The sequence below is a fragment of the Pseudophryne corroboree genome, chromosome 9 (assembly GCF_028390025.1).
Source record: "Pseudophryne corroboree isolate aPseCor3 chromosome 9, aPseCor3.hap2, whole genome shotgun sequence".
Taxonomy (NCBI): domain Eukaryota; kingdom Metazoa; phylum Chordata; class Amphibia; order Anura; family Myobatrachidae; genus Pseudophryne; species Pseudophryne corroboree.
The window spans coordinates 71,332,867-71,404,955 of NC_086452.1; the positions used below are offsets into that span (position 1 = coordinate 71,332,867).

At 47.5% G+C, this 72,089-nt stretch overlaps 1 protein-coding gene across 1 annotated transcript; it reads left to right on the top strand.

Moving 5' to 3' along the window:
• The first annotated feature begins 7,013 nt into the window (after window positions 1-7,013).
• On the top strand, window positions 7,014-50,531 carry LOC134957529 (small integral membrane protein 44-like). The gene is made up of 2 exons (XM_063939506.1): window positions 7,014-12,342; window positions 49,841-50,531. The coding sequence occupies exons 1-2, from the start codon at window positions 11,928-11,930 to the stop codon at window positions 50,026-50,028; spliced, it is 603 nt and encodes a 200-aa protein (XP_063795576.1). The 5' UTR covers window positions 7,014-11,927; the 3' UTR covers window positions 50,029-50,531.
• Window positions 50,532-72,089: the final 21,558 nt, after the last annotated feature.

A 72,089-nucleotide genomic window follows, 5' to 3' on the forward strand; every position in this document is an offset into this window, starting at 1 on the left:
GTAAGCACTCCCATTAACAAAAGTGTAAAGATGGTCAACGCCATGTCACCAAGCAGCAAGGGGGAGATAGAGGAAATGCAAAAAAATCCCTTATCAAAATGCCGTTTGTAGTTTGGTGTATACAAGTATTGGGACACGTCCTGACATCACACATGCAGTGAGCCAGGCAAGCCAGTTTGCATATAATCCTGGGAGACAATACTGGATTCCAGTAAAAAGAATTCTAAGATACCTGAAAGGTACAAGTTCACTAAAGCTAAGATTTACAAAATCAAAAGACACCAGCTTGAAAGTATTCTGTGATGCCGACTGGGGGTCAGATGAGGACGACAGATGTTCCTACCGTGGATACCTGTTTGCACTAGTAGGCGCAGCCGTTATCTGGGCAAGTAGGAAACAACCCACAGTTGCTCTTTGTACAACAGAGGCAGAGTATATGGCGCTCATAGAATCTTCAGAAGAAGCGCTTTGGATAAAAGAGACTTTATGTGAGTTAGGTCTTCTTTATCACAGTGACATCATCAACATAGAGTGTGATAACAAGGGAGCAATAGATTTTCCTTGTATTACAAAGCATCATGGACAGTCTAAGCATATTGCTATAAGACATAATTTCACCCGTGAGTTGGTGGAAAACAAGTCCGTCAATGTGGAATATATTGCAAGTGAAGAAAATATTGGTGACATGTTGACAAAGGAACTGTCATCACACTTGTTACGTGCATTCCTGAAGAAATGTGGACTGGAATATGTTTAATGTTTATTTATTCTTACTGTTTTCACTTCACATTTATGTTTTTGGTTGCAGGAATGAATTTATTGACATATTTGATAAAATGTCATGTTCTTTTAAATATGTGACCGGAGACAGTCTTAAGCGAGGGGGAGTGTTAGTAGATGGTGTGCTTTGTGCCTGTCTCCTTCTACTATAGCATCCTATGGGTGCATCCCCAGTTGTTTGTCCCCTAGTGCGAATGTCTCTCAGAGGCGGAGCCTAGTGCATGCTCTGATCCTCCATCTTAATGACAGTGCTTGTAGAGCTGAGACCAGGAGTGGAGCTCAGTGTGTGAACAGAGTGAGAGACTACAGTGTTCCTCAGGTGCTATCACAGACGCGTGCGACGTATCTCTTTCACAGTGGGAGTCAGACTGCACGGCTGTAAAGTCTTCCTTCCCTACCACCGGAGACATCCACTGCTGATATACTGCAGCTACACGAACAGACTGATAAGTACCGCTATCCTTGCTGTGTTACCTTGTCTGATATAAAGGGCCAAATGCCTATTACAATGATACATCCAAGTCACCCGTGTGTTTTCTGAATAATCCTGCATTACTGTTTAAACTCATTAAGTGTGTGGACTAACATCACTGCACCAGGCACTGCAATACTCTGCCAACAGATATAACAAGTGCAGAGAGAGTTAGATATGGGTGGGTTATATTGTTTCTGTGCAGGGTAAATACCGGCTGCTTTATTTTTACACTGCAATTTAGATTTCAGTTTGAACACACCACACCCAAATCTAACTCTCTCTGCACATGTTATATCTGCCCCACCTGCAGTGCACATGGTTTTGCCCATTAGAGGAAAATGTTGTTTTGCAATCAACCTTGAATTAGGCCTTTTGTACATATTGCTGGATTCAGGGTCAAACAGTATTACTCTACACTGGCTCAAAATTGGCAGCACATGCACATTTTATTGTGATACTTTGATAATAATAATTATTTTATTTATATAGCGCTCTTTCTCCAAAAGGACTCAAGGCGCTTAACAGATACAGCATTGGGGGACAGGTAAAGTAGAGAAAACCATTCTGGAGGTGCAAAAGGAGAACCAGATAAATAAACTGCAGCACTGCTAATATCTATATGGCTATAATAAGTGGTGATACAGATATTACAATCACACTGAATACACACAACTCAGAATTGTAACTGGCAAGCACATAACACACCCAGGTGGGGGGTTCTTTTCTGTGAATATGCCCAGTTACCACCAAGGAAAGTCCATTTCCTGTGTACATCAAGTTACAACGGAGATCTGTCCAACTCAGAACCACCTCTGCAATGTACAAACATAGGTTTGCACGTAGCATACGCATGTGCAATATGCTAAAAACAATTGCTTTATCCATCCACACTCATAGCTACGTGCATCAGGCCATGAATCTGCATTTAAGTCTAAGCCACAGTATATTACATTTAAGAAATGTTTTCGCAGAAGACAGAACCAAAATACAGCTCCTCTGTGTATAATAATATAGGGCCTGATTCAATGATTTACGTTACGGTCACAGCCGCTATGTCTTTGTGCGCAGGGGCTCTGCGACAATATGCAAATGAAAAAGACGCCTCCTACCAGCATCTCTGCTCTGCCGTACCTTCTGAAGACCCTCAGGTTAAACAGGACGCAACCACTGGCTTCATTGCGCCTAGAAAACGGGGCTGCCGCTACCCTGTTTTTTTTGTCAATCATGCTGCAGCTTTTGGTGCACTGTGATCGACGTCGCAGGGGCAGATATACACATGCGCAATGCGCATGCGTAGATAAAAAAAAAATATTTACCAAAAACAGGATTATCCTAAAAATCTGTCCCATCACCAAACTGAAACCTGGATTTTTTGCATCCCCAATAAGGTATAGAATCAGGACCGCCCCCAAGATGGGAAATTCCCGTGATTCATAGGAACATGGGGAGGGTCGGGACTAAATGCCGCGATTGATGTGATTTAGCCCAGCCCCCTCCACACTGGCACAGCGCTTCCGTTGATTTTCTCCCCAATCCTTGGGAGTCTCCTGTAACTTCCAAGAGTGTAGACATATATGACTCATCCATGATCTGACGCCGCAAAGGGACTTTTCCTCTAGCGGTGACCACCATTGCTCTACCACAGGCAAAACTGGACATAACCTTAAGGTCTGATCAACTATTTAAATGACAGCATATTAATACTGGAAGCAAAGGAACAGGCACTTGCCAGGACAATACGTGTATTAGTGCTTTCTATGACTACCGCCATGGGTGAGCTATTTACGTAGTTATATGTCATATGAATATGTTTTATTGTTTTTAATGCTATACCGTATTTCCTTATATAGTAAATACTTTATTATCTACATTCCAGTGAAAATATATTCTGTACTATATAATATTGCACATAGTGATACTTCACACTACAGTATTGTGTATTTCTCTTTCTTCATATGTAATGGAGGGGCTAATCTTTCTAGACAAGAAAAAACAAAGCAAATTCCCCCAATACACTGCAAAAGACCAGTAAAAGAGACATACATCCAACATGATAATAGTAATGCAGAGATCCCAGTTACATGCCTTTGCAAACATATGGTAAGTCACCAGCCATGGCAAGGCGTCTCTGATCTGGTGGGCCTATGCTACATGATAATAGCACCACTTTGGGTCATACATTTATGTATTTCTTAATTGTAAGCAAACTGGGACCAAATATGGCACTACAAAGATCAGCATACTCTCCAGCTACTGATTCCAAATTTGCTTCTCATACTCTAATCCATTGGCGTATCTATAATGGGGCAGAGTGTCTGGTGCACACAGGCCCCTGGGTCCAGGGGGCCCCCACCGCACACCCAGGACCCATATAATTATACTTACCACTCTGTAGTCCACCAGCAGCTGGTGCTGCAGACATACTGTACATCACCAGTAAAATGCCAGGGCAGCCATATTCCTGGTGATTTGCACATACAAATTAAATACGTCACCAGGAGCAAGACACATCCGCAGCAGACTGCTGCCAGAGAGGAGGGGGCTGCACGAAGCCTGCACATGCACCCTCCAACCCCCCCCCCCCCCTCCCCCCTTAATCCACTCCTGCTCTAAACGCACATACTAACTCAAGACACAGCGTTAAACTGAGACACATAACATTTACCTCTCCTAGTCCTAGAGGTGGACACAGCTGCATTCACTGTTGCGTTTCCAAATGCAGTGGATGTGTGAAAATATGCTAATGACACTGCCATTGGGTTTTGTCCAGAGACGCACCATCGGTGGCACCATCAGACCTCTGTACATCCCTATGGTTGCTCAGCATCAGTACCACCTAGAGGGGGGAGGGTGCAGGTACTAATTACCCGGGCCCAGGCTTGTTACAGTTGCCCCCCCCCCCCCCCCCCCCCCCAATATACTTACCTGGCTCTGACAAGCGTGTCTCCTCTGTGGCACAATGGCCCTCATTCCGAGTTGATCGCTCGCTAGCTATTTTTTGCAGAGCAACAATAAGATAGTCGCCGCCTCTGGGGGAGTGTATTTTCGCTTTGCAAGTGTGCGAACGCTTGTGCGGCCCAGCAGGACGAAAAAGTTTCTTGCAGTTTCTGAGTAAGTCTGAACTTACTCAGCCCTTGTGATCACTTCAGCCTGTCCGGTCCCGGAATTGACGTCAGACACCCGCCCTGCAAATGCTTGGACACGCCTGCCTTTTTCCTATCACTCCCAGAAAACGGTCAGTTGACACCCATAAACGCCCTTTCCCTGTCAAACTCCTTGCGATCGGTTGTGCGAATGGATTCGTTGCTAGAAGCCTTGCACAGCAACTATGCTGTTTGTGCCCGTACGACATGCGTGCGCATTGTGGTGCATATGCACGTGCAGTAGTAACCTGATCGCAGCGTGCGATTAACTCGGAATGACCCCCAATCTTCCCAGTGACATATTCGGGAAGATGGAGCAGCACTGTGCAAGCAGACTTTGGCACAGAAACTTTGCTCTCTAGTGCACATGCACCATCTTCCCGAATATCACTGGGAAGATGGTGCAGCCGAGGAGGAGGATCCAACCTGCCGGAGTCAGGTAAGAAACTAATACCTCCCCCCCCCCCTGCCGAAAATCTGCTCCTGGCTGAGAGGCAAATGGCTATCCCCCGACTTTGTGGGGCCGCACTTAAGATTTTATATGTATTATTATTTTTCTTCTGTTAGGGTAATTGTGGCCACCCCCCGATTATGCCACACCTCTACTCTCAGAAGCTGCCAAAGTCTTTACAATTGTTCACGAATCTGCAGCTGCAGGCTCAGAGATTACCCTAAAATGGTTGCGACACCCCTGCGTTTTTGTAGCCATCCCCCATTACCTCCCACAAATGGTCACTACTTGTTACTCACTTTGCGAATAATCCTCTATGTTTCCGCTGTCGCTAAGCAGTGCTCCACTTACAACTGCATCTTACACAGACTCCAATTTGTAAGTGATCAGATGATATACATATTTCTTATACATATGCACAGTATGGCATAAACCTCAGATTGCAGCAACAATAAAAATAAGAACATCTTATACTTACATTTGTCTGTGGTATTTAAAACCAGCTTGTTTCAAGGTCCTTGTAGTAAGCAGAGACATATAAATGATTTAATACTAAGATTCATACTCTCTTGCAATTCTTCAATAATGAATTCAAGTTTAAACATATGTAATTAACCCTTCCATTCCCTCCTTGTGTGCAAACATAGCATAATAACTAATTACATATTATAATTTCAGTTTCATTTAACTCTTTCTGCACAATGACATCTTGGTTGCTCATCTCTCAGCAATAAGATGTCGCTCGCTGGCTAGTTTTAGCAGCCGTGCAAACGCTATGCCGCCGCATACTGGGGAGAGTATTTTAGCTTAGCAGAAGTGCAAACACATGTGCAGCCGAGCTCTACAAAAACAGTTTGTGCAGTTTCAGAGTAGCTTTGAACCTACTCAGCGCTTGCGATCACTTCAGCCTATTCGTGTCCGGATCTGATGTCATACACATGCCCAGCGAACGCCTGCGTTTTTTTCAGACACGCCTGAGTTTTTACAAACACTCCCTGAAAACGGTCAGTTGACACCCAGTAACGCCCCCTTTCTGTCAATCTTCTTGCGGCCACCAGTGCCAAGGAAAACTTTGCTAGAACCTGAGCACAACCACAAAGAGCTTTGTACCCGTACGTCATGCGTGCACATTGCGGCGCATACGCATGCGCAGAAATGCCGGTTTTTCACCTGATCGCTGCGCTGCGAAAATCGGCAGCGAACTATCAACTCGGAATGACCCCCATGATGCTATAATTGACTAAATAATCTACACTTAGGTTTATGCAAATGTATGAAAAATATTAAGACTGACCAAGCTTATGTCTGGATGATATTACATGTACTACCCTTCCACAGAGACCTCAAACTCACTAGATTTAGTGCTGTATTAAAATATATATTTTTTAATGTTTGGAATCATCAAGACTTGAGAAGAAAAACTATTACCATAAGTCATGTGTATACTAGAATAATGTATAATGTAAAGCAGCATGTGGTACATAATAATGAAGTAACTTATTAGCATCCTGGCTGTGGTCAGTATCCCCCCAATAGACCTCTGGTGACAATCTGTCAGTCAAAGGGTCTAGAAATGATGATGGGACAATAGGCAGAAGTCACTCATCTCAGTGTGTGTGTGTGTGTGTGTGTGTGTGTGTGTGTGTGTGTGTGTACTATATTTATATAGTGTGTACTTATTTGTAAAATTTCTGTGAATAAAATAAGTCTAATCACTAGGAACTCGCATCATTATTATTCATTCATTTAGTGTTCTGTAGGACAACGTGTGTTAACAGGAATTTGCAGCTCATAAAGTAAATGATTGAGGTCATATCTCTGAGATCAAGTGAGATTTATAGGGACTCACTCATGAGTCCTCAATGACTTATAATGCTATAATGAATATTATGTGTTACTAGTATGTGTTACATGGTCTGTAATGCAGCGTATGATCCCCAGACTGATGTACAAGTTACACAGTGTGCGTGGAGTCTCCTCCTTATTCTGCTGATTTTTGTCCTGAATGTAAATGTGACATTTTTGAGATGGAAATGAATGCAGCATTTAGCGCTGGGGAGGAGGCATGGCAGCGGGGTAATAAGACTATTCATTATAGACAGTGTTTCACATGAGAATCCCCCCCGCTACATCAGAGGAGACGGAGCTGCTGCTGCTGCTGCTGCTGGAGACGCGTTCAGCACCCGGACAGCTCCCCTAAGAAACAGTCACTGCCACAGCCAACAGCGTGCATAGGGACAGAGGGGAACCTGCGACCTGCACACTGCCGCACGAATATACAGGAGACACAGAACTGAGAACCCCTTTCCAGCACAGAGACCCCACACCACCATACAGACCCCACATCATAAAGACTCCACAGCACAGAGACCCCACACCACCATACAGACCCCACATCATAAAGACTCCACAGCACAGAGACCCCACACCACCATACAGACCCCACATCACAAAGACTCCCCAGCACAGAGATCCCACACCACCATACAGACCCCACATCACAAAGACTCCACAGCACAGAGACCCCACACCACCATACAGACCCCACATCACAAAGACTCCCCAGCACAGAGACCCCACACCACCATACAGACCCCACATCACAAAGACTCCACAGCACAGAGATCCCAGACCACCATACAGACCCCACATCACAAAGACTCCCCAGCACAGAGATCCCACACCACCATACAGACCCCACATCACAAAGACTCCCCAGCACAGAGATCCCACACCACCATACAGACCCCACATCATAAAGACTCCACAGCACAGAGACCCCACACCACCATACAGACCCCACATCACAAAGACTCCCCAGCACAGAGATCCCACACCACCATACAGACCCCACATCATAAAGACTCCACAGCACAGAGACCCCACACCACCATACAGACCCCACATCACAAAGACTCCCCAGCACAGAGATCCCACACCACCATACAGACCCCACATCATAAAGACTCCACAGCACAGAGACCCCACACCACCATACAGACCCCACATCACAACGACTCCACAGCACAGAGACCCCACACCACACATACCCCATATCACAGACTCCCCAGCACAGAGACCCCACACCACACATACCCCATATCACTGACTCCCCACCACAGAGACACCTCACCACACATACCCCATATCACAGACTCCCCAGCGCAGAGACCCCACACCACACATACCCCATATCACTGACTCCCCACCACAGAGACACCACACCACACATACCCCATATCACAGACTCCCCAGCGCAGAGACCCCACACCACACATACCCCATATCACTGACTCTCCAGCGCAGATATCCCACACCACACATACCCCATATCACAAAGACTCCCCAGCACAAAGACCCCACACCACCATACAGACCCCACATCATAAAGACTCCACAGCACAGAGACCCCACACCACACATACCCCATATCACAGACTCCCCAGCACAGAGACCTTACACCACACATACCCCATATCACAGACTCCCCAGCACAGAAACCCCACATCACAGACTCCCCAGCACAGAGACACCACACATACCCCATATCACTGACTCCCCAGCACAGAGACCCCACACCACACATACCCCATATCACAGACTCCCCAGCACAGAGAACCCACACCACACATACCCCATATCACTGACACCCCAGCACAGAGACTCCACACCACACATACCCCATATCACTGACTCCCCAGCACAGAGACCCCACACCACACATACCCCATATCACTGACACCCCAGCACAGAGACTCCACACCACACATACCCCATATCACTGACTCCCCAGCACAGAGACCCCACACCACACATACCCCATATCACTGACTCCCCAGCACAGAGACCCCACACCACACATACCCCATATCACTGACTCCCCAGCACAGAGACCCCACACCACACATACCCCATATCACAGACTCCCCAGCATAGAGACCCCACACCACACATACCCCATATCACTGACTCCCCAGCACAGAGACCCCACACCACACATACCCCATATCACAGACTCCCCAGCACAGAGACACCACACATACCCCATATCACTGACTCCCCAGCACAGAAACAACCACGTCACAGACTCCCCAGCACAGAGACACCACACCACACATACCCCATATCACTGACTCCCCAGCACAGAGACCCCACACCACACATACCCCATATCACTGACTCCCCAGCACAGAGATCCCACACCACACATACCCCACATCACAAAGACTCCCCAGCACAGAGACCCCACGCCACACATACCCCATATCACAAAGACTCCCCAGCACAGAGACCCCACACCACACATACCCCATATCACAGACTCCCCAGCACAGAGACCCCACACCACCATACAGACCCCACATCACAAAGACTCCCCAGCACAGAGATCCCACACCACCATACAGACCCCACATCACAATGACTCCCCAGCACATAGATTCCACACCATTATACAGACCACACGACCCCACATCACAAAGATTCCCCAGCACAGCGATCCCACATTACCATATAGACCCCAAATCAAAGACTCCCCAGCACAGAGATCCCACACCACAGGGACCTATAACAGATAGACCCTACACCACAGAGACCCCCACACCACACATACCCCATATTACAAAGACTCCTCAGCACAGAGACCCCACACCACACATACCCAACATCACAAAGACTCCCCAGCACAGAGACCCCACACCACATATACCCCATATCACAGAGGACTCCCCAGCACACAGACTCCACACCATACAGACCACACATCACAAAGACTCCCCAGCACAGAGACCCCACACCACCATACACCATATCACTGACTCCCCAGCACAGAGACCCCACACCACACATACCCCATATCACAGAGGACTCCCCAGCACAGAGACCCCACACCACATATACCCCATATCACAGAGGACTCCCCAGCACAGAGACTCCACACCATACAGACCACACATCACAAAGACTCCCTAGCACAGAGACCCCACACCACACATACCCCATATCACAGACTCCCCAGCACAGAGACCCCACACCACACATACCCCATATCACAGACTCCCCAGCACAGAGACCTCACACCACAGGGACCCAAAACACGTAGACCCTACACCACAGAGACTCCCCAGCCCATAAGACTGCACACAACAGGGACCTTACTGTACATAGAGACCTCGCTATACAGACCCCATAACACACAGACCATATTCTGTAACATACTGTATAACCCACCCCACAGTGACTCCACAACACACAGACCCTAAACTACAGAGATCCCACACTAGACACCACAGCTCCTACAGCACTGAAACTCCACACCAGTGACCCCACACCATAGAGAGCCCACACCACAGAGAGACACAGTACACAGAAACCTCAATAACAGACCCCACAACACACTTACAGACCCTCACCAGCACATTTTCACAGAAGAGAGCACAGAGACCCCCACCCAGTACATATGCACAGGACACATCAGAGACCCCCACACAGCATATACACACAGAGAGAGCGTAGAAACTCCCACCCAGCACTTATATACAGGAGACAAGAAACCTCTACCAAGCACACATACACAGGAGAGCTCAGAAACCCCCACCCAGCACATATACACAAGAGAGAGATCAGAAAACCCCCACCCAGCACATATACACAAGAGAGAGATCAGAAAACCCCACCTAGCACATATACACAGGACACAGCACATAGACCCTCATCCCAGCACATATATACAGGACACAGCACATAGACCCCCCCCCAATCAACACATTTACAGTCACAGGAGACAACTCAGAGACACCTACTCAGCACATATACACAGGACAAGACACATAGATAGAACCCCAGCACATACTGTATACACAGGAGCACACAGAGATTACACAGGACCCAGGTTAGAGACTACACAGCACATTTACACTGGAGACAGCTCAGAGTCCCCCCACCAAAAACATATACACAGGAGACAGCAGTCAGTAGTGCTGAGACAGTGACTCGGGGATAGTCGCAACTTGCTACTATGCATTGCATAGACTGAATTCGGGGGCTGCACTGGATGAACTGCACTTGGGGGGCTGCCTGCACTGGATGAACTGAACTCGGGGGTAGCACTGGTGGAACTGCACTTTGGGGGCTGCACTGGATGAATTGCATTTGGGGGGATGCACTGGATGAACTGAACTCGGGGGGATGCACTGGATGAACTGAACTCGGGGACTGGACGAACTGCATTTGGGGGAGCACTGGATGAACTGAACTCGGGGGTAGCACTGGATGAACTGCACTTGGGGGGCTGCACTGGATGAACTGCAGTTGGGGGGCTGCCTGCACTGGATGAACTGTACTCGGGGGTAGCACTGGATGAACTGCACTTTGGGGGCTGCACTGGATGAATTGCATTTGGGGGGATGCACTGGATGAACTGAACTCGGGGGGATGCACTGGATGAACTGAACTCGTGGACTGGACGAACTGCATTTGGGGGAGCACTGGATGAACTGAACTCGGGGGTAGCACTGGATGAACTGCACTTGGAGGGCTGCACTGGATGAACTGCACTTGGGGGAGCACTGGATGAACTGAACTCGGGGAAGCACTGGATGAACTGAACTCGGGGAAGCACTGGATGAACTGCACTTGGGGGGCTGCATTGGATGAACTGCACTTGGGGGAGCACTGGATGAACTGAACTCGGGGAAGCACTGGATGAACTGCACTTGGGGGAGCACTGGATGAACTGCACTTGGGGGAGCACTGGATGAACTGAACTCGGGGGAGCACTGGATGAACTGCACTTGGGGGAGCACTGGATGGACCGAAATTGAGGGTCTGTATTGAAGTGGTTGGTGCCGTTGCTTAGATGGGGAGCTCTGGCGTCGCATCCCAGGATGGGTTGAAGTCTAGCCAGTGACTGATCGGGTCCAGCATCTCTTCCAGTAGTTTCAGCGGGCACATGGAGCACGGCTTCAGTTACAAATAAGCGGAGCTCCATGCCATCATCCGCAGGAAGGAGCGGGTGCTGGGTCCAGGAGGCGCGCTGCGCCTCATCCTCTCCAAAGTTTGCCTCCAGCTTTGGCGCAACATGATCCTATGTAACATCAGCGCCATCACAGATTGGGGATTCTTCCTGTCCCAGCTCCTGCCCAAAGTTAACAAAACCCTCCGCCTGGTGCACCAGGGCATCAACACGGTGGAGGCAACGACCAACTCGGTGGTGAGTGCCCTCCAGGAGCCGGAGAGCCCCAGCTACCTGCCCCACACCGAGCCCATGACCGACAGCGACTTCACCACCGGGCTGGAGCGGCTTTTCCACTACACTTACTCCCAGTCCTCTGAGGACCAGCAGCTCTATAAGGACTACAACAAGCCGCCCCCCAAGGAGCCGGTGCCCCTGCCCAAGGCCGTGCTCTACCTGCTGATGGCAGCCCTGGTCATGGTGGCCGTGGTGTATGCCATCGTCGGGCACCTCATCAAGGATCTTATTCATGACTTCATAGGTAAGTGCTCAAGCCATGCTTGAGAGCAGGGGGGTTGGGGGGGGGGGGGGGGGGGGTTGGCATCATACAGTAGGTGCCAACTCTGTGGGTGGCACTGTATGTTTATGCATAGCAATTTTTAGTTATATGGTGGAGACAATGGGAGCACCCCCAATTATTTAAAAATAAGTTGTCACCTGTTATTGGCATTCGCAGAGAGATAACTAATCTTGCGTGGCTGGGGGTAGGGGTAATAGACCCGGGGGGGAAGTGGCAAACGCAGGATTTCTAGAGGGGGGGTTTCCAAATGCAATCCATAATCTCCCACTCTGCGGAGCAAGTGCAGGAGTCTGGGGGAGCGGTAGAAGAACATAGTAATGACCCTGAACATTGGTACTTTTTATACGTTTGATACTGTATGGAATACAGTATTAATATTTAACACTATAGATTGTCTATAGTATAAGCTGTATCAAACATTTAAACAATATAAATAAGATAAGTGGTCAGGAAAAGGTTAAACATACCATACTAAATAGATAAACAAACAAACAAACAAACAAACAAACAAACAAACATAATAGAACCAGTAGTAGACAGAAGTGCACTTTCTAAGCACACATTCTCCCACCTCATGGAAAGGCTCCTGTCTCTTCTTCCTGGAAGCTACCTTCATATTATATACCATTGCAATTGTTATAATTTGAGCCACTTGCCAAGAGGAGGGGAGTTTCCAGGCAACCAGAAACCCCCCTGCGTTTGCCTATGGTTCTTATTGTCTTCTCTGAACTTTATAGACCCTCCTGACTTAGATCCCATACTCATATAGGGTCCTGAAGTGAATGGTCTGCCAGGTTTGGAATATTTATGTAGGTATCAGTAAGGGTAGGTTACCGTAGGTATAATGATGGGAGCAACAGCAAGAAGTGGTCTCCGGAATTATAGCACTGCTTTGTACATCACAGATTGAAATGTTAATATAATTTAGTGAGTATCAGATCTGACAACTAATGGTGCCCATACACTTGTGAGATAATCGGTGCTATCCTTCGATTTCAACCTCATCTGTGAGAGAAATCGAAGGATTGTATGCACATTTTAGGTACCTTGAGACGCGATGCGCGGGCACGCCGCTCGAATGTCGCGTCTCAAGATAGTATGTGCTGCACTTAATATTTCTCGATTCGCAGTGCGATCGTATGTGGTTTTAAAACCACATGGGATATATCGCACTGCGATGTGCAAAGGGGACCCGTCGGGAGCTGCCAGAGGCCGCTCCCACTTAGTGGTGACGTGCCGATCACGTGATTACCATGTGATCTATCACATGATAGCATGGTAAGCACTTTGGCAGTTCAGGTGTGATTTTATCGCACCTGAACTGCCGGAGCGATGCCCCGCGACGCAATCGCGGGGCATTGTACACGTGTATGGGTACCATAAGGGTACATACACACTATTCAATATAATTCACGATCCGATCGATATTGTTTGGTCCTGAATAATATTGCATAATGTGTACACATGATCCGACATACGATACGCGCTCCCACGGCTCGCATGCGTCGTCATACGTCGGACTGCATGCAGTCTTAATGAGGTGATATAGGCCCTCATTCCGAGTTGTTCGCCCGTTGCCGATTTTCTCTATATTGCGATTAGTCGCTTACTGCGCATGCGCAATGTTTACAGAGCGCATGCGCTTAGTTATTTTTCTCAAAAGTTAGGTATTTTACTCACGGCTTTACGAGGATTTTTCTTCGTTCTGGTGATCGGAGTGTGATTGACAGGAAGTGGGTGTTTCTGGGCGGAAACTGGCCGTTTTATGGGTGTGTGTGAAAAAACGCTGCAGTTTCTGGGAAAAACGCGGCAGTGGCTGGAGAAACGGGGGAGTGCCTGGGCGAACGCTGGGCGTGTATGAGACGTCAAACCAGGAACGAAACTGACTGAACTGATCGCAGTGGCAGAGTAAGTCTCGAGCTACTCAGAAACTGCTTAGAAATTTCTATTCGCAATTTTGCGAATCTTTCGTTCGCAATTCTGCTAAGCTAAGATACACTCCCAGAGGGCGGCGGCTTAGCGTGTGCAAAGCTGCTAAAAGCAGCTAGCGAGCGAACAACTCTGAGTGAGGGCCATTGTGTGGTTTTTAACTCCAGTGATGACTTTGCTTCTAGACTTCGTTTGATATCATTTATAGTGTGTACACACAATCCGATCCGATATGATATCATATACGATATCATACAATATCGTATCATATGTAATCGCATAAAGTGTACATAGCATAAGGTGGTACACATCAGGCCAATACCGGCACGATATGCCGTATTGGAATGACAAATCATGCATATCGTCTGATGTGTACGCTAAATTGCACGCTTCCGCGGTTCGCACGTGACATCTTTCCACCGGCCATGTTGCACAGCCAACCAGACGATATCACATGCGGCGTCATGCATATTAATGAAGGACAGAACAGTGATTGTTCCATCATTCATTAAATCTTTCTAGTGTGTACCGGCAATCTGGCATAGTCCGGGGCCTGATTTCTGGTTGTTCTGATAGGTAGCCGTAATGATTCAATTTATGATCCAACCAACTTTGAGATTTTCAGTGTATAAAAAATCTTGAGAACATCACATATCGAGTGCACACACTACTGATTACTGATTTGATGTTTAAATCCAAATGATTATCTGACCTAAGGGGCAGATTTCTTAACCTTTTTTTTTTCAATATTAAAATAATGTGAAAAAGGGTGTTTTCACACCCTGTTCACATTATTTAGTATCACCTGTGTGTATTAAAGGGCTTTTGGAGCAGTTTTCATGAAAAACTGCTCCAAACCTTTTAATTTTTTTTTTTTTTTTAGTAACCAAGATGGCATTTCCCATACTTATAATGGGAAGTGCGATCTGACCAGATTTACTAAAAAAAAATAATAATAATAATTACCGCAGTGTGCTCTGTGTTAATTATGCCAGCTTCAGGCATAATCACATCAAATCCAATCTTCTGATTCAACTGCTTTTGAATGGATAATGAGCTTGGGTCATACTTGTTACCTGACCCTCTCCATGAGGGAGAAAATGCTCTGTTCCTGGACTTTCCTGGTAATGTATGATTGCCATCACCTGTGGTGAGCTAGTTAATTGATAAGAAAGGTGTTTCACCACAGGTGATGGCAATCATACATTACCAGGAAAGCCCAGGAACAAAGCATTTTCTCCCTCATGGAGAGGGTCAGGTAGGCAAGTATGGCTTGGGTCCTGCATACACACACTGAGGTACTCGTACAGAGCAGCCGAAAACTAGCTGATCAGCCCGATTATTGTATAGTGTATATCAAGCCATTGCTAGCCGCTTTTATGTAGCCATATTTAAAAGTTGGTGATCCTAATTCTGTAGGATACAACAAGTATATTTCTCAGATTGTGTCAGGGATATACCGGGAGTGTTATCACATCACAGCCCTTATTATTACGTTGTAGCTTCTGGGGCGCAGTGTGAGATCAGCAATTTTAAGGTAGTTCATGCTAGAATATAAATAGGGAAGTATCTAAAGCTTTCTATATGTGGATAATGTGCCAAAGTTTGGTGGCTAATATTAACATGTGCCACGGGTCAATCGGTACAGTCCACAGAAGCTCCAGCAACCACCATAACAAGGGGTGATTGGGAGAGACCGGTGTCAGCATATTTGATGGTATATATTAACCTGCTCTGGGGAACCTTTCAGAGGACAGAAGAATCCACCTGAAATGGGGAAGCAGTCGGGAACCCGGCAGTCAGAATACCGATGCCGGAATCCTGACACTACTCTGAATGCCAACACCAGCATTCAGAAAGGGGGCAACATCCCGGCGCTGGAATACCGGCAACCGGGATTCCGAACGAGGAGGCACCACAGCGCTGCACAGGTAAGCCGTGTGGGGGGCGGTTAGGTTTACGCTGCTTCCCGGGGGGTTAGGGTTAGGCACACCCCTCGGAGGGTTAGGGTTAGGCTACGGGGCGGGAGGGTTAGGTTTAGGCAGCGGGGATGGGGGGTTAGGTTTAGGCACCTCCGGGGGGTGGTTAGGGTTAGGCACAAAGGGAGGGGGTTAGGCTGCGGGCGGGGAGGATTAGGGTTAGGGGGGTGGGGATAGAACACCCTTAACTCACCCTTGTCGGTCTTTTAAACTCTGGGATCCCATCATCGGTATTTCGCATGCCAGGATACCAGATGCCGGGATCTCATACTGATCCCCCTGAAGTGTGACCTTCACAAGAACTGTGCAACATTTTGTGTCATTGTCAGATGTTGTCTCAGAGTTCCAGGTTTACAAAAGAGGGTTAGTAATTGGATTTAATATTCTCTTGTATTAATGTATTTGTATCGGTGGCTGTAGTGCTCAATAACCTTTCATATTCGTAAATAGAAGGTAAGAGTCACCTATTTCTCCATCTCCCTAAACTGTTTATTTAGAAAATTGTCTATGAAGGAAAGAAATACACAAATGACTTCTCAGAATTTATACCCTGATAGAAAACAGTTATTCTCAGTTTAACTTAAATATAACAAAGTATTATGTGGCCAATTCATTAATGCATGGAAATAAGAACATAAATAAGTAGTTGTATAAGTAAATTTACTGTATGCAGGTGGGGTCCTATGTCTTTATATAGTGTATTAGAATTGTATTATATTCATGCCCAGGAGGTCAGGTTGTTTTGGGGGTGTACTGTCCTATGTCTGTATAGGGTGTAGTATGATTGTATTATGTTTATGCCCATTGGTCTGATCATGTTGGTAGTGTAGTGTCCTATGCAGTGGCGGATTTTACCTATGGGCTGCAGGACTGCAGCCCCCTTTTCCCGCATAAAATCCGCCACCTCAGCTCAGTGTCAGTGAGCCAGATGCAGTCCGTGACTTCACTGCCTTCACTGTAATTGGTAGTGACTTCCATGTGGAAGTTCTACCTGTCAGTCACAGACACTACAGAGAACCCCAGGGGGAGGTGTTTTCTCCCTCTGGGACTGCCAGACCGGGCTGCGATTAGCAGAGAGCGTGCTTTCAGTAGGAATCCACTCCCCGTCTTTCATGCAGCGCAATCCGGCTTTTATGGGTGACAGCTGATGAGGTCCATAGAAGCCGGTGTTTCGTCATGCGCAGTCCGGCCACCGATTGTACACATGCGCTCAGGGCCGGATTAACAATGGGGCGGATGGAGCTGCAGCTCCAGGCCTCCCATTGAAAATAGGCCCACAGCGTTCCCTGCAGCGGCGCCAGTGTTGACAAGAATTTTTGTTTTCCTGTATACACCAGCCCAGCTAACTCACAGCCCAACCACCAGAAGTAACATCACCACTGACCTCTGCCGGCCGAGAGAAGCCCCTCCTGCGCCAGACCCCCTGGACCCTACCTAACAACCAGCTCAATCACCCATCAGACGCTCCGTTCCTTAAAGTCTGAAGCTCCGGCTGATTATTCCCGCATCAGGAGGAACGGAGGTGTGAGATTCAGGTGCTCTGCGTGGGGGAAGGGGGGGGGGGGGGAGGGGTCCGGGTCACTGGGTGCTCTGCGTGGGGGAAGGGGGGGGGTGTCCAGGTCACCGGGTGCTCAATGTTCCGCGGCCAGCTCCGAGTCCGAGTACCGTGGTGGGGAGATGGGTGCAGCTTCTGCTCTAAGCTGCTACAAGCGGCACGTGTGTTTATGCAGTGGAGAGGGGCTGCAGAACGGTGCTTTGTTTTCCCACGGGAGTAATGGGTATCCGGGTGTTAAGTATTCCCACGATTGGGGAGGGGGGCACTGTGTTCAGAGATCCTGCTACACGAGGGGCGTGCTCTGTGATCCTGGGGGGGCCTGCTGCTGCTTATTTGGCTGGCAGGTGGCCAGCTCGGAGTAGGTCCATTGTGGGAAGATGGGTGCTGCTTCTGCTCAGCTGCTACAAGCATGATTGCTTGTGGACTAGGGGCAGCCCCATGGTGCTGGCAGATACTGCATTATTACTGATTAACTGCCCAGTTTAGGATCTGGGCAGTCAGAATGTCAACACCACAATCCCAACATTATTTGGAATACCGACAATGGCATCCCAAATAGGGGCACCAACCCAGCACCGGAAACCGAACAGCCAAGATGCCGAATGAATATCCATGTAGGACAGGTAAGCCGCGTGGAGAGGAGGTTAGGTGTAGGCCGCGGGGGAAGTGTTAGGCTGCACACCAGGATGTGGGGGGGGGGGGAGGGGTTAGGATTAGGCACCCTCTGGGGAGGGTTAGAGTGAAGGTGTGTACACACGGTGAGAGTTTTTCTTACGATTTTGACTATATAGTCAAAATCGTAAGAAAAGTTAGTGCAGATCGCAAGGTGAAAGTCACCTTGCGATCCCGATTCGATGCCGATGCGCGGTCTCGTGCGGTCGGCATCGCAAGAATAGATAGACTGTGCAGGCAAGTCAATTTTGACTATCTCTATAGAAGAGATAGTCAAAATTGCCACTTAGCCAAAATCACACATAGTCAGTATAGCAAGCACAGTCATTATATGCTTGCGATGCCGACCTAGCCCCTGTCGCATAGTGAGAATCGGGCATAGCCCGAATCTCACCGTGTGTATGGGCCATTAGGCTACCAGGTAGGGGCGGGTGGGTTAGGTTTAGGCTGTGGGGGAAGGTCTTCCCCTGTCGGGATTCCAATCATCGGGATGCCACGGTCGGTATTCTGACAGCCGGCATCCCAACCCGTTAGTTTGTATTGACGCTTCAGTGTTGGAATCATACCTGGCTTTAAAGTAACCAGTATTTTTTATTTATTTATTTTATTAAGACAGGAGCTTGAAATACAATGGTGTCGCAGCATATTAAAGAGCCATTTAAATTAAAATAATATGTATCTATATATTATGGGACCCGGAAAAAGTGTAGCAGGATTTGTGCAGGGTATGAGATGTGAGTAGGTAACATAGGGGGTCATTCCGAGTTGATCGCTCACTAGCTACCTTTTGTAGCCGTGCAAACGCATAGTCACCACCCACAGGGGAGTGTATTTTAGCTGTGCAAGTGTGCGAACGCTTGTGCAGCCGAGCAGTACAAAAATAGTTTGTGCAGTTTCTGAGTAGGTCTGAACTTACTCAGCCGCTGCGATCACTTCAGCCTGACCGGTCCCGGAATTGACGTCAGATACCCGCCCTGCAAACGCTTGGACACGCGTGTGTTTTCACAACCACTCCCTGAAAATGGTCAGTTGTGACCTACAAATGCTCTCTTCCTGTCAATCTCCTTGCGATCGGCTGTGCGGATGGATTCTTCGTAAAACCCATTGCACAGCATCGATCCGCTTTGTGCCCGAGCAACGCGCCTACGAAAAACTGCAGCGTGCGATCAGTTCGGAAATGACCCCCATAGTGATGTAGTGTTGGGAGGCAGTTTGGGCAGGTACAGTGTGGTGATAATTCAGACCTGATCGCTGTTGTGCGAATTTGAAAGGTTGCCGATTATCGATAGACTGCGCATGCGTACGGATCGTAATGCGCAGGCGCGAGGTCAAACTGGGAAAGAAATCAGCGTCTTTTTTGATATCTAGGCATACACAGATTGATTGACATGAAGCAGACATTTGGGGGTGGTAAATTACCATTTTCATGGAGTGCCAGGATAAACGCAGGCGTTCCCAAGAGTTTTCAGGGAGGGTGACGTCAGCTCTGGACCCGATCAGCCTGATTTTTTCGTACTGTAGGAGTATGTCCTGGGCTACGCACAGACTGGAAAAATCATTCGATGGTGAGTGGGTTGTGAACGGATTTGCAGCTGACCAGCATTTGCAAAGCTTTTCGCACGGCATATACAGACTAGCACAGGGCGGTTTTTCACTCTGTCTGGGCGGCGACCATCTGATCGCAAAATACCCTGAGAATTGTTGTAACAGGATTCACAGGGACAGAGCTTTCTCGCAAGCTCTATCCCTGTATGCAATAATTGATACATCCCTGTGATGTATTCAATTATCCTGATACGATTTTGGTCAAATGTATCACACCCGCATCTCGGATGTGGATTGTATTAAATATGCCCCATAGTGTTGAGTTGGTCTATTTACTAAGCCTTGGGTGGAGATAAAGTACCAGATAAAGTACCAGTCAATCAGCTCCTGCCATGTCACAGGATGTGTTTGAAAAATGACAGTTAGGAGCTGATTGGCTGGTACTTTATCGCCGTCCACTTTACCTCCATCCAAGACATGGGGGTCCATTCATGAAGCAGTGAAAAGTGTGGAGAAGTGAGCCAGTGGAGAAGTTGCCCATGGCAACCAATCAGCTGCTCTGTATAATTTTATAGTATGCAAATTATAAATGTTACATCAATGCTGATTGGTTGCCATGGGCAACTTCTCCACTGGCTCACTTCTCCACACTTTTCACTGTTTCATGAATAGACCCCTTAGTAAATAGACCCCACCGTGAAGTGATGTAGTGTGGGGAGGATGTGCAGTGATGTACAGTAGTATGCCACCACACCCACCTGCCCACACAGGGAGAAATTCTCTGTGGCGCTAATCACACCCACTGTGCTGCAACAATAGGCCCTTCAAAAATTTCAGCTCCAGGCCATTGTGGACCTTAATCTGGCACTGCATGCGCTGGTACTGGTACCTACCAGAGACATTGAGCAGGTGCTGAGACCCGGCTGACAGGCTGGCTGACTTTCTCCTCTTCCCCTCCTCTTCGGGCAGGCATGGGTAACAGCAGCCCCCCTACCCCAGGCAGGTAGGAGATGCTGCTGGTCCTATGTCTGTATAGAGTGTAATAGAACTGTATTATGGCCATGTCCAGTGGTCAGGTCATGTAGAAGGTGAAAGGTTCTATGTCAGCAGAGGCGTCACCGGGTGCAGTGACAACCGGTGTGCGCTTGATGCAAAAGGGGCGTGACCGTGAAAATGGGGCATGGTCTAACAGATTTGTCACTCCGGAGGCGGGACCGCAGCAAAAGGGGGCGCGTGGGATCGTCACTCCGGGGGCGTGCGCTGGGCTGTACTGGGCTGCCCCCGGAGACTGTCTCCCAGCGCTGTCGACTTCTCTTCTATGACAGGAGCCGGGCGCTGTAGCAGACTTTCACACTGCAGCACCTGGCTCCTGTCACTGCGGAGGAGCCCACATTTTGGTGTCACCCCTACCAGGCGTCACACACGGGTGCGGGCCGCACCCCCCGCACCCATCTTGTGACGCCACTGTATGTCAGTACAGAGTGTAAAAAAATAATATTATAATAATGCCCAGGTAGGTCATGTTGGGAATTATAGGGTGGTATCTGGGTAATTGGTTTGCAGGGGGGTATCTAATTAGCCCCGATAAAGTGGTGTGAGCCGGGGCTAATTGTTTATACTGTACTTTTATATGCAGATACGTAATGGCACTCACTACTTGAAATAATATTAAAATAAAGAAATCAATAATAAAATGTAAAAATTAGCAATAGATATAATGTAGCACTCGCCAGCTTTTCTATTGGATTATTTCTTATCCTTTTAAAAAATAGCCATTCTGGGGATCCCATACCTACAAATGGACGTCTGATAGCCACAGAGGATGGTGACGGCTGCCAATGACAGCCTGGGAAAAAGGTTTGGAACTCTTTACCCATGCTGCTATAAACCTGAGCCCAGTAACAGCCAAGCAATAATCACATTGCACAGTTGTCAGCAGTCTGCTGACGGTTTAGGATACAACTAACTGTAAAATGCACTGTATAATTCTATAACGCGTATCACAGAACAGACAATGGGGGTCATTCCGAGTTGTTCGCTCTGTAAATTTCTTCGCATCGCAGCGATTTTCCGCTTAGTGCGCATGCGCAATGTCCGCACTGCGACTGCGCCAAGTAAATTTGCTATGCAGTTAGGAATTTTACTCACGGTTTTTTCTTCGTTCTGGTGATCGTAATGTGATTGACAGGAAGTGGGTGTTTCTGGGCGGAAACTGGCCGTTTTATGGGTGTGTGTGAAAAAACGCTACCGTTTCTGGGAAAAACGCGGGAGTGGCTGGAGAAACGGAGGAGTGTCTGTCTGGGCGAACGCTGGGTGTGTTTGTGACGTCAAACCAGGAACGACAAGCACTGAACTGATCGCAGATGCCGAGTAAGTCTCGAGTTACTCAGAAACTGCACAGAGATGTCTTTTCGCAAAATTGCGAATCTTTCGTTCGCAATTTTAAGAAGCTAAGATTCACTCCCAGTAGGCGGCGGCTTAGCGTGTGCAAAGCTGCTAAAAGCAGCTTGCGAGCGAACAACTCGGAATGACCCCCAATGGGCCCACACTTCCAACTGATTGTTTGGGACACTTAAAAAAAACAAGTAGGTGACTATTATTACAGCAGCGTAATCTCCATGTTAGATGCAGCAGCTAGACCTAGACCGGATTATGGCCTGTAAGCAGGCCCAAAAGTGAGCAACTGCTTTGACTATCTACTACAACAAATCCACCTCAAGGTATCGCACACAGACTGCATATGACCATTCTGGTGGAGGGGAGAAAGGTGTTCTGCATGGGGATGTCACAGAGCAGACTGTGGGCCGAATTCAGACCTGATCGCTAGGTTGCGTTTTCATACAGCCTGCGATCAGGTCTAAACTGCGCATGCGTATGCACCGCAATACGCAGGCGCATCGCATGGGTACAAAGCGGATCGCCGCTCAGCGATGGGTTTGTGCAACGGATCGTTCGCACGGCCGTTCGCATGGAGATTGACAGGAAGAAGGCGTTTGTGGGGGCAACTGACCGTTTTCAGGAGTGGTTGGAAAAATACAGGCGTTCCCAAGCGTTTGCAGGGAGGACTCCTGACGTCAATTCCGGCCCCGGACAGGCTGAAGGGATCGCAGCAGCTGAGTAAGTCCTGGGCTGCGCAGAGACTGCACAAAATCTGTTTGTACAGTTCTGCTACACATGCGTTCGCACACTTGCACAGCTAAAATACACTCCCCCTGTGGGCGGCGACTATCTGATCGCAGCAGTGCAAAAATCGCTTGCTAACGATCAGGTCTGAATTAGGCCCTGTGCACCCAGGAGCATTCTGAAACCCCTGAGCTATGTGACTGTGGTTGCTATGGTAGTCACATGACACTAAATTATAAAACAGCAGAAGAAACAAACGAAGTAGAGACAGTGCTTACCAAGATTCCACCTTCTAGACACTGTTTTCTTTGTCATGGGCAAACTCAGCTCCAGCGTACAATTAAGTTAAACATGCCTGCGCTATTCTACAGTGTGTCTCATACAGTACGGACCACGCCTGCTACCCTGAACACAAATCCGTGGTGCAAAACTCTGACTGATCACTATAGCCCAAGACAAATCTGTAACAGCAGGCCAGATATTCAGGTTTTACCAACCCAATATTTACAACATATGTAGTGTATCAACAAAGGGGTGGTAGCATGGAGTCTTTTGAATTGGGATACCACCATCACAGACACTGACTGCCCTTCCAAAGGATGATGGGTGGGGGGAGATAAGCCAGAGACGATTTGCCCCAGCATGGTGCTTCCAGCCCCTGTTAGGCCCCCACTGTGGCCTGCAGTCTCACACCTCCCCACTTGCTGGCAGGTCAGGCACATTATAACCCCACTGGCTGGACCTTTAAGTGGAAGGCCTTCTCCTCCCAGCATGCCCCGCGGCGCCCGGCACATGACCTCCAGCAGCAGCAGCAACCATTATGGGGGGGAACATACACCTCCGTTATCAGTCGGCACCGGAGGTGGGGGAGATGCGCGCAGAGACCTCTGCCTGCATCACCCCTTCACATGGGACGGTTTCGGAGTAGAGGTAAGAGGGCCCTGCTCGCTCAAGCTCACATTCTAGGATATTGGTCACAAGGATAGAGCGGGACTCCACTGCAGCCTAGGATATGAGCACCGAAAGTTGTGCATAACTCATTTTCTAGTTACAGCAAACTTCCGCTCCATAGCCTGTCTGACATCACTCACAGCCAGGTCTCATAACAGTAGCACAGACTCTCTTCAGGAGTTTTTATTTAAAATAATAAATAAATAATAATTTACACCACCGGAAGCAGGTAAAGGGGGGGGCTCCTAATGCTGGGCACACACTATACAATTATCTGACCGATCTGCTGAAATCTTCCATCATATCCGAAAGATTTGCTAATTAGTTGGCCTCATCTGGCAGTTTATGATCTGCTGGGCACACACACTCAACATGTCCCATGTTCCTTCACAGGAAAGCAATGAGGAAATATTTCTTTCCCCAGGGGAGGAGCACAGATATTGTACCAATGCACTAAGGGGCCCATTTCTCAAGGATTGCATATTGCATGCGATCTGGGCGGTATCTTACCGTCCAGGATCGCATTGCAATATGCGATCCTATCGGTGGCATGTATCACACTGCACATGCAGGGACAAGAGCTCCGAAAGGATCCCCTCCCTGCGATGTGCCGAGCACATGACACCTCCTCCTCTAAGGATCAGGTTCCAGGCAGTCATAGTGACAGGGGCCGTTTCCGACGGAGGGTTCCTGTGGAAACCTCCCAGAACTACATGTAGCCAATAGCTGCGGGGGTCAATATCAATACTGATACATTGGGCTGGCTGCGGGCGGCAATGGAGGGCAGGCTGCGGGATGAAATGGAGGAATCGCAGCAGGTATCTCCGATACCTGCTGCCATCCCTCCTTCATACATAGGGGGATACTAGTATTTGCGGTTAACCCCTGAAAACAGGTGCTTTCTGGGACATAGCCGCAAATACTTTTTGATAAGTGGGCCCCTCAGTGAGATATGTGATGGGTTTCAGCTTGTCAGATAAAGTGTCTGTCAGATAGACATTTTATCTGATAGTGTACAGATGAATCCACATTTTTCTTGACTTCTTTGCTGCGCCTAGGCACACCATGGTTTATTAACATAAACCCTTTATCTATTGTTCTCACCTGCAATACAATACAGAGAACAATACAGCAGGGGATTAAGTCATTGCAGCAGGGGATTAAGTCCGACTGCCCAGTCTCAGTTAATCCTATGAAAGGTCAAGATAAACATGAACCCATCTGTATATCCCGCATATGAACCAGTGTTCATGTACTGAGCTCGTTGTTATTCAGTTACAATACTCTTTGTTAAATAACACATTTCAACATACTGCCATACCCAGGATTCAAACCCATAACCTGCTGCATTTTAGTCAATCACCCTACTTATTGATTTATTTGATCCTGCATAAAAACTATGATATTTCTAACTACAGTATATGAAGCTACTTGTACTTTGTAAACAAAATATAATCAGCATTGCAGTTGAGCAGATCTATGTAGTGTGCATCCACACATCAAATCTCTAGCTCTTTATGCAAGGGCATATAGCTCAATGAATAGATTGTCTGACTGCACTGCCACAGGCGATAGGTTCAAGTCCTGGGTATGTTAGCATCTTGAAATGTAATAAAGGACAGTGTCACTGAATAACAAAGAGCTATCAAGTTAATTTCATGAATGTTGTATAGCTATTAGCGACAGAAGGGGCAGGGAAAGGGTGGTGCGGAGTGTGCCACCGCACATAGTGCTCTTGGCTGCACTTTTAAGCTGTTTTAATTTCTTTCATTTGAAGCTCTCCCCCTTTTTGAAGCTCACCATCTCCTGACCACCCCTGGTCAGGAGATGGTGGGCTTCAAAAAGGGGAGGAGCTACAAGTGAAATTAATTAAAACAGATAACTGAAACTGAAAAGTGCTGCCAACAGTGCCCCCTACCCTGCAGTGCTATGTGCGTTGGCACACTCCACACCACCCTAGTTACGGCTCTGAAAAAGTGTACCAAAAAGAAGAAGAATCAGACATAGGGGCATATTTGAGGGATACCCACATTATTTAAGCATCCCCTGAATTTATGGCGGGTTCATCTATTTATGATTGCAATAGCTGCTGTATTGTGAGATTCCAAGTTCACATACTGAGATTAGCCCCGGTAGCTATTGTTCCTTATAGCTACAAGATCGTAGATGTAGGATCCTTCCCTGGTATAGGGTGCTCGCACATGTGCTGTCTGATGACCACACATGCACAGTAATACCATGGGATCCCGTAGTAGGAGGTAAAGTGATCACATTAGCAATCACTTTACTTTTTCACATAACAGGTGCTGTCTCCTGTCGTAGCGACTGTCCCTGGATGTGTTTGTTCATACACCCGTACACTGTGGGTGACAATAGATTCTTAGAAATGTGCTAATTGCACTCGCTGATTCCTGGAGCAAAAGGCATCTTGTGTAACCTGCCACTTTTACCTGACAGTCGGTGCTTAGGCGACAATGTCCTGGCATTCTGCTGATCTTTTAGTCCTCACTGAGTTTCAGGTGCTCAGAGAAGGGCGATATATAATAGAACATGGGGTGTACCAAAGGAAAACCTGCAGAAAATACTGTAAATGAATGAATGGTACTCACTGCTCACCTTCAATGTCTTTAAAATGAGCGTTGGACATTTATTTATTATCTCAATGTCAGTCAGTATTTTCAGACTTCTGGAAATGTTACAATCACAAACAATATGGTGAACAGATATACAGGCGCCACTGCTATTCCGGGGCATCTACCTGATTATTTTAAACGAGCAAATAATTTAAAAGGCACAACCAGGTTGGTAGTGCTGTAGATTCTAGTGCATTTGGAAGATTTTTTTGGAATTGCACTGATGCCTGCAACTCGCAAGCTACTACACTTCCCCCCATCAGTGGCATCACAAGGGGGGTGCGGCCCGCACCTGGGTGTCTCCCGCCAAGGGGTGACACCAAAGTGCCAGCTCTCTGCTCAATGACAGGAGTTGGGTGCTGTACTGTAACATTACGTGCAGCAACCTGGCTCCTGTTACCCTGCAGAAGCCAGCGCTGCAGGCACGCCAATCTCTGGGGGCAGCCCACATGTCCCGCATACCCCGAGAGCTGAAAACGGGGATCAGGACACTTAGCCACGCCCCCTCTGTGAAGCCACACCCTGTACATGAAGACAGGCCCCTTTTGTGGCCGCACCGGGTGCACTATAGGTCAGTGACGCCCCTGCCCCCCATGTCTATTTTTTCTTTCTTTCAGTAGACAACTCAATATGGAATTGGCCTTATCCTTTAACTGTAACTGAGCCCTCATCCATCAAAGTTAGAGGAGCTCTGAAACAACCCCCTAAAGTGCTATACCTATTCATATATTATATACTGAGCATGTCATGTGTAAAACATTGCTTCTGTAAAATTCCTTTTGTGATGTTCAACACCTGACTCCTTATACTTGGATTTCTTATTTCACACGATGTCACAATAGAGCAGTTATTAGACATTACGGCAACAATTTGAATGCGTGATCCATCCCTTACATTGTATGTTGTGGCTATAGCTCTAGTAAAGTCATATTGAGGGTCATTCAGGTGCGGTTGCTCTTCCTACTGCTGTTGCAATGATTTGCTATATGCAATTGCGATTATATGCTAATATGGGCAGAAGCTAACCTGTGCAAAAAGTCGCCCACTGCTATGGCATCTTTTGCGTACGGAGCTGCATGATTGCAGATACATCGGTAACATCGTCGCACATCGGGTCGCCATGCAGAGCCTGAGTGCCTCTGAAGACGCGCAGGCTGAGCAGCTCTCCCGGAACGCACAGGCCTCTCCAGTAGCAAGTGTGATCGCAGCTGCTAATATATGCACGCCGTCTGAGCGGCCATGACACTCCGGCGTTCACATGACCACTCCCCGTTACCACCCCCAAACGCTGACTACCTGTGACTCACTTTATGACTAATGTCTTGCTGCGACCGCACTCGTGAATCACTCGCTGTGCATGCGCACTGCGGCTCATACACAATCAATTGAATAACCCCTCATTATACACTACTGCTGTGGTCATGATCTGAGTTGCTGAGATGTGGGGTTTTCAGGGCGATGATGGGTATAACACTGATAGACCATGTTCCCCTTGTTTGCACTTTGTTTCTGCAATGATTCAAAGTTCAAATGTCCATCATAAGAATGGTCTCTGGGGGGGATTGTGCCTATAGTGAGATCCGGAGGGTTTAAGATACCAGATTATTTGTGTATGAAGAGACAGAACATTCAGGAGCTATAAAGTGGTTTGTTCCCAGGAACACTTGGAATGACTCCATTACACCCAGGGCTTAGTGAAGGCAATTAACATATGTGCTAATATTATCCGTTAATAACTGGAGCTTTTGCAGATGGCAGAACAAATTCTGCCAGTTACATACGTTTTGTTTTAGAATGATTAACCAGGTTTAGAGAAGGTTTAGCAAACCTTCTCAAGATGACAGCAGGAGAAGTATGACCCATTTTCTGTAATTTTATAGAATGTAAGAAAAATGCAGGTGCACATTCTAAGCAGTAAGAATACTGATAACCTGAACAATTATAATAAACTACAAATTAACATGGAGTAAAATTGAGGTTCTTAGCACAATTTTTGGCCAAAGAATGCGGGCACACCTACCACATCACAGTGACCTCATCAGGCGGGTCCCTAACATCCCTAATACTGACATATTATATAAATGTATCCAGGACTTACCTATCATAGTGCCCATTCTAACATGTAGGCAGCAAATACAAGGACCAATACTAATTAAAAACACCTTAAGGCAGGTGGGTGGGGTGCTAGTTGGTAGAAGGAGTCTCCACCTTTAAGTATACATACATACATACATACACACATACATACATATATACACACACAATTACAGAGTAAAGGAGGGGGCTGGACTGCACACACTTATTTTAAACATATACAATATCCGGTGCAACCTTGCTGAGAATTGTAGAACCACACAGAAGAAAAGAAAAATGCAGGTGCACTCTTGAAGCAGTATATATAGGGAGCACTGGCATGTCAGCTATTGAAACGGAAATTAGATAATGTACCGGCAGTCATGTGTTGATTGCTATGTTTTTTAGTGAGAATTAATTACAAATAATTAAGGGGTCTATTTATTAACATTATTTTTACTAAAATAATGTGAAATAGGGTGTTTTCACACCCTTTTCACATTATTTTAGTATCACCTGAATGTATTAAAGGGCATTTGGAGCAGTTTTCAAAACTGCTCCAAACCCTTTAATTCACTTTTTTTTAGTAACCCACATCGCATTCCCCATACTTATAATGGGAAATGCAATCTGACCAGATTTACTAAAAAAAAAAGTGAAAAAATACCGCAGTGTACCCTGTGATCTCGCCAGCTCAGGCTGGCAAGATCACAGGGCAGCACTGTCATAGGGAGGCATTTGCCCAGCATTTTCTGCCTCTGGCAGAGAAAGCTGAGTGGGACCGGGCTACAGTGATCACACAAGCTGATCACAGTGTAAAAAGAGAAAAAAAAAGTCAAAACAAAAAATACTCACCTGTCCAGGGAGCCGGTGTCCGCTGCTCTGGTGAGCGCTGCCGGGCGCAGGGTCCCCCACGTGCTGCAATGTGACTCCGGTGCAGTAAAGTGACACTGCAAATCAGCAGCGCACATTACAGCACTGGGGGTCACCGCAGCGCACAGGATCCGGCGCCGGGCAGCCCAGCAGAAGCTGCGCGGACTGGCTCCTTGGACAGGTGAGTATATTGCTGGGGGGAAGGGGGTGGGCGCGGCACTTGGGGGTAGACACGATGGGGAGGCCGAACGGGTGGTGGCGGTAGCAGCGATGTCGGCGGGGGCGGCACATGTGCAGCAGGACATTGGGGTATATTTTATGAAAAATACCCCGATGATGCTGCGGAGTGTCATCACAGGGACAGAGCTTGACCACAAGCTCTGTTCCTGCACGCGATAATTGATGCATCCCTGCGATGTAATCAATTATCGCAGTGCGAGTTGGGGCGATTTTATCATCTGTCATCCGCATCCTGGATGCGGATGGGGATTAATAGGCCCCATAGTCAGAGAAATGAGCGGTCACTTTAGACGGGGGATCGGGCGCAATAAGCAATTGAATCGCCCCCATAGGGCCATATGTACTAAGCCTTGGAGAGTAGTAAAGTGGAGAAAGATAAACTACCAGTCAATCAGCTCCTAACTGCCATGTTACATGTTAGGAGCTGATTGGTCAGTACATTATCTCTCTCCAATTTATCACTCTGCGAGGCATATTTACTAACATATCGCATTGCTTTTTCACAAACAATTACCTGTGAATGTGGTGTCGCACTGATCTTGTGGGAAGGTGTTTAGTGTCTGTGTTTTATGTCTTCCATCTTCTATAGAAATTTCATATTTATCAGTAATGAAACTATTATAAATCAGACTAGCTGTGTACTTATCGCTCTCCCATCTTCCTCATATGTCAGGGGAGAGTGTTTAATCCTCTGTCAAGTACTGATTGTTTTATCTCATCTCCGACATAAACCCCGGAACTTTGCTGGAGAGATGCCAGGAACACAGAGGATAAGATACCATGGCTGCCGGCTCCTCCAGTGGGTGACTTGGATTTTTAGCAGCTGAAGTGGTTCCATTACTTTGTAAAAGTTACATTCATACTTTGGTAATCACTGTGTTCCTATGACAACCTCAATTCCCCATACTTTAATGTAATATTACCAAGATACTGAGAGAGCCATGAAACCGACATCTGTGTATCGTCACAAAATACACAATTTGTCGTTCACATAACTGAGCCTGGCGTTTCCATGGCTGTACAGTGGTGGGATAGGTGACACATCGATTACTCAGGTCTAACAAAAACTAAAGTCAGACTGGTGCAGACGTTTATATATTGAATGCAGATGAGATTAAACATCTGGAATAATGATGGCAGTGGCCGGCGGTCATATGACCAACACCGGAACCCCGAAGCAGAGAATACCAACAGGGATTGGGTAAGTATGCTTGCCCTCCCCCCTAACCCTATCCCCCCTTCCCAATGCCTAACCCTAACACACCAAATCCACCCTCCCCTGGGTAGAATAACTCTCTGCATTGGTTTCTAAACCTAACCCCCCTTCACGCATCCTGAACTTAACCGTCCCTTCCCTGCAGACAAACCCTAACCCTCCCTCTGCAGGCTAAGGGGTACATTTACTAAGCAGTGATAAGAGCGGAGAAGTGAGCCAGTGGAGAAGTTGCCCATGGCAACCAATCAGCACTGAAGTAACATCTATAATTTGCATACTATAAAATGATACAGAGCTGCTGATTGGTTGATGGGGAAATTTCTCCACTGGCTCACTTCTCTGCTCTTATCACTGCTTAGTAAATGTTCCCCTTAACCTCTAAACCTACCCCCACCCCCTCCGGCGGCTTACCAATGAGGACTCCCAGGGAAGTTCGATCGGGATTCCGGTGCCGACATTGCGAACCATTTCGGGCATTGGAATTCAGAGAAGTGTTGTGATGCCGCAGCTGGTATCCTTATAGGATCCACATATATATATATATATATATATATATATATATATATATATATAATTTTATTTTTTATTCTTTTTCTACTCCACTGAAAGTAATCTTACTCAGGAGACTTTAGACTGAAGGTTGTGATGATTGTCCACAGAACTTGGGAGCCAGGTGCATTGAAGTGTAGCAATTGGGGATAAGAGTTTTTTTAGAAGGACAATGGGAATTTCTGATGAGTTTCTCAGTTTACCTGAGATGAAAGCAAATTGTATGTACTCATACGTGACGTCACACGCAGCCGCTTGAAAACAAAAATGTGGGCAGACTGACTGACAGCTCAGCCAGGCTGCCCTGCCAGAGGGATGCGGTCAATATCCCGCTGGACGGGATCCCGGCGGTCGAAATACCGCCGCCGCAATCCCGACCTCCGCAATCCCGACATATTCTCCCTCCTTGGGTGTCCATGACACCCATAGAGGGAGAATAAAATAGTGTGCCGAGCGTGGCGAGCGAAGCGAGCCCACAAGGGGCTGCGCTCCGCTCGCCACCCCTGTCGGGATTCTGTGGTCGGGATTCCGGCATCGGTATTTCGACTGCCGGGATCCCGTCCAGCGGGATTTAGTACTGATCCCCTGCCAGAGGTCAACCTTAGTTCCGGTGCATCTGCAATCTATTTGGGAGGCAGCCTCACACATGCTGCGCGGCCTTGTGAGGAGATGAATGCAGATCTGGATGCGTATTGAGCGATCGGTGTTCATCGCTGAATAAACCCCAGAATACACTAATGTTCTTTTTTGTAAGCAAATTAATCTAATTTTATTTTCATATTCACAGTAGAGTTCCAGACTTTGTTTTCTGGCTTTAGTTGAGGAGCAGGTCTATGATGCTGGTTTGTTTCTATGGCGAGTCACCTAGCTGGCTGTAGACTAGACAGAAGGTCGGTAGTTCTAATCAGCTGCTGGAATTTACGAAGTGGAAGGCGTTCTTGATGAGTTCCTTTAATATACAGTATAAGAATGGAGCTTAACTGGTAGCGTTGTTGCACACAGGAGGAAATTACTGTAATCATCCAGATGATCGGAAATATGGAACCTCAACAATGTCTCTCTGAATTGGTTGACAACCCTTCCGTTCGGGATGCAGTTAAGTTGACGACGGCCAGGATTCAAGCGGTCTGGATACCGATGCTTTGCAAACTCTTTGCGCTTGCCCCGCTGCGGACATACTTACGGCCGGGATGCCGTTGTCAGTATACTGGCGGTCGGCATTCCGGCCGTCGGTATATCATACTGAGCCTTTCCGTTCGGCCATTGGATGGTGGATGATAGTCTGTAGAAACATGTAGTTTGAACTCTATCTAATTCAATGACCCAAATGAAAGAATAAAAATTAAGGAGATTAGTGATGAAATCCTTTGTGTTGTTGTTCTAGGGTTTAGTTGAAATGAGTAGTAGAGCGCAGGAACCGGAGGAGAAACCTTGTTTTATGCATAGGTAAACCCATTGGTACTGGGTGTAAATTGGGTGTAACATTGTGGTGTATGGTGCATCACATTTATAGAGATGAGCGCCTGAAATTTTTCGGGTTTTGTGTTTTGGTTTTGGGTTCGGTTCCGCGGCCGTGTTTTGGGTTCGAACGCGTTTTGGCAAAACCTCACCGAATTTTTTTTGTCGGATTCGGGTGTGTTTTGGATTCGGGTGTTTTTTTCAAAAAACACTAAAAAACAGCTTAAATCATAGAATTTGGGGGTCATTTTGATCCCAAAGTATTATTAACCTCAAAAACCATAATTTACACTCATTTTCAGTCTATTCTGAATACCTCACACCTCACAATATTATTTTTAGTCCTAAAATTTGCACCGAGGTCGCTGTGTGAGTAAGATAAGCGACCCTAGTGGCCGACACAAACACCGGGCCCATCTAGGAGTGGCACTGCAGTGTCACGCAGGATGTCCCTTCCAAAAAACCCTCCCCAAACAGCACATGACGCAAAGAAAAAAAGAGGCGCAATGAGGTAGCTGTGTGAGTAAGATTAGCGACCCTAGTGGCCGACACAAACACCGGGCCCATCTAGGAGTGGCACTGCAGTGTCACGCAGGATGTCCCTTCCAAAAAACCCTCCCCAAACAGCACATGACGCAAAGAAAAAAAGAGGCGCAATGAGGTAGCTGTGTGAGTAAGATTAGCGACCCTAGTGGCCGACACAAACACCGGGCCCATCTAGGAGTGGCACTGCAGTGTCACGCAGGATGTCCCTTCCAAAAAACCCTCCCCAAACAGCACATGACGCAAAGAAAAAAAGAGGCGCAATGAGGTAGCTGACTGTGTGAGTAAGATTAGCGACCCTAGTGGCCGACACAAACACCGGGCCCATCTAGGAGTGGCACTGCAGTGTCACGCAGGATGTCCCTTCCAAAAAACCCTCCCCAATCAGCACATGATGCAAAGAAAAAGAAAAGAAAAAAGAGGTGCAAGATGGAATTGTCCTTGGGCCCTCCCACCCACCCTTATGTTGTATAAACAAAACAGGACATGCACACTTTAACCAACCCATCATTTCAGTGACAGGGTCTGCCACACGACTGTGACTGATATGACGGGTTGGTTTGGACCCCCCCCAAAAAAGAAGCAATTAATCTCTCCTTGCACAAACTGGCTCTACAGAGGCAAGATGTCCACCTCATCTTCACCCTCCGATATATCACCGTGTACATCCCCCTCCTCACAGATTATCAATTCGTCCCCACTGGAATCCACCATCTCAGCTCCCTGTGTACTTTGTGGAGGCAATTGCTGCTGGTCAATGTCTCCGCGGAGGAATTGATTATAATTCATTTTAATGAACATCATCTTCTCCACATTTTCTGGATGTAACCTCGTACGCCGATTGCTGACAAGGTGAGCGGCGGCACTAAACACTCTTTCGGAGTACACACTTGTGGGAGGGCAACTTAGGTAGAATAAAGCCAGTTTGTGCAAGGGCCTCCAAATTGCCTCTTTTTCCTGCCAGTATAAGTACGGACTGTGTGACGTGCCTACTTGGATGCGGTCACTCATATAATCCTCCACCATTCTATCAATGTTGAGAGAATCATATGCAGTGACAGTAGACGACATGTCCGTAATCGTTGTCAGGTCCTTCAGTCCGGACCAGATGTCAGCATCAGCAGTCGCTCCAGACTGCCCTGCATCACCGCCAGCGGGTGGGCTCGGAATTCTGAGCCTTTTCCTCGCACCCCCAGTTGCGGGAGAATGTGAAGGAGGAGATGTTGACAGGTCGCGTTCCGCTTGACTTGACAATTTTCTCACCAGCAGGTCTTTCAACCCCAGCAGACCTGTGTCTGCCGGAAAGAGAGATCCAAGGTAGGCTTTAAATCTAGGATCGAGCACGGTGGCCAAAATGTAGTGCTCTGATTTCAACAGATTGACCACCCGTGAATCCTTGTTAAGCGAATTAAGGGCTGCATCCACAAGTCCCACATGCCTAGCGGAATCGCTCCCTTTTAGCTCCTTCTTCAATGCCTCCAGCTTCTTCTGCAAAAGCCTGATGAGGGGAATGACCTGACTCAGGCTGGCAGTGTCTGAACTGACTTCACGTGTGGCAAGTTCAAAGGGCATCAGAACCTTGCACAACGTTGAAATCATTCTCCACTGCACTTGAGACAGGTGCATTCCACCTACTATATCGTGCTCAATTGTATAGGCTTGAATGGCCTTTTGCTGCTCCTCCAACCTCTGAAGCATATAGAGGGTTGAATTCCACCTCGTTACCACTTCTTGCTTCAGATGATGGCAGGGCAGGTTCAGTAGTTTTTGGTGGTGCTCCAGTCTTCTGTACGTGGTGCCTGTACGCCGAAAGTGTCCCGCAATTCTTCTGGCCACCGACAGCATCTCTTGCACGCCCCTGTCGTTTTTTAAAAAATTCTGCACCACCAAATTCAAGGTATGTGCAAAACATGGGACGTGCTGGAATTTGCCCATATTTAATGCACACACAATATTGCTGGCGTTGTCCGATGCCACAAATCCACAGGAGAGTCCAATTGGGGTAAGCCATTCCGCGATGATCTTCCTCAGTTGCCGTAAGAGGTTTTCAGCTGTGTGCGTATTCTGGAAAGCGGTGATACAAAGCGTAGCCTGCCTAGGAAAGAGTTGGCGTTTGCGAGATGCTGCTACTGGTGCCGCCGCTGCTGTTCTTGCGGCGGGAGTCCATACATCTACCCAGTGGGCTGTCACAGTCATATAGTCCTGACCCTGCCCTGCTTCACTTGTCCACATGTCCGTGGTTAAGTGGACATTGGGTACAACTGCATTTTTTAGGACACTGGTGAGTCTTTTTCTGACGTCCGTGTACATTCTCGGTATCGCCTGCCTAGAGAAGTGGAACCTAGATGGTATTTGGTAACGGGGGCACACTGCCTCAATAAATTGTCTAGTTCCCTGTGAACTAACGGCGGATACCGGACGCACGTCTAACACCAACATAGTTGTCAAGGACTCAGTTATCCGCTTTGCAGTAGGATGACTGCTGTGATATTTCATCTTCCTCGCAAAGGACTGTTGAACAGTCAATTGCTTACTGGAAGTAGTACAAGTGGGCTTACGACTTCCCCTCTGGGATGACCATCGACTCCCAGCGGCAACAACAGCAGCGCCAGCAGCAGTAGGCGTTACACGCAAGGATGCATCGGAGGAATCCCAGGCAGGAGAGGACTCGTCAGAATTGCCAGTGACATGGCCTGCAGGACTATTGGCATTCCTGGGGAAGGAGGAAATTGACACTGAGGGAGTTGGTGGGGTGGTTTGCGTGAGCTTGGTTACAAGAGGAAGGGATTTACTGGTCAGTGGACTGCTTCCGCTGTCACCCAAAGTTTTTGAACTTGTCACTGACTTATTATGAATGCGCTGCAGGTGACGTATAAGGGAGGATGTTCCGAGGTGGTTAACGTCCTTACCCCTACTTATTACAGCTTGACAAAGGGAACACACGGCTTGACACCTGTTGTCCTCATTTCTGGTGAAATACCTCCACACCGAAGAGCTGTTTTTTTTGGTATTTTCACCTGGCATGTCAACGGCCATATTCCTCCCACGGACAACAGGTGTCTCCCCGGGTGCCTGACTTAAACAAACCACCTCACCATCAGAATCCTCCTGGTCAATTTCCTCCCCAGCGCCAGCAACACCCATATCCTCCTCATCCTGGTGTACTTCAACACTGACATCTTCAATCTGACTATCAGGAACTGGACTGCGGGTGCTCCTTCCAGCACTTGCAGGGGGCGTGCAAATGGTGGAAGGCGCATGCTCTTCACGTCCAGTGTTGGGAAGGTCAGGCATCGCAACCGACACAATTGGACTCTCCTTGTGGATTTGGGATTTCAAAGAACGCACAGTTCTTTGCGGTGCTTTTGCCAGCTTGAGTCTTTTCAGTTTTCTAGCGAGAGGCTGAGTGCTTCCATCCTCATGTGAAGCTGAACCACTAGCCATGAACATAGGCCAGGGCCTCAGCCGTTCCTTGCCACTCCGTGTGGTAAATGGCATATTGGCAAGTTTACGCTTCTCCTCCGACAATTTTATTTTAGGTTTTGGAGTCCTTTTTTTACTGATATTTGGTGTTTTGGTTTTGACATGCTCTGTACTATGCCATTGGGCATCGGCCTTGGCAGACGACGTTGCTGGCATTTCATCGTCTCGGCCATGACTAGTGGCAGCAGCTTCAGCACGAGGTGGAAGTGGATCTTGATCTTTCCCTAATTTTGGAACCTCAACATTTTTGTTCTCCATATTTTAATAGGCACAACTAAAAGGCACCTCAGGTAAACAATGGAGATGGATGGATTGGATACTAGTATACAATTATGGACGGGCTGCCGAGTGCCGACACAGAGGTAGCCACAGCCGTGAACTACCGCACTGTACTGTGTCTGCTGCTAATATATAGACTGGTTGATAAAGAGATAGTATACTCGTAACTAGTATGTATGTATAAAGAAAGAAAAAAAAAACACGGTTAGGTGGTATATACAATTATGGACGGGCTGCCGAGTGCCGACACAGAGGTAGCCACAGCCGTGAACTACCGCACTGTACTGTGTCTGCTGCTAATATATAGACTGGTTGATAAAGAGATAGTATACTCGTAACTAGTATGTATGTATAAAGAAAGAAAAAAAAACCACGGTTAGGTGGTATATACAATTATGGACGGGCTGCCGAGTGCCGACACAGAGGTAGCCACAGCCGTGAACTACCGCACTGTACTGTGTCTGCTGCTAATATATAGACTGGTTGATAAAGAGATAGTATACTCGTAACTAGTATGTATGTATAAAGAAAGAAAAAAAAACCACGGTTAGGTGGTATATACAATTATGGACGGGCTGCCGAGTGCCGACACAGAGGTAGCCACAGCCGTGAACTACCGCACTGTACTGTGTCTGCTGCTAATATATAGACTGGTTGATAAAGAGATAGTATACTCGTAACTAGTATGTATGTATAAAGAAAGAAAAAAAAACCACGGTTAGGTGGTATATACAATTATGGACGGGCTGCCGAGTGCCGACACAGAGGTAGCCACAGCCGTGAACTACCGCACTGTACTGTGTCTGCTGCTAATATATAGACTGGTTGATAAAGAGATAGTATACTCGTAACTAGTATGTATGTATAAAGAAAGAAAAAAAAACCACGGTTAGGTGGTATATACAATTATGGACGGGCTGCCGAGTGCCGACACAGAGGTAGCCACAGCCGTGAACTACCGCACTGTACTGTGTCTGCTGCTAATATATAGACTGGTTGATAAAGAGATAGTATACTCGTAACTAGTATGTATGTATAAAGAAAGAAAAAAAAAACACGGTTAGGTGGTATATACAATTATGGACGGGCTGCCGAGTGCCGACACAGAGGTAGCCACAGCCGTGAACTACCGCACTGTACTGTGTCTGCTGCTAATATATAGACTGGTTGATAAAGAGATAGTATACTACTAATATTATATATACTGGTGGTCAGGTCACTGGTCACTAGTCACACTGGCAGTGGCACTCCTGCAGCAAAAGTGTGCACTGTTTTAATATAATATTATGTACTCCTGGCTCCTGCTATAACCTATAACTGGCACTGCAGTAGTGCTCCCCAGTCTCCCCCACAATTATAAGCTGTGTGAGCTGAGCAGTCAGACAGATATATAATATATATTATATAGATGATGCAGCACACTGGCCTGAGCCTGAGCAGTGCACACAGATATGGTATGTGACTGACTGAGTCACTGTGTGTATCGCTTTTTTCAGGCAGAGAACGGATATATTAAATAAACTGCACTGTGTGTCTGGTGGTCACTCACTATATAATATATTATGTACTCCTGGCTCCTGCTATAACCTATAACTGGCACTGCAGTAGTGCTCCCCAGTCTCCCCCACAATTATAAGCTGTGTGAGCTGAGCAGTCAGACAGATATATATAATATTATATATAGATAATAGATGATGCAGCACACTGGCCTGAGCCTGAGCAGTGCACACAGATATGGTATGCTATGTGACTGAGTCACTGTGTGCTGTGTATCGCTTTTTTCAGGCAGAGAACGGATTATAAATAAAACTGGTGGTCACTATCAGCAAAACTCTGCACTGTACTGAGTACTCCTAATGCTCCCCAAAATTAGTAAATCAAGTGTCTCTCTAATCTATTCTAAACGGAGAGGACGCCAGCCACGTCCTCTCCCTATCAATCTCAATGCACGTGTGAAAATGGCGGCGACGCGCGGCTCCTTATATAGAATCCGAGTCTCGCGATAGAATCCGAGCCTCGCGAGAATCCGACAGCGTCATGATGACGTTCGGGCGCGCTCGGGTTAACCGAGCAAGGCGGGAAGATCCGAGTCGCTCGGACCCGTGAAAAAAAACATGAAGTTCTGGCGGGTTCGGATTCAGAGAAACCGAACCCGCTCATCTCTACACATTTACTCTGCTCCAGCTAGTCGTGAGGCAAAGGTACCAGTGGGTCCCCTGAATACTCAGGTGTTCAATACAGGTGTGTTGTGGTAGAGTGCATTGCAGGTGCTAGCGCAATGTAGATAAATTGGGCACCAGGCTATCTCATAAAAGCAGGAATGAATTTAAAACTTTAGTAAACAAAACTCTCCTCCTGTAGGGAGGCCATAAAGCAAAAAATTGTTCCTTTCAGGGTTTCAACATTGAGTGAACATTCAATCCGGTCCATCTGGTATAAAAATGCCAAATGTGGTAACATGAAAGATATTGAAATGGGCTCTCTACTAATCCAATGGGAAAGTATTGTGTTCTTTAAAGCAACGGTTAAACGAGCTAAAAATAAGCTAATGTCCATTGAGCGAGGACGGGGAGTGGAAGGTCCCACAAAGCCCAGGTCATGTGGAAGTTATACCCCGGTCTTGATAGACTAGTTTTATCTTTGGAAACATCACTGGTCTAGGGAGGAGGTACAGCGGGGCAGATGTATTATCCTGGAGAAGGGATAAAGAAGTGATAAAGCAATGATAAGCGCAAGGTAATAATGCACCAAGGAGCTGATTGGGCTGGTGCGTTATCACCTTGCACTTATCACTGCTTTATCACTTCATTATCCCTTCTCCAGGCGGGTGTGGATCATTAGATCGACACTGTCTAGGTCGACAATTTTTAGGTCGACCAATATAGGTCGACAGTCACTAGGTCGACAGGGTTGGAAGGTTGACAGGGTTTCTAGGTCGACATGTGCTAGGTCGATAGGTCAAAAGGTCGACATGAGTTTTTTTTTTGTGTGTGTCGTTTTCTTCGTAGAGTGACCGGGAACCCCAATTAGTGCACCGTGTCCCCTTGCATGGCTCGCTTCGCTCGGCACAGGTTACTGTTCCAGTCATAGTCCATGTGGATCATTAAGTATGAAAATGTTCAAAAAAAGAAAAAGAAAAAGTGAAAAACTCATGTTGACCTTTTGACCTGTCGACCTAGAAACACTGTCGCTCTTCCAACCCTGTCGACCTAGTGACTGTCGACCTATAGTGGTCGATCTAAACATTGTCGACCTAGACAGTGTCGATCTTCAGACCGGATCCCCACCAGGCTTAATACATCTGTCCCAATGTTAGACTGGGGAATAGGTGAAGCCTTGGACGATACCCAGTTGGTTTTATCTCCCAAAACATCAAACGGCAAAGATTTGTTACAGAAAGATAAACACTTGGTGCATCCTGGTCGACTTCTGACGTGTGGCTCTGACGGTTGGAGAGTTATTGTCTTGACACAGAATTAATGTTGAATTTAGAGTTCTTTCTGTTGTGCACATTAAACATCACATATGTTCCCAGTAACAATGCGTCTCTGGATATGGTCATTGTACTGTAATTGGGTGTAGTCCGAATGATATTAGTTTACAAAAAAAAAACCCCTATCCATAAACATTACTTTGGAAAATATGAGTCACACTTTTGTAATTAGTAAATAACAATAGACCACACAGGTAGCGTATTACACATAATTTATAATGATGTAGATTAATGGTGATAACACTAGGTTTTATACTACATAATATATAGTCTAACTCACATAAAAGCATCATTATCAGCTGCAGAATATTCCCATCTCCCGGCCTGTCTGTGGCTGATAATAGACCCACACCATGTCCTTCACACTAAATCTGAATTTCTGATGAGTTGCCCTTTCTGGGTATTTCGTAGGGGTGGGGGGAGCAGTCTATAGAGACGTCAGGGCTTCTGCTCTGGCACCGACACTGTACAATCATTTACAATAACTGGCTGGAACATTTGACACTTCACAGACGGGATCTGGCGGACAAGCCTTAATTAACCAACTTTGTTATCGCTTCATAGTAATGTTATTGTAGGAATAGCATATTTATTTGTAACAAGAGCCGACAACCTAGAGGGTAATTCAGACCTGATCGCTGGGCAGCAATTTTTGCAGCGCTGCGTTCGGATAGTCGCCGCTTACAGGGGGAGTGTATTTTAGCTGTGCAAGTGTGCGAGCGCATGTGTTGCAAAAACTGATTTTGTGCAGTCTCTGTGCAGGCCAGGACTTACTCAGCCGCTGCGATCACATCAGCCTGTCCGGGACCGGATTTGATGCCAGACACCCTCCCTGCAAATGCATTCACACGCCTGCGTTTTTCCAAACACTCCCTGAAAACGGTCAGTTGCCACCCACAAATGCCCTCTGCCTGTCAATCTCCTTGCGATCGCCCATGCAAATTGATCCTTCGCACAAACCCGTCGTTGACCGGCGATCCGCTTTGCAGCCATGCGACGCACTTGCGCATTGCGGTGCATACGCATGCGCAGTTTGTGTCTGATCACTCGCTGTGCAAAAATGCACAGCGGCGATCTGGTCTGAATTACCCCCTAGTTCTCATATATAACAGTGATGGAAGTGTATTTCATTATTAGGAAAACAGTTTATCACATACTGTACAGGGGAAGATTTATCAAGCTTTGGAGGGAGACTATGAAATGACGGAAGTTTGTGCAACTACCCCAATTTGGGGGTAATTCAGAGTTAATCGCAGCAGCAGATTTGTTAGCAGTTGGGCAAAACCATGTGCACTGCAGGGGGAGGGGGGGGGGGGGGGGGGGGGTGGCAGCAGGGCCGGTGCAAGGTCTCGCTGCACCCTAGGCAAATCTTCAGCCTAGTGTCCCCTAACCTGCAAACCCCCCCCACCACCTCTTGGAGGGGAGATGCAGGTGGCCACTAGGTGGGCCGGGGTGAATTGCATCATTACACATATACAGAGAAAAGGGACAACGCTCAAGGACTTTTAAAGTTTTTGTGACTTTGTTCACAATATACTTTCACTTAAAAAGTCCTTGAGTGCTGTCTTTTCTTTATATACTCTATAACACTGTATATGGGGTCTGGTGGGCATATTTAATTGGAGTTGGGTACGGGATGCCACCGGCCACAAAAGAGACAGCAGCATCCTGACCACCATAATACCAAAATGTGAATGAAATGAATTAACCTTACCCCTTAGCCTAACCCTCCCTCCCCCCAGCCTAACCCTAACCCTCACCGTCATACTAACATTCAGGATGCTGGCTGTCTGGATTCTGAATGCAACATCCTGTCCGCTGGTATGCCACCTATACCCCTTTAATTGTATGTGTATACATAAATATATATGTATGCTCCTTATTGTGTTCCATCCCGCCATCTGTAAGTTTGTTACTAACCCGCATACAGAGACATCCTTCAGTTTTTTGCTAGATGAATTCAGTGGTGCCCTCCAGTGGCTCGCGCCCCTAGGCAGCCGCCTAAAGCTGCCTAATGGTAGAGCCGACCCTGGGGGGCAGATATAACATTTGCAGAGAGAGTTAGATTTGGGTGGGTTATTTTGTTTCTGTGCAGGGTAAATACTGGCTGCTTTATTTTTACACTGCAATTTAGATTTAAGTTTGAACACACCCCACCCAAATCTAACTCTCTCTGCACATGTTATAACTGCCCCCCTTGCAGTGCACATAGGGGGTCATTCCGGGGTTGATCGCTTGCTATTTTTTGCAGCGCTGCGAACAGATAGTCGCCACCTATAGGGGAGTGTATGTTTGCTGTGCAAGTGTGCGATCGCATGTGCAGCCGAGCACTACAAAAAAAAATTGGGCAGTTTCTGGGTAGCTCAGAACTTCCTCAGCCGCTGCGATCACTTCAGCCTGTTCATGCCTGGAATTGACATCAGACACCCGCCCTGCGAACACTTGGATATGCCTGCGTTTTTCCTACCACTCCCAGAAAACGGTCAGTTGACACCCACAAACGCCCTCTTCCTGTCAATCTCCTTGCGATCGGCTGTGCGAATGGACTCTTCATAAAATCCATCGCTCAGCAACGATCCGCTTTGCACCCGTACGACGCACCTGCGCATTGCGGTGCATACGCATGCGCAGTTCGGACCTGATCGCAGCGGAGAAAAAACTAGCCTGCGATCAGGTCGGAATGACCCCCATGGTATTGTCCAACTGCTAATAAATTTGCTGTTGCGATCAACTCTGAATTAGGCCACATGTGCACTGCAGGTGTGGCAGATATAACATTTGCAGAGAGAGTTAGATTTGGGTGGGTTAAATTGTTTCTGTGCAGGGTAAATACTGGCTGCTTTATTTTTACACTGCAATTTAGATTTCAGTTTGAACACAACCCGCCCAAATCTAACTCTCTCTGCACATGTTATATCTGCCCCCCCCCCCCCCCCCCCCTGCAGTGCACATGGGGGGTCATTCAGAGTTGATCGCTCGCTAGCAGTTTTTAGCAGCCGTGCAAACGCATTGTTGCCGCCCACCGGCGGAGTGTATTTTCGCTTTGCAGAAGTGCGAATGCCTGTGCAGCAGAGCACCTGCAAACACATTTTGTGCAAAACAAGACCAGCCCTGTAGTTACTCTTCCTGTGCGTTGATTCTAACGTTGGTGGGTTGGCTTTTGACGTCACACACGTTTTCTCCGGCACGCCAGCATTTTTCCAAACACTCCCTGAAAACGGTCAGTTGACACCCAGAAACACCCTCTTTCTGTCAGTCCCTTGCGACCGTCTGTGCGATTGGAATCGTCGCTAGAACCAGTGCAAAGCCACAATGGACTTTGTACCCGTACGATGCGCATTGCGGTGCCTACACATGCGCAGATTAGCTATTTTTTTCCACTGATCGCTACGCAGCGAACAACGGCAGCTAGCAAACAAATCGGAGTGACCCCCATGGTTTTGCCCAACTGCTAACAAATTTGCTGCTGCGATCAACTCTGAATTACCCCCCTTATCTCCAAGGCTTGATACATATTCCCTTCAGTGAAGTGATGCGCTCTCAGGCTCTGTTTTAATATCATAGGTGGAGAGATTTTAGTCACCGACATGATTAGCAATAGCAACAGCGACACCTGAAGGCAGGGGGAGGAATATCATAGCAAATAAACAATGCCAACAGCAGTTTTCTGGACTAAACTAATAGATACTTAAAAGAGGGCTTATCCCACCACATAAAGAGGTACATGACCAGTCCAGCCATGGAACCCGTATCCATGTAGATTATAATCCCAATATCAAGGAAATCTCCTGCGTTCAACTAAATAGATTTCTGCAGTCTATATTTTTTGCATGGAAACTAGTCTTCTTCAATCACACTTTTCAGAACCGGATCCCCCAATAGTTAACAACATTTTAAGCCTTAGGGGTCTATTCATGAAGTAGTGTAAAGTGGGGAGAAGTGAGCCAGTGGAGAAGTTGGCCATGGCAACCAATCAGCATTGAAGTAACAGCTATAATTTGCATACTATACAATTGTACGGAGCAGCTGAATTCTCCACTCTTTGCACTGCATGAATAGATCCACATATAGGGGGTAATTCCAAGTTGATCACAGCAGGAATTCTGTTAGCAATTGGGCAAAACCATGTGCACTGCAGGGGAGGCAGATATAACATGTGCAGAGAGAGTTAGATTTGGGTGTGGTGAGTTCAATCTGCAATCTAAATTGCAGTGTAAAAATAAAGCAGCCAGTATTTACCCTGCACAGAAACAATATAACCCACCCAAATCTAACTCTCTCTGCACATGTTATATCTGCCCCCCCCAGTGCACATGGTTTTGCCCAACTGCTAACAAAAATCCTGCGCGATCAACTTGGAATTACCCACATAGGCTACAATGTCATATTTTTCTCAGGAGGAGAACGTGTTCTTCACGTGTCCTGGGTAGCTTTTGCTTGCACATACACAGTAGGTAAGTCAAGTCCGAATTCAGCCGTAAAGTGAAACCTTACCCTAGTCTTCATTGGGATTAGAGTTTACGGGAGTCAATGTCCCAGCAATAGACATTTGATAAATTTGCATGAAAATTAATTCTTCATTGCTGCGACATGCATAAGGAATGTACATTTTGGGGTGTTAAGGGAATCTTAATAAATATCCCTCTCACCTAGTAATGTTATCCCTGTATTCCCTACTGCACATGCCACTATACCCATCTGCTCCCTTCCATCATTTCACCCCATTATACCTCCTATAATGGACCAGGCTACTTATCCATTCATATCCCAGCTACCGCGCCATGTAATCGTTATTCTAACTGTGCTCACTTACCTCTCATAGCATACTGTGACCCGCGAATCCTTTTATACCACTAAATGGGGTCTGTTTATCAAGTGGTGAGAACCTATTTTTCCTATGATTCAGATAGTTATCTCTGCGGATTCAGAATGATTTACCGGCGTGCGGGATGCCAGCTGTCCATATTCCGACAGCGGCATCCTGTCCGCCAGAATGCTGGCAGCGAGACGAGCGCAAAGAGTTCCCTTGCTAGTCACGTTGCGGGCTCAGGACCCGATTCAGTAAGGATTGCAAATTCTGCTAAGTAGCAAAGTTTGCAATCCTTTTGATCGCTTGCGGGAGCCGCCCATCTCAGGGCAAGGCCGCCCCCACCCCTTGACCACGCTGAAATTGCAGTAGCACCACAATTTCAGCGTGATCGCTAAAAGTAAGGAAGCCTCCTGCCAGCAATCTTTTTAAACACAGCTGCTGCGTCTAATATCACGCAGCTGCCCCGATCATGCCCATTCCACGCCGCCATGCCTCCGTTGCCACAAGTCGCCGCCCCCACAATGCTCTGTGTCCATCTTGAAATGGGAGTGTTGCCGCCCCGTGAACGCCTCTGCCTGATTGACTGGCAGAGGCATTCGCATTTACTGCAGGTTGCCCGCAATAAATGCAGATGCATGCGCAGGACGGCCCTGTGCATGCGCCCCTGTGGACTTAGCAGTTTTTGTGGTTGGATCGCTCTTTGCAATCCAACCTGAATAGGGCCCTCAGTGGCTCGCTGCGCTCACCACAGGATCTGTTCCCATTCTGTGGGTGTCGTGGACACCCACGACTGGGAAAAGTCCTTTTTTGCCATCAGTATCCTGACCACCAGGATCCCGACATCCGGCACATTGAACACATCCCATTCTTGCTTCACCTTATTTTGAAACTGCATAGAAGTTTTCCCTTCAGTCTCTCCATGTTCACATTGCACCACAGTGCCCATACTGTAGCTTGCTATGGAGATTAAGAAGTGGAATCAAGGTATCCCAGATGTGAAAGCTTTTTGCAGTTTGAGCAAAAAACCAAACTCTATCTCAGACAGTGTTATGCATACCTACCGTGCCGTCTGGCATCTGAGATCTTCCGGTCATTGGTCTTTGCATGCTCGGCCTCTTGACTTGCATAGTTCCAAAATAATTGTAAGGGGTTTATTTATTAAAAGATTTCCATGTTGTTATGTAACAGGTAGGTATGGTGGAGTGCTGTTGTGAGTGCAGGTGTCGGTGGACGTACCTGGATTCTTTAACTCGGAATCACTTCTTGGACTGGGTCTCACTTCTGGAACCCTAGGCAGAGGGACGAGGAACCCCAACCCCGGAGGACCCAACATATACTGTAAGTCACCACACATTAGGACGGTGACATAAAGGGGGGAAATTCAATTGTTTGAAAAGTCGGTTGGGTGTCTGTTTTTTCCTGTCTATTAGATAGGAAAAAACAGACACTCAACTGAATTTTCAAACAATTGAATATCCCCCAAAGATTTATTAATCAGGACCAAAATTTAAACAAGGAAAAAAATACTCATAAAAGGGCTTAAAAGTCAGAAATACATTCCTTATACGTTGTATGATAAGTATCCTTGTTCCTTCTGTCCGTCTCCCGTCCACAATGATTTTGAACAGTAGGCTCTCAGATTCAGCAGATACGAAAAAGACAAATAGGACAAAGAATGTGTAGTACTGTCTTGTAAGTTGTAACAAGTTGATTCTGTACAGCTCACTGGACCCCAAAAAGGAAAGCGATGCAACTCAGGAGAGCGTACCCCAACCTCCCTCGTGAGTGAGGTCATGATGCACAATGTGGAAGAAGGAACTAGCGCGCGTGCGCTAGCAGCACCCAGCACTTCTGGCAGGCTGTCATCGCTGCGATTAGACACCTGCTGGAGTCTGACAACAGCCATCCAGCGCAGTGTTCCGCCACAAATACCCTCTCTATGAACCTAGTCACATCCGCCAGGCCCTAGGCAGGTGTGTTTGTTACATAGCAGTAAATCCGGTGCTGCGATGCATGCTCTGCCACACTAGGAATCCTGCTTTCCCTGCCTGCCGGGTGATAGTTCAGCTGTTCAGTGGTGTATGCAGCAGCAGTCTGCGGCTCCGTGACTGGCTGGAGTGCAGGCTACAGCTGCACACACCATTGAACAGCTGAGCTGTCACTCGGCAGGCAGCCCAGCAAAGCTCTGCGGCGGCTGTGATGGCAGGCAGCCCAGCAAAGCTCTGCGGCGGCTGTGACGGCAGTCAGCGGTGTAAGGGGGGAGCGCAGTGCTGCCGCTGTGGACCAGAATGGAAACATAAGATCTGATCTGTGGTTGGTGGCAGGGGCCCCTTTCAGATTGGGGGGGCCCGGGGTACTTAACCCCAGAGCCCCCGCCCCTCTTAATCCGGCTTTGCATTGGTGTCATTACTGTGACATGGCTGCACATACAGGAATGTATCTAGCATAAAATATATACTTAAGTCATTCCCATCAGTCCCTGGCACTGCCCACAGTAGAGCTTACAGTTTATGGGCCTAATTCAGACCTGATCGTTGATGTGCGAGAAAACGCACTTTTCCGATCAATATCTTTGACATGCGGGGGACACCCAGTACAGGTCAAGTCCACCCTGCATGCCAGATCCAGGCCCCCAAAGATATGCGATAGCATGTTTCACATATTTAGGGTAGTCCTCTGTCTGAGAAGGCAGACAGCTACCTGCCATGTTAAGGGTCGCAGCGGCTGTGTTTGACGTCACGCAGCTGCCGCAGCCTGCCTCGTAAACAATGCAGGCATGTCTGGACCGCGCCCCTAAAACGGAGCCCGTTCCCACCCCCACTCCAGGTCTTAAACTGTGTCCTGAAGAGAATGCAGTTTAGGACCTTGCACTTGCACATACCGACATACGTGCATGCGCAGATGTGCAGAAATCGCAATTTTTGCACATCAGCGTCAGGGTCTGATTCGGGCCCCACATCCCTTACCACATGGACAGACATATACTAGTGTTATTTTTTTTATGTCAGAATCCAATTACATTTCTGGTATGTTTTTTGGGTTGTGGTGGAAACTGGGGCACTTGGAGAAAACCCACGTAAACACAGGGGGAACCATACAAAGTTTACACAGTTGTGACTTGGTCAAGAATTGAACTCTTTACCTTAGGGCTGTATGGCAGTAATGCTAGCCACTATGCCACCCACTACCAGTGGTGCAAGTAGACATTTTTTATTAGTGGTACTGATAGTAAAAATGGGTGTGGTCATGTGTCATCAGGGGGCATGGTCACACGAAACTAGGGTAGTGGCTACATGACAATAGGAGCATGGCCACTTTATGTCACACACCGTAATGCCCATTACACATTATGCCAAACACCGTAGTGCCCATTACACATTATGCCACACACCATAATGCTTATTACACATTATACCGCACACTGTAATGCTTATTACACATTATGCCACACACTGTAATGCCCATTACACATTATGCCAGACACCGTAACACCCATTACACATTATGCCACACATCGTAATGCCTTACATATTATACCACACACCGTAATGTGTATTACATATTATGCCACACCATACTTGCCTACCTGACCCTCTCCATGAGGGAGAAAATGCTCTGTTCCTGGACTTTCCTGGTAATGTATGATTGCCATCACCTGTGGTGAGCTAGTTAATTGATAAGAAAGGTGTTTCACCACAGGTGATGGCAATCATACATTACCAGGAAAGTCCAGGAACAGAGCATTTTCTCCCTCATGGAGAGGGTCAGGTAGGCAAGTATGTGCCACACACAGTTATGCCACTGACACCATTTTATGTCCCACACACAAAAATGCTCCTTATAAATTATGCCCCAGCAGTGGGCTGGTGGTACTGCGTACCACCACCATATTTCTTAATGGTACTCCATACCACCCCGTACCACCCTACGTTCAGCACTGCCCACTACTGATAAGCAATGGATTCTACTGTATAACTTCCTTCCCATTCACAACAGCAACACTGCATTTGCAGCGACTTTTTCTGACTATTCTATTTCCTTTCTTCCAAAACCAGAGTGGATTTTTGGCTCCAGCCCAGATGCCACTGCGAATAAGGGCGACATCAACTGTATCAGTCACAGCGCAAACGAAGCCAGGGAGAACCTAGAACTTTCTGTGTCCTCTAACCATCAGGAGCTGGCCCCTTCCGGAGAATTCCTCGTACGTATGGATGAGATCACCCACCTTCCCCAACAAACATGACACCCCGACCCCCGTCAGGTTCCCTGTTGTCCTCTCAGGATGAAAACAGGACAGGTTTTAAGGCTGTGCCTGCTGGAGTCCATCTGATCAGTAATTACACTTTGAGGTTGGATTGAGAGGACATCTCTCAAAGACTGGTTACATCATAAATGCACAGTTTGAGTTTGGGTGAGCAATCGACAGATGTAATCCATAAATTGTTTTATGTATTTATTTTGTGACGTCTGGACTAGTTTTTAAAGAAGCACACACAGTACCGAGTGTTCTGTCCCTGAAGAATATACTGTTAATTTTATTGATATAGTTCATCCAATGTGTATTGCAACTACAATTTTGTTGTGTCTCCAGCAACCTGATAATAATCTGGATATTTTCCTAATTTTTTCTAACTCGCCTTATATTCTCATCGGCTGCTATTTTTGTACCCTTGTCCCACCAGCTTTGTGACTATATAATTTTGTTGCTGTTTCTGTATTTTACAATGAAATGTATTCTGTCAGTGACTTATGAAACCGTCTTGATTTAATATTGGAGAATGCTGGTTTCACACCTGTCTCTCAGAATAACAGTGTCGCTAGGCCAACACATATCCGTGGTTAGGAGTAATGAAAATCAAATATATTTGCTATACACTGACACAACATGTAATTCTCCAACTGTTGCTAAATGTTCCAGAGGTCACCACCCTATGCTGGTACTTGTAGTTCCACAATAGCTGGTGAGCCATATTTGCATACCCTTGCACTATAGGCATACTTGCCTACCTGACCCTCTCCATGAGGGAGAAAAAGCTCTGTTCCTGGACTTTGATTGCTATCACCTGTGGTGAGCTAGTTAATTGATAAGAAAGGCGTTTCACCACAGGTGATGGCAATCATACATTACCAGGAAAGTCCAGGAACAGAGCATTTTCTCCCTCATGGAGAGGGTCAGGTAGGCAAGTATGACTATAGGAATAATGGTATGATACTGATGTTTCTAGGTAAAGAATCTGCACTCACGCAGACAGAATGACTGAAAATTCAATAGCAACAATTCACTCTGATCTCCCCCCCCCAAATGCAGGGGCAAATACAGGATTTACTGAGGGGGGTTTTCATATTAGTATATACTGTATACGGATACCCTCTAACCGAAATATTCCGAAAACCAGAATATTTCACCCCTGTAGTAACGTCATAACATGGCCGGCGTTGTGACATCACTGGAGTCCGTGGCCAATCACAGACAGGTGGAGAATTTGGCTTTACAAGCATTCCCTCACTGTCACTACTGCCAGGACCCACCGCGGACCCCCTGCCAACGCGCTGTGGACCCCCAGGACCCCCCCACCAATGTGCCAGGCCCATTGCGGACACATCCGGATAACAGGCAATCTGTTGTCCGGAAAAATCCCATATCTGGAATGCTCCTGGTCCCAAGCATTCCGGAAATGGGATACTTGAACTGTATATATACACACACATACTAGGTGACTCATCGCGCCCTGCGGGTGCTCTTCACACTGTTGCAAGGGGCTACGCCCCCTTAACCCCTGCACGCCTTTTTGGCATTCAATATTTGTATTATATGGACTATTACCTGCAATCCTAGTTTTGTTAGTGGTTAAATATTGCACGACGAAAGGGCGTCCGATGGTGAAGGGGGCGTATCCCCTTGCGACGGGGAGGGGTCGGGGTAGTGGAGGCCGCAGATGGGGGAGACGGTCGGGATGAGTTGCGGGTGGGGGAGTGGCAGGGATGTCGCGGGTGGGCGAGGGGCAGGTGCGGAGCTGTTGCGGATGGGGATAGGGTTTCGGAGGCACTGCGGGTGGGGAAGAGGCGGATGCAAGGGGTGCCACAGGTTGTGTAGGGGGTCCGGAGGTGCTGCGGGTGGGGGAGGTGCAGGTGCGTTAGATGGGGGAGGGGGTCTGGAGGAGCTGCGGGTAGGGGAGAGGCGGGTGAGAGGGAGCAGCGGGTGGGGTAGGGGCTCCAGAGGCGCCGCGTGGATGGGGGAGGGGGTCCGGAGGAGCTGTGGGTGGGGGAGAGGTGGGTGAGGGGGAGCAGCGGGAGGGGTAAGGAGTCCGGAGGCGCCGCGGGTGGGGGAGGGGTGGGTGCGGGGGTGCTACGGATAGAGGTCCGGGGGTGCTGCGGGTGGGGGAGGGGCGGTTGCGAGGGTGCCTCGGGTGGGGGAGGGGCGGGGTGCCGCGAGCGACTATCTCTAGTTTGGCTGCAGCTGCTCGCCTCCAGGGGTCTCTTTCTGGGAGAGTGGGCGCATGGAGTTCCAGAGTCGCAGCAGGAACTGAAAATCCACTTATCCAGCCGCTGTGCCTTCAGAGGCTATATAGAACTTATAGAATGTAGCTCGCAGGTACAGGGAAAGGACTGCAGCGGTCCCCCTGAAGCCTAAATTGTTACGTATCTCCACATTCTTCACGCGACTTGCACCAGTCAGAGGTCACTGTCAGGGTCCCTCCAAATCCAGATATGTGAGGGCACTATCAAGCATCTGATGAAGCGGCTTCTAGCATGGACGTGCAGCCCCTCCGAGCAGGCACCCCATGTGGGGCGAGCAGCCGCCGGGACACCACAGCAGCAGCACCAGTCAGGTATATTCTTGCCACATATCCCACAGCGCGGTTCCCAGCAAGCGGCCTGAACTGGCATCGATGGCTTCTCCAAGCTCCAGCGGGGGACCAGAAAACTAAGCAGCACACGTGGAGCAAGCAGCCGCTAGAAAGCTGCTGCAGCGGCACCCGTCAGATATCACCGCCAGCCTCCTGCAACTCCACCAAGCGGCTCCTACCAGGTACATCGGCAGCGGCCGGAGCATAGTCACTGAAGATGGCTTATAGAGTACGGTATCGAGAGGATCTGTGATTCTATGACTGTGACTCTGTCCATCGCTGTGACTCCGCCCAGCATTAGCCACAGTCACAGAGTGACAGTTCTGAACAATTAAATAGAAGATCTATAGATATAGAGTACATAGAGTATATATATATATATATACACACTGTATATATATGTATTTATGTATGTATGTAGAAAGGGTGTGCGGCACTCGTAGCAAATAAAGAGACTACTTGACCACCAATGTAGATATAGAGTGTGTGTATATATATATATATACTAGGTGCTTCATCGCGCCCTATGGGCGCTCTTCACACCGTCGCAAGGGGCTACGCCCCCTTAACCCTTTCATGCCTTTCTGGGGTTCAATATTTGTATTATATGGAGTATTACCTGCATTCCTTTGTTAGTGGTTAAATATTGCACAATGAAAGGGCGTGCGATGATGAAGGAGGCGCAGCCCCTTGCGACGGCGTGAACAGCACCTGCAGGGCACGATGTACAGAATGTAGTGGGTGCGTGGGGGACTGCGGATGGGGGAGGGTGTCTGTAGATGCTGCGGGTGGAGGGGGGGCGGATGCGGGGGGGGGGGCCCGGGTGGGGAAGGGTCGGGAGGTGCTGCGGGTGGGGGAGGGGCAGAGGAGTGGGTGCTGCAGATGGGGGAGGGGTCCGGAGGCAGATGGGGGAGAGGCTGGGGTGCCACGGGTGGGGGAGAGGCAGGTGCGGGGATGTTGCGGATGGGTGAAGGTTTCGGAGATGCTGTGGGATGGGAAGGGGCCGGGGTGGGGTAGGGGATCTGGAGGCGCCGCGGATAGGGGAGGGGCAGGTGCAGGTGGTGCGGCGGATGGGGAAGGGGGTCTGGAGGCGCAGGTGGTGGAGGGGCAGGTGCGGGGGTGCCATGGGTGGGGGAGGGGTGGGTGAGGGGGGGAATGCGGATGGAGGAGGGTGTCTGCAGATGCTGCGGGTGGAGGGGGGGCAGGTCTGGGGGGAGACATATATGGGGGGTGGATGGTGGAGGGGGTCTGGAGGTGCTGTGGGTGGTGGAGGGGCGGGGGAGTGGGAGCCATGGGTGGTGTAGGGGGTGTGGAGGCACAGCGTGTGGGGGAGGGGTGGAGTGCCGCATGTGGTGGAGAGGAAGGTGCGGAGGTGTGGTGCATTGGATAGGGGTCTGGAGGCGCTGCGGGTACTGTACCTGCCAAAAAGTTAGTTGGAGGGTATGCAGTAACAGGGCCAGGACAGGGGTGACAGGGTCAGAATAGGGGTGACGGGGCCAGGACAGGGGTGACAGGGCCAGGACAGGGGTGACAGGGTCAGAACAGGGGTGACATGGTCAGAACAGGTGTGACGGGGCCAGGACAGGGGTGACGGGGCAAGGACAGAGGTGACGGGGCAAGGACAGAGGTGACGGGGCAAGGACAGGGGCGACGGGGCCAGGACAGAAATGACAGGGACAGGATAGGGGTGACAGGGCCATGGTAGAGGCGGCAGGACCAGGTCAGGGGTGATAGGGCCAGAATAGGGTTGACAGGGCAAGCACAGGGGTGACAGGGCCAGGATAAGGGTGAAAGGGCCAGGATAAGGGTGAAAGGGCCAGGATAAGGGTGACAGGGACATGACAGAACACAGGGCATGGGAGAGATTGGTATTAGGGACAAAACAGTGGTGACAGTGAAAGACTGATGTGTATTACCGGAGTCACTGCTGCTGGCACACTCCAACCTGTTGGGATCTGCTGCTGGTGGAGACTTGGCATGGCTGACTCTCTCAGGCTGGAGTCCTGCTTCCTCTGTCCGTCCGCATCCCTCCCCCCCACTCCTCAGTCACACACTGCGGACCTCGCGCGGCTGCCGAGCACTGTGGTAAGGGGAGACTGGGAGTGATTGGTTAGCCCCCAGGAGACGCTGCGGCTGGAGGGAGGAGGGGGTCATAGCATGCACGCAGCGCAGACCTCGCGGCTGCCGGGCACTGTGGTAAGGGGAGACTGGGAGTGACTGGTTAGCCCCCAGGAGACGCTGCGGCTAGAGGGAGGTGGGGGTCCGAGCCTGCAAGCAGCGCGGACTTCTGCAGCGCTGCTCGCCAGCTAAAGTGTGTGAAGGAGCTGGGCGCACCTCACTGCGGGCGGCAGTGCTGCAGATAGCGGTGGGGTTGCCGGGGCTGGAGATAACAGAGGCAGTACAGAACCTGCATAGCGGCAGGTGCCCCACAAACTGCAGCTAAGAAGCGTGGAGTGTGCCAGAAAGTGACGCTCCTCCGCGCCAGAGAGCCCCTGCTGAGTATGCTGATGTGGGGGGTCAAGCACACAGTGAGCTGGTGCCCGTCTGTCTGTACAGCATACCCCCTCACACACACCCATACCTCCCAACTTTCCCGATTTTCTCGGGACAGTCCCACTTTTTTGGGTCTGTCCCGCTGTCCCACCCGCGGGCCGCAGTGTCCAGCGGTGGGGTGGGGTGGGGGGGGGGGCAGTTGGGAAGCTCCTGTACTCGCTGTTCTGCTTGGCAGAGCAGCGGTGAATAGACGCTGTGCACATGCGCACAGCTTCTATTTAGTGGAGGGAGAGGGGGCATCAGGGGTTACGGATTAAGGGAGGGTAATGGCAGCAGAGCCGGATTAAGGATGGTGCCCAGGGGGTACGTACTGCGGGCCCCACAGTTTTAGGGGGCCCCCGGCTGAAGTAACTCTGTCCCAGCTCTGAAGCTCCCCCGTCCTGCCAGTAACAGCAGCAGCATTGTGCTACAGTCAGCACACGCTGCTGCGTGTTGGCAGGTCTGTGGTGTTGCAAGGAGGCAGCAGCCTCCCTGCTTTCTTCTGCCTGTGCGGGTGTGTAGGGGGGAGCGACCACCCCCTCTGTATTTACCCCTAGTTGAGGGGCCAAAATCCCATAAAAAAACAAAAACAATTCCCGGAATTTGCACAAGGGAGCGTGGCCCCGCGCCCCGCGATTAGGCCACGCCCCCAAGCCCACAGCAATGAGATAGCGCCCCCCTGTCTCAAGTGCCCTGTGCCCCCCGGACTCATAATCCGCCCCTGGGGGGAAAGCCAGCAGCTCACTGAGCGCTGGGCATGCCCCCTCACTGAAGAAACCGAGAAGCCACGCCCCTTTTCGTTGGTTACGCCTCATTTTCACCACGCGTGTGTCCCTCCTTCTGCCTGAAGAAAGCTCGGAGGTATGCACCCCTGCCTGCCTGAAGAAAGCTGGGAGGTATGCACCCCTGCCTGTGCCATGCCTATACCATCTGCTTCTGCTCCTATAGATTTGCCCAGATCTGTGACTCATTTGACTAACTCCGCCCAGCGTTAGCAAATGAGGCACAAAGTCACAGATCTGGGCTATTATATAGGAGATATATATATATATATATATATATTTATATATACAGATGTGCTCATAAGTTTACATACTCTAGCAGAATTTGTGATTTTCTGGCCATTTGTCAGAGAATATGAGTGATAACTCACAAACTTTTCTTTCACTCATGGTTAGTGGTTGGGTGAAGCCATTTATTGTCAAACAACTATGTTTACTCTTTTTAAATCATAATGACAATAGAAACTACCCAAATGACCCTGATCAAAAGTTTACATACCCCAGTTCTTAATACCGTGTATTGCCGCCTTTAACATCAATGACAGCTTGAAGTCTTTTGTGGTAGTTGTGGATGAGGCTCTTTATTTTCTCAGATGGTAAAGCTGCCCATTCTTCTTGGCAAAAAGCCTCCAGTTCCTGTAAATTCTTGGGATGTCTTGCATGAACTGCACGTTTGAGATCTTCCCAGAGTGGCTCAATGATATTGAGGTCAGGAGACTGAGATGGCCACTCCAGAACCTTCACTTTATTCTGCTGTAGCCAATGACAGGTCGACTTGGCCTTGCATTTTGCATCATTGACATGTTGGAACGTCCAAGTAAGTCCCATGCGCAGCTTCCGGGCTGATGAGTGCAAATTTTCCTCCAGTATTTTCTGATAAAATGCTGCATTCATCTTGCCATCAAATTTGACCAAGTTTCCAGTGCCTTTGTAGCTCACACATCCCCAAAACATCAGCGATCCACCTCCGTGCTTCACAGTAGGAATGATGTACCTTTCATCATAGGTCTTGTTGGCTCCTCTCCAAATGTAACGTTTATGGTTGTGGCCAAAAAGTTCAATTTTGGTCTCATCACTCCAAATGACTTTGTTCCAGAAGTTTTGAGGCTTGTCTCTGTGCTGTTTGGAGTATTGTAAGCAGGATGCTTTGTGGCATTTGCGTAGTAATGGCTTTCTTCTGGCGAATCGACCATGCAGCCATTTTTCTTCAAATGCCTCCTTATTGTGCATCTTGAAACAACCACACCACTTTTTTTCAGAGTCCTGTATTTCAGCTGAAGTTATTTGTGGATTTTTCTTTGCATCCCGAACAATTTTCCTGCCAGTTGTGGCTGAAATTTTTGTTGGTCTACCTGACCGTGATTTGGTGTCCACAGAATCCCTCATTTTCCACTTCTTAATTAGAGTTTGAACACGGCTGATTGGCATTCTCAATTGCTTGGATATCTTTTTAAATCCCTTTCCTGTTTTATACAGTTAGATTACCTTTTCCCGCAGATCCTTTGACAATTCTTTTGCTTTCCCCATGACTCAGAATCCAGACACGTCAGTGCAGCACTGGATGAAAGATGCAAGGGTCTTTCAGGAGTCCAGAAACTCACTGACCTTTTATACACACACTGATTACAAGCAAACAGATCACAGGTGAGGATGGTTACCTTTAGTAGCCATTCAAACCTGTTTGTGTCAACTTGTGTGCATGTTATCAGGTCAAAATCTCCAGGGTATGTAAACTTTTGATCAGGGTCATTTGGGTAGTTTCTGTTGTCATTATGATTTAAAAAGAGTAAACACAGTTGTTTGACAATAAATGGCATCACCCAACCACTAACCATGAGTGAAAGAAAAGTTTGTGAGTTATCACTCATATTCTCTGACAAATAGCCAGAAAATCACAAATTCTGCCAGGGTATGCAAACTTATGAGCACAACTGTATATACCCACATACATACATACATACATACATATATGTGAAAAAAAGATAGTATAGCGCCACTTGTGAGGTTAAAATCTCAGTAAAAACTATATGAATGTATTAGAAACTTCTGTTATACAAGCTTTAAGCCCACGTAACCTTATAAAATGGTGTCAGCCCACCCCTAAAAATACAAAACTGGTATGGTAATGTTAAAAGGTATAAAACTGGGGGGATAGGGGTACTGGCGACGAGTGTGGCTAAAAACTATGTTTTTAAAAGCTTAAAATTAGAAGCCAAAAAAGTTCTAAAATTTATAAAAAATAAATTTTAATATATATGAGAGTAAAAACAGTTTCCAAGAATGGTTTTAAAAAAACAAGAATAAAAAAACTTTTGTCCATAAATGAGAAATATAAATACACTTAAAAGGATAGGCCCAACGCGTTTCGTCTCAACAGACTTCTTCAAGGGGTCTGAAGTCTGTTGAGACGAAACGCGTTGGGCCTATACTGACCACCCACTATTTACAAGCTAAGTTCTGAATTCCTATCCTTTTAAGTGTATTTATATTTCTCATTTATGGACAAAAGTTTTTTTATTCTTGTTTTTTAAAACCATTCTTGGAAACTGTTTTTACTCTCATATATATTAAAATTTATTTTTTTATAAATTTTAGAACTTTTTTGGCTTCTAATTTTAAGCTTTTAAAAACATAGTTTTTAGCCACACTCGTCGCCAGTACCCCTATCCCCCCAGTTTTATACATACATATATATTATACTAAATATTGTGTCTATAAAACTATATATTATTTACATATGACACATACATACACAGGGCAGAATGTGAGGAGGAGAGGGAGCAGCACTTTCCATGCTCTTCTGTCCTACCTTCTGGGTACTCAGAAACCCCCCGCTGTGTCCACCTCTGAAATGAGACCTTTGAATTAAACATTCAGGGCAGAATAATCTGTGACTGGTTCTCAATTGATGAACCAGGAAAATAATATTACTGTTCTGGCCTGTCTGGGGAATAGGATGGTACTGCATCACAGGAGAGTGACTAATTTGGGACCAAATTCCAAGGCCTCCACCAGAGTCAATTGCATCTAGAATTGCAAATTGTGATCGCTAATCTATTCACATTTTTGCAGTCGATTTGCATTAGAGATGAGCGGGTTCGGTTTCTCTGAATCCGAACCCGCCAGAACTTCATGGTTTTTTTCACGGGTCCGAGCAGACTCGGATCTTCCCGCCTTGCTCGGTTAACCCGAGCGCGCCCGAACGTCATCATGACGCTGTCGGATTCTCGCGAGGCTCGGATTCTATCGCGAGACTCGGATTCTATATAAGGAGCCGCGCGTCGCCGCCATTTTCACACGTGCATTGAGATTGATAGGGAGAGGACGTGGCTGGCGTCCTCTCCATTTAGATTATAAGAGACTGAGAGAGATTTACTGGAGCTGACTAGGAGGAGTACTGTTACTGTAGAAGTGTAGAGACTGAGTGGAGAGAGTTTACTAGTGAGGACAGTGCAGTTTACTTTATAATCCGTTCTCTGCCTGAAAAAAGCGATACACAGCACACAGTGACTCAGTCACATACCATATCTGTGTGCACTGCTCAGGCTCAGGCCAGTGTGCTGCATCATCTATTATCTATATATAATATTATATATATCTGTCTGACTGCTCAGCTCACACAGCTTATAATTGTGGGGGAGACTGGGGAGCACTACTGCAGTGCCAGTTATAGGTTATAGCAGGAGCCAGGAGTACATAATATATTATATAGTGAGTGACCACCAGACACACAGTGCAGTTTATTTAATATATCCGTTCTCTGCCTGAAAAAAGCGATACACACAGTGACTCAGTCAGTCACATACCATATCTGTGTGCACTGCTCAGGCTCAGGCCAGTGTGCTGCATCATCTATTATCTATATATAATATTATATATATCTGTCTGACTGCTCAGCTCACACAGCTTATAATTGTGGGGGAGACTGGGGAGCACTACTGCAGTGCCAGTTATAGGTTATAGCAGGAGCCAGGAGTACATAATATATTATATAGTGAGTGACCACCAGACACACAGTGCAGTTTATTTAATATATCCGTTCTCTGCCTGAAAAAAGCGATACACACAGTGACTCAGTCAGTCACATACCATATCTGTGTGCACTGCTCAGGCTCAGGCCAGTGTGCTGCATCATCTATTATCTATATATAATATTATATATATCTGTCTGACTGCTCAGCTCACACAGCTTATAATTGTGGGGGAGACTGGGGAGCACTACTGCAGTGCCAGTTATAGGTTATAGCAGGAGCCAGGAGTACATAATATATTATATAGTGAGTGACCACCAGACACACAGTGCAGTTTATTTAATATATCCGTTCTCTGCCTGAAAAAAGCGATACACACAGTGACTCAGTCAGTCACATACCATATCTGTGTGCACTGCTCAGGCTCAGGCCAGTGTGCTGCATCATCTATATATATTATATATCTGTCTGACTGCTCAGCTCACACAGCTTATAATTGTGGGGGAGACTGGGGAGCACTACTGCAGTGCCAGTTATAGGTTATAGCAGGAGCCAGGAGTACATATTATATTAAAATTAAACAGTGCACACTTTTGCTGCAGGAGTGCCACTGCCAGTGTGACTGACCAGTGACCTGACCACACTGACCACCAGTATAGTTAGTAGTATACTTATATTGTGATTGCCTGAAAAAGTTAAACACTCGTCGTGTGACTTCACTTGTGTGTTTTTTTTTTTTTTATTCTATAAAAATAAAACTCATTCTGCTGACAGACAGTGTCCAGCAGGTCCGTCATTATATAATATATAATATATACCTGTCCGGCTGCAGTAATGATATATATATATTTTTTATATCATTTATCATCCAGTCGCAGCAGACACAGTACGGTAGTTCACGGCTGTGGCTACCTCTGTGTCTCTGCACTCGGCAGGCAGTCCGTCCATAATTGTAATACCACCTAACCGTGGATTTTTTTCATTCTTCTTTATACATACATAGTTACATAGACATCTTCTCTTTATCAACCAGTCTATATTAGCTGCAGACACAGTACAGTACGGTAGTTCACGGCTGTGGCTACCTCTGTGTCTGCACTCGGCAGGCAGTCCGTCCATAATTGTATACCACCTAACCGTGGTTTTTTTTCATTCTTCTTTATACATACATAGTTACATAGACATCTTCTCTTTATCAACCAGTCTATATTAGCTGCAGACACAGTACAGTACGGTAGTTCACGGCTGTGGCTACCTCTGTGTCTGCACTCGGCAGGCAGTCCGTCCATAATTGTATACCACCTAACCGTGGATTTTTTTCAGTCTTCTTTATACATACATAGTTACATAGACATCTTCTCTTTATCAACCAGTCTATATTAGCTGCAGACACAGTACAGTACGGTAGTTCACGGCTGTGGCTACCTCTGTGTCTGCAGTCGGCAGGCAGTCCATAATTGTATACTAGTATCCATCTCCATTGTTTACCTGAGGTGCCTTTTAGTTGTGCCTATTAAAATATGGAGAACAAAAATGTTGAGGTTCCAAAATTAGGGAAAGATCAAGATCCACTTCCACCTCGTGCTGAAGCTGCTGCCACTAGTCATGGCCGAGACGATGAAATGCCAGCAACGTCGTCTGCCAAGGCCGATGCCCAATGTCATAGTACAGAGCATGTCAAATCCAAAACACCAAATATCAGAAAAAAAAGGACTCCAAAACCTAAAATAAAATTGTCGGAGGAGAAGCGTAAACTTGCCAATATGCCATTTACCACACGGAGTGGCAAGGAACGGCTGAGGCCCTGGCCTATGTTCATGGCTAGTGGTTCAGCTTCACATGAGGATGGAAGCACTCAGCCTCTCGCTAGAAAAATGAAAAGACTCAAGCTGGCAAAAGCAGCACAGCAAAGAACTGTGCATTCTTCGAAATCCCAAATCCACAAGGAGAGTCCAATTGTGTCGGTTGCGATGCCTGACCTTCCCAACACTGGACGTGAAGAGCATGCGCCTTCCACCATTTGCACGCCCCCTGCAAGTGCTGGAAGGAGCACCCGCAGTCCAGTTCCTGATAGTCAGATTGAAGATGTCAGTGTTGAAGTACACCAGGATGAGGAGGATATGGGTGTTGCTGGCGCTGGGGAGGAAATTGACCAGGAGGATTCTGATGGTGAGGTGGTTTGTTTAAGTCAGGCACCCGGGGAGACACCTGTTGTCCGTGGGAGGAATATGGCCGTTGACATGCCAGGTGAAAATACCAAAAAAATCAGCTCTTCGGTGTGGAGGTATTTCACCAGAAATGCGGACAACAGGTGTCAAGCCGTGTGTTCCCTTTGTCAAGCTGTAATAAGTAGGGGTAAGGACGTTAACCACCTCGGAACATCCTCCCTTATACGTCACCTGCAGCGCATTCATAATAAGTCAGTGACAAGTTCAAAAACTTTGGGTGACAGCGGAAGCAGTCCACTGACCAGTAAATCCCTTCCTCTTGTAACCAAGCTCACGCAAACCACCCCACCAACTCCCTCAGTGTCAATTTCCTCCTTCCCCAGGAATGCCAATAGTCCTGCAGGCCATGTCACTGGCAATTCTGACGAGTCCTCTCCTGCCTGGGATTCCTCCGATGCATCCTTGCGTGTAACGCCTACTGCTGCTGGCGCTGCTGTTGTTGCCGCTGGGAGTCGATGGTCATCCCAGAGGGGAAGTCGTAAGCCCACTTGTACTACTTCCAGTAAGCAATTGACTGTTCAACAGTCCTTTGCGAGGAAGATGAAATATCACAGCAGTCATCCTACTGCAAAGCGGATAACTGAGGCCTTGACAACTATGTTGGTGTTAGACGTGCGTCCGGTATCCGCCGTTAGTTCACAGGGAACTAGACAATTTATTGAGGCAGTGTGCCCCCGTTACCAAATACCATCTAGGTTCCACTTCTCTAGGCAGGCGATACCGAGAATGTACACGGACGTCAGAAAAAGACTCACCAGTGTCCTAAAAAATGCAGTTGTACCCAATGTCCACTTAACCACGGACATGTGGACAAGTGGAGCAGGGCAGGGTCAGGACTATATGACTGTGACAGCCCACTGGGTAGATGTATGGACTCCCGCCGCAAGAACAGCAGCGGCGGCACCAGTAGCAGCATCTCGCAAACGCCAACTCTTTCCTAGGCAGGCTACGCTTTGTATCACCGCTTTCCAGAATACGCACACAGCTGAAAACCTCTTACGGCAACTGAGGAAGATCATCGCGGAATGGCTTACCCCAATTGGACTCTCCTGTGGATTTGTGGCATCGGACAACGCCAGCAATATTGTGTGTGCATTAAATATGGGCAAATTCCAGCACGTCCCATGTTTTGCACATACCTTGAATTTGGTGGTGCAGAATTTTTTTAAAAATGACAGGGGCGTGCAAGAGATGCTGTCGGTGGCCAGAAGAATTGCGGGACACTTTCGGCGTACAGGCACCACGTACAGAAGACTGGAGCACCACCAAAAACTACTGAACCTGCCCTGCCATCATCTGAAGCAAGAAGTGGTAACGAGGTGGAATTCAACCCTCTATATGCTTCAGAGGTTGGAGGAGCAGCAAAAGGCCATTCAAGCCTATACAATTGAGCACGATATAGTAGGTGGAATGCACCTGTCTCAAGCGCAGTGGAGAATGATTTCAACGTTGTGCAAGGTTCTGATGCCCTTTGAACTTGCCACACGTGAAGTCAGTTCAGACACTGCCAGCCTGAGTCAGGTCATTCCCCTCATCAGGCTTTTGCAGAAGAAGCTGGAGACATTGAAGGAGGAGCTAACACGGAGCGATTCCGCTAGGCATGTGGGACTTGTGGATGGAGCCCTTAATTCGCTTAACAAGGATTCACGGGTGGTCAATCTGTTGAAATCAGAGCACTACATTTTGGCCACCGTGCTCGATCCTAGATTTAAAGCCTACCTTGGATCTCTCTTTCCGGCAGACACAAGTCTGCTGGGGTTGAAAGACCTGCTGGTGACAAAATTGTCAAGTCAAGCGGAACGCGACCTGTCAACATCTCCTCCTTCACATTCTCCCGCAACTGGGGGTGCGAGGAAAAGGCTCAGAATTCCGAGCCCACCCGCTGGCGGTGATGCAGGGCAGTCTGGAGCGACTGCTGATGCTGACATCTGGTCCGGACTGAAGGACCTGACAACGATTACGGACATGTCGTCTACTGTCACTGCATATGATTCTCTCAACATTGATAGAATGGTGGAGGATTATATGAGTGACCGCATCCAAGTAGGCACGTCACACAGTCCGTACTTATACTGGCAGGAAAAAGAGGCAATTTGGAGGCCCTTGCACAAACTGGCTTTATTCTACCTAAGTTGCCCTCCCACAAGTGTGTACTCCGAAAGAGTGTTTAGTGCCGCCGCTCACCTTGTCAGCAATCGGCGTACGAGGTTACATCCAGAAAATGTGGAGAAGATGATGTTCATTAAAATGAATTATAATCAATTCCTCCGCGGAGACATTGACCAGCAGCAATTGCCTCCACAAAGTACACAGGGAGCTGAGATGGTGGATTCCAGTGGGGACGAATTGATAATCTGTGAGGAGGGGGATGTACACGGTGATATATCGGAGGGTGAAGATGAGGTGGACATCTTGCCTCTGTAGAGCCAGTTTGTGCAAGGAGAGATTAATTGCTTCTTTTTTGGGGGGGGTCCAAACCAACCCGTCATATCAGTCACAGTCGTGTGGCAGACCCTGTCACTGAAATGATGGGTTGGTTAAAGTGTGCATGTCCTGTTTTGTTTATACAACATAAGGGTGGGTGGGAGGGCCCAAGGACAATTCCATCTTGCACCTCTTTTTTCTTTTCTTTTTCTTTGCATCATGTGCTGATTGGGGAGGGTTTTTTGGAAGGGACATCCTGCGTGACACTGCAGTGCCACTCCTAGATGGGCCCGGTGTTTGTGTCGGCCACTAGGGTCGCTAATCTTACTCACACAGTCAGCTACCTCATTGCGCCTCTTTTTTTCTTTGCGTCATGTGCTGTTTGGGGAGGGTTTTTTGGAAGGGACATCCTGCGTGACACTGCAGTGCCACTCCTAGATGGGCCCGGTGTTTGTGTCGGCCACTAGGGTCGCTAATCTTACTCACACAGCTACCTCATTGCGCCTCTTTTTTTCTTTGCGTCATGTGCTGTTTGGGGAGGGTTTTTTGGAAGGGACATCCTGCGTGACACTGCAGTGCCACTCCTAGATGGGCCCGGTGTTTGTGTCGGCCACTAGGGTCGCTAATCTTACTCACACAGCTACCTCATTGCGCCTCTTTTTTTCTTTGCGTCATGTGCTGTTTGGGGAGGGTTTTTTGGAAGGGCCATCCTGCGTGACACTGCAGTGCCACTCCTAGATGGGCCCGGTGTTTGTGTCGGCCACTAGGGTCGCTAATCTTACTCACACAGCTACCTCATTGCGCCTCTTTTTTTCTTTGCGTCATGTGCTGTTTGGGGAGGGTTTTTTGGAAGGGACATCCTGCGTGACACTGCAGTGCCACTCCTAGATGGGCCCGGTGTTTGTGTCGGCCACTAGGGTCGCTTATCTTACTCACACAGCGACCTCGGTGCAAATTTTAGGACTAAAAATAATATTGTGAGGTGTGAGGTATTCAGAATAGACTGAAAATGAGTGTAAATTATGGTTTTTGAGGTTAATAATACTTTGGGATCAAAATGACCCCCAAATTCTATGATTTAAGCTGTTTTTTAGTGTTTTTTGAAAAAAACACCCGAATCCAAAACACACCCGAATCCGACAAAAAAAATTCGGTGAGGTTTTGCCAAAACGCGTTCGAACCCAAAACACGGCCGCGGAACCGAACCCAAAACCAAAACACAAAACCCGAAAAATTTCAGGCGCTCATCTCTAATTTGCATATCCCATTCTTGGGCGACAACTCCCTCCCCTTGCTGAGATGAGACTGGACTGCGACTAGAAGGGTGGTTTCAGCGTTCATTCACAACATTTTAAAAGTAACAGCACATAATACAATCGTATTACAGTTAATGGCCAGATAGGGCAGATAATAAATATCCACATGGATTGGTGCATCTGCAGGGCTTATTGAAGCAGAAACAAATAAAGGTTTTTATTGTTTTTTTTTATGACAACACTTAGAAATATACACTTATCAGTCATAACATTGAAACCAGCTGCCTAATATTATGTAAGTCCCCTCGTGCTGCCAAAGCAGCTCTAACTCATAGAGTCATGGACTCCACAAGACCTCTGAAGGTGTCCTGTGCCCCGTTGAAATAGGACACCTTGAACTCTTTGTCATGTTCCTCAAACCATTCCTGAGTAATGTTTGCAGTGTGGCAGGGTGCATTACCCTGCCGAGAGTGGCAAGTGGAGAGTGGGAATAACGTTGCCATGAAGGTAGGTGGTCATATTTGCAGACCTTTGTGCTGCTGCCTCCAGGATATGGGCAGATGGGGGTGAGGCACAGCAGAAGTGGGTGGCGTTGTGGTGACATGATCACATCATCATGGCCAAGACCCCGCTAGATAATGGTGTGATTACCGTCATTGTGAAGTGGAAGGAGGAAGGGCACTATGGTGCAATTCAACACAAATTGCATCAACAGCTGTCTGTACTGCCCACTGCACTCGGGAAGAAATGGCTCTAGTAGACATGCCCACTCTTCTGGGAGACTGGGAGCGATACCCATTTTGCGGGAGCCTCACGGCCGTCCTGGGAGAGCCGGCAAGTATGTAGGTGGTACATCTCAAATTACCATCCACATAAATGCGAGGACCCAAGGTTTTCCAGCAGAACATTGCCCAGAAAATCACACTACAGCCGCCAGCAGCTGATAGGTACTTAGCACTGCATACCAGGAACACCCCAGAAGACCTGAAGTGTGGAGATGCTCTGAACCAGTCGCCTAGCCATCACAATTTGGCCCTTTTCAGAATCACTCAGATCCTCATGCTGGGTACACACTATTGATAAAGTGTTCAATCAGCAAATGAACAACATACTGTATGCAGAAGAAATGTATATCGAGTCAGCCCTGCCGCGCAGCTGATGCTGATACATCTTACAGATAAATCGGTACTGTCACGCCTGAGGTCAGAGGCTGACCTAGGGAAGCCGCAGGTGTAGGGGCAGACATGTAGTTGAACCTGGATGGCTGGATAGGGTTCCTAGACGTGTAATACCCTTGGAGCATGCGCCTGAAGGCGTGACCAGAATAACAGAGGATTGTGTAAAAGGTAAGTCTTTTATTAAGCACGCAGGTAAAGCAATCACAGCGGCAGATTGTAGTAGACTCAAATATCAGCAATCGGTTAACCCCCAATGGAAGCACACAGATTAGAGATGAGCGGGTTCGGTTTCTCTGAATCCGAACCCGCCAGAACTTCATGTTTTTTTTCACGGGTCCGAGCGACTCTGATCTTCCCGCCTTGCTCGGTTAACCCGAGCGCGCCCGAACGTCATCATGACGCTGTCGGATTCTCGCGAGGCTCGGATTCTATCGCGAGACTCGGATTCTATATAAGGAGCCGCGCGTCGCCGCCATTTTCACACGTGCATTGAGATTGATAGGGAGAGGACGTGGCTGGCGTCCTCTCCGTTTAGAATAGATTAGAGAGACACTTGATTTACTAATTTTGGGGAGCATTAGGAGTACTCAGTACAGTGCAGAGTTTTGCTGATAGTGACCAGTGACCACCAGTTTTATTTATAATCCGTTCTCTGCCTGAAAAAAGCGATACACAGCACACAGTGACTCAGTCACATACCATATCTGTGTGCACTGCTCAGGCTCAGGCCAGTGTGCTGCATCATCTATTATCTATATATAATATTATATATATCTGTCTGACTGCTCAGCTCACACAGCTTATAATTGTGAGGGAGACTGGGGAGCACTACTGCAGTGCCAGTTATAGGTTATAGCAGGAGCCAGGAGTACATAATATATTATATAGTGAGTGACCACCAGACATACAGTGCAGTTTATTTAATATATCCGTTCTCTGCCTGAAAAAAGCGATACACACAGTGACTCAGTCAGTCACATACCATATCTGTGTGCAGTGCTCAGGCTCAGGCCAGTGTGCTGCATCATCTATATATATTATATATCTGTCTGACTGCTCAGCTCACACAGCTTATAATTGTGGGGGAGACTGGGGAGCACTACTGCAGTGCCAGTTATAGGTTATAGCAGGAGCCAGGAGTACATAATATTATATTAAAATTAAACAGTGCACACTTTTGCTGCAGGAGTGCCACTGCCAGTGTGACTAGTGACCAGTGACCTGACCACCAGTATATATAATATTAGTAGTATACTATCTCTTTATCAACCAGTCTATATATTAGCAGCAGACACAGTACAGTGCGGTAGTTCACGGCTGTGGCTACCTCTGTGTCGGCACTCGGCAGCCCGTCCATAATTGTATATACCACCTAACCGTGGTTTTTTTTTCTTTCTTTATACATACATACTAGTTACGAGTATACTATCTCTTTATCAACCAGTCTATATTAGCAGCAGACACAGTACAGTGCGGTAGTTCACGGCTGTGGCTACCTCTGTGTCGGCACTCGGCAGCCCGTCCATAATTGTATATACCACCTAACCGTGGTTTTTTTTTCTTTCTTTATACATACATATACGAGTATACTATCTCTTTATCAACCAGTCTATATATTAGCAGCAGACACAGTACAGTGCGGTAGTTCACGGCTGTGGCTACCTCTGTGTCGGCACTCGGCAGCCCGTCCATAATTGTATATACCACCTAACCGTGGTTTTTTTTTCTTTCTTTATACATACATACTAGTTACGAGTATACTATCTCTTTATCAACCAGTCTATATTAGCAGCAGACACAGTACAGTGCGGTAGTTCACGGCTGTGGCTACCTCTGTGTCGGCACTCGGCAGCCCGTCCATAATTGTATATACCACCTAACCGTGGTTTTTTTTTCTTTCTTTATACATACATACTAGTTACGAGTATACTATCTCTTTATCAACCAGTCTATATTAGCAGCAGACACAGTACAGTGCGGTAGTTCACGGCTGTGGCTACCTCTGTGTCGGCACTCGGCAGCCCGTCCATAATTGTATATACCACCTAACCGTGGTTTTTTTTTCTTTCTTTATACATACATACTAGTTACGAGTATACTATCTCTTTATCAACCAGTCTATATATTAGCAGCAGACACAGTACAGTGCGGTAGTTCACGGCTGTGGCTACCTCTGTGTCGGCACTCGGCAGCCCGTCCATAATTGTATATACCACCTAACCGTGGTTTTTTTTTCTTTCTTTATACATACATACTAGTTACGAGTATACTATCTCTTTATCAACCAGTCTATATTAGCAGCAGACACAGTACAGTGCGGTAGTTCACGGCTGTGGCTACCTCTGTGTCGGCACTCGGCAGCCCGTCCATAATTGTATATACCACCTAACCGTGGTTTTTTTTTCTTTCTTTATACATACATACTAGTTACGAGTATACTATCTCTTTATCAACCAGTCTATATATTAGCAGCAGACACAGTACAGTGCGGTAGTTCACGGCTGTGGCTACCTCTGTGTCGGCACTCGGCAGCCCGTCCATAATTGTATATACCACCTAACCGTGGTTTTTTTTTCTTTCTTTATACATACATACTAGTTACGAGTATACTATCTCTTTATCAACCAGTCTATATATTAGCAGCAGACACAGTACAGTGCGGTAGTTCACGGCTGTGGCTACCTCTGTGTCGGCACTCGGCAGCCCGTCCATAATTGTATATACCACCTAACCGTGGTTTTTTTTTCTTTCTTTATACATACATACTAGTTACGAGTATACTATCTCTTTATCAACCAGTCTATATATTAGCAGCAGACACAGTACAGTGCGGTAGTTCACGGCTGTGGCTACCTCTGTGTCGGCACTCGGCAGCCCGTCCATAATTGTATATACCACCTAACCGTGGTTTTTTTTTCTTTCTTTATACATACATACTAGTTACGAGTATACTATCTCTTTATCAACCAGTCTATATATTAGCAGCAGACACAGTACAGTGCGGTAGTTCACGGCTGTGGCTACCTCTGTGTCGGCACTCGGCAGCCCGTCCATAATTGTATATACCACCTAACCGTGGTTTTTTTTTCTTTCTTTATACATACATACTAGTTACGAGTATACTATCTCTTTATCAACCAGTCTATATTAGCAGCAGACACAGTACAGTGCGGTAGTTCACGGCTGTGGCTACCTCTGTGTCGGCACTCGGCAGCCCGTCCATAATTGTATACTAGTATCCAATCCATCCATCTCCATTGTTTACCTGAGGTGCCTTTTAGTTGTGCCTATTAAAATATGGAGAACAAAAATGTTGAGGTTCCAAAATTAGGGAAAGATCAAGATCCACTTCCACCTCGTGCTGAAGCTGCTGCCACTAGTCATGGCCGAGACGATGAAATGCCAGCAACGTCGTCTGCCAAGGCCGATGCCCAATGTCATAGTACAGAGCATGTCAAATCCAAAACACCAAATATCAGTAAAAAAAGGACTCCAAAACCTAAAATAAAATTGTCGGAGGAGAAGCGTAAACTTGCCAATATGCCATTTACCACACGGAGTGGCAAGGAACGGCTGAGGCCCTGGCCTATGTTCATGGCTAGTGGTTCAGCTTCACATGAGGATGGAAGCACTCAGCCTCTCGCTAGAAAAATGAAAAGACTCAAGCTGGCAAAAGCAGCACAGCAAAGAACTGTGCATTCTTCGAAATCCCAAATCCACAAGGAGAGTCCAATTGTGTCGGTTGCGATGCCTGACCTTCCCAACACTGGACGTGAAGAGCATGCGCCTTCCACCATTTGCACACCCCCTGCAAGTGCTGGAAGGAGCACCCGCAGTCCAGTTCCTGATAGTCAGATTGAAGATGTCAGTGTTGAAGTACACCAGGATGAGGAGGATATGGGTGTTGCTGGCGCTGGGGAGGAAATTGACCAGGAGGATTCTGATGGTGAGGTGGTTTGTTTAAGTCAGGCACCCGGGGAGACACCTGTTGTCCGTGGGAGGAATATGGCCGTTGACATGCCAGGTGAAAATACCAAAAAAATCAGCTCTTCGGTGTGGAGGTATTTCACCAGAAATGCGGACAACAGGTGTCAAGCCGTGTGTTCCCTTTGTCAAGCTGTAATAAGTAGGGGTAAGGACGTTTACCACCTCGGAACATCCTCCCTTATACGTCACCTGCAGCGCATTCATAATAAGTCAGTGACAAGTTCAAAAACTTTGGGTGACAGCGGAAGCAGTCCACTGACCAGTAAATCCCTTCCTCTTGTAACCAAGCTCACGCAAACCACCCCACCAACTCCCTCAGTGTCAATTTCCTCCTTCCCCAGGAATGCCAATAGTCCTGCAGGCCATGTCACTGGCAATTCTGACGAGTCCTCTCCTGCCTGGGATTCCTCCGATGCATCCTTGCGTGTAACGCCTACTGCTGCTGGCGCTGCTGTTGTTGCCGCTGGGAGTCGATGGTCATCCCAGAGGGGAAGTCGTAAGCCCACTTGTACTACTTCCAGTAAGCAATTGACTGTTCAACAGTCCTTTGCGAGGAAGATGAAATATCACAGCAGTCATCCTACTGCAAAGCGGATAACTGAGTCCTTGACAACTATGTTGGTGTTAGACGTGCGTCCGGTATCCGCCGTTAGTTCACAGGGAACTAGACAATTTATTGAGGCAGTGTGCCCCCGTTACCAAATACCATCTAGGTTCCACTTCTCTAGGCAGGCGATACCGAGAATGTACACGGACGTCAGAAAAAGACTCACCAGTGTCCTAAAAAATGCAGTTGTACCCAATGTCCACTTAACCACGGACATGTGGACAAGTGGAGCAGGGCAGGGTCAGGACTATATGACTGTGACAGCCCACTGGGTAGATGTATGGACTCCCGCCGCAAGAACAGCAGCGGCGGCACCAGTAGCAGCATCTCGCAAACGCCAACTCTTTCCTAGGCAGGCTACGCTTTGTATCACCGCTTTCCAGAATACGCACACAGCTGAAAACCTCTTACGGCAACTGAGGAAGATCATCGCGGAATGGCTTACCCCAATTGGACTCTCCTGTGGATTTGTGGCATCGGACAACGCCAGC

Bases quoted from the DNA above. Each gene is read 5' to 3' on its own strand.
- LOC134957529 (XM_063939506.1), top strand. From the start codon at position 11,928: ATGATCCTATGTAACATCAGCGCCATCACAGATTGGGGATTCTTCCTG. The intron at 12,343-49,840 runs GTAAGTGCTCAA...TTCCAAAACCAG, and splicing joins TCTTATTCATGACTTCATAG to AGTGGATTTTTGGCTCCAGC.